At 39.5% G+C, this 59,965-nt stretch overlaps 1 protein-coding gene and 3 pseudogenes across 2 annotated transcripts in view; 1 reads left to right on the top strand and 3 right to left on the bottom strand.

The window, feature by feature from the left end:
- TPST1 (tyrosylprotein sulfotransferase 1) overlaps positions 1-9,095 on the bottom strand; it is a 107,318-nt gene extending 98,223 nt beyond the window's left edge. Inside the window, exon 1 of one of the 2 annotated variants that reach the window (XM_006918515.2) lies at positions 8,840-9,095. The gene's annotated coding sequence lies outside the window, so the exon portion shown is untranslated. The remainder of the gene's footprint in view (positions 1-8,839) is intronic. The other variant, XM_015594568.2, reaches the window with a different exon arrangement.
- An 18,776-nt stretch (positions 9,096-27,871) lies between these two features.
- LOC102882238 lies at positions 27,872-38,291 on the top strand (annotated as a pseudogene).
- A 12,370-nt stretch (positions 38,292-50,661) lies between these two features.
- LOC112485338 lies at positions 50,662-50,780 on the bottom strand (annotated as a pseudogene).
- Positions 50,781-51,691: 911 nt separating this feature from the next.
- On the bottom strand, positions 51,692-51,810 carry LOC112485281 (annotated as a pseudogene).
- Between the last annotated feature and the right edge of the window lie 8,155 nt (positions 51,811-59,965).

Below are 59,965 nucleotides of genomic sequence, written 5' to 3'. Positions count from 1 at the left end.
AGACAAGAAAAAGCTAAAGGAGTTCATCACCACCAGCCCAGTGTTACAAGAAATGTTAAAGAGACTTCTTCTTTAAGAAGGAAAAAGATAAAAGATAAAAAATACATATGATAAGATGGCAATAAGTACATATCTATCAACAATTACTTTAGATATAAATGGATTAAATGCTCCAATCAAAAGACAGGGTAGTGAATGGTTATGAAAACAAAACCCTTAAATATGCTGACTACAAGAGAGCCACTTTGTATCAAAAGACACACAGACTGAAAGCAAAGAGATGGAAAACAATATTTCATGAAAATGGAGACAAACAAAAAGTCAAAACAGACTTTAAAACATGAGACAAAGAGGGACCCAATAATCCCACCTCCCAGTATTTATCTGAACAAATCCAAAACACTACTTTGAAGGGATATGTGAGTCCATATGATCATTGCAGCATTATTTACAATAATCAAGATATGGAGGCAACCTGGATGTCCATCAATGGATGAATGGATAAAGAAGAGGTGGTACATATATACAATGAAATATTATTCAGCCATAAAAAAGAATAAAATCTTGCCACCTGTAACGACATAGATGGACCTAGAAAGTATTGTGCTAAGTGGAGTAAGTCAGGCAGAGAAAAACAAATACCATGTGATTTCAATTAAAATGTGGAATCTAAAGATCAAAATAAACAGAAACAAACTCATAGATACAGGGAATATTTTGAGAGCTGACAGATGGGAGGGACGTGGAGAAAGTGGGTTAAAAAGAGGAGGAGATTAATAAGTACAAATTGGTAGCTATAAAATAGTCATGGGTATGTAAAGTACACAAAGAATATAGTTGATAATATTGTAATAATTGTATGGTGTTGGATCGGTACTAGATTTATCAGGGTGATCATTTCATAAGTTATATAAATGTCTAATCACTATATAGTACACCTGAAACTAATATAATATTGTATGCCAACTGTAATTGAAAAATAAAAAATTATCAAAAAAAAAAAAAAAAGAAAAGAAATAAGTAAGACATTTGCCTAAAAAGAGAGAGGGAAATAGAAATGACATAAGTTTTCCTTCCCCAGAGAAGCTGAAGAAATATTTGCTGATATGAGGCTTGGATTTCAGAATAAGGGAATCAGGCCCACAAAGCTAAGACAGCATTTAACCATGTATGCCAAAGCAACAACAACAACAACAATAATGCATAATAAGAAAATCAAGTAGTACTTCTGAGAGATAATAATATTAATTATAATTTTTGTTTCTATTTTTCTTTTGTTTTTGTTTCTTTTGTTTTGAAGAAGTCCGAACGAAGAATTTTTTATATAATTAACTAAAGTTATCTTCATATTTTATAGACTCTCATAAGATTCGGTTCCTGACAGAATGATAGGAGTTAAGTTTTGCCAGTTTCATAAATTCAAGTCATGGAAATAACATTGCTTTTATAAATTAAGGTTGTTAATACAATTCTAAAGTAAGAACACCTGTTCTGAATTTCAGATTTCTATCAGAACCAGAGGAATAGAGGGCTTTTGAATGAGAAAGTAAAAAGATATGCCAATTTGACACTATTTCATTAAACTAAAAGCTGTGTAAATGCAGAAAAAGAATATACTACACAGGAAGGGCCTATGTTGATGCACTAAAATCCAAGAAACATATTAATACTATTACATGAGAGAAAAAAAGTGATACAAAACAAATTAATAAAAATGAGAAAGAAGTGACAACTCGCACCACAGAAATAGAAAGGATTATAAGGAAATACTACAACTAAATGCCAACAAATTGGACATCCTGGAAGAAACGAATACATTCCTAGAAATACATAATCTTCCGAGGTTGAATCTGGAAAAAACTGAATATCTGAAGAGACTGATAACTACTAACGAAATCAAATCAGTAATCAAAAAACTACCAGCAAACAAAAGGCCTGAACCAGATGGCTTCACAGATGAACTTTACCAAACATTGCAAAAAGAATGAACACCTATCCTTCTCAAACCATTCCAAAAATTGAAGAGAAAAGGCTCTGAAACTCATTTTACAAGGCTGGCATTACTCTGATACCAAAACCTGACAAAGACACTACAAAAAAAGAAAATTGTAAGCCAGTATCCATGATGAACACAGATGCAAAACTCCTCAGTAATATAACAGCAAACTGATTTCAGCAACACATTTAAAAGATCATGTACTATGATCAAATGGGATTTATTCTTGGAATGCATGGTTGGTTCTATATCCGCAAATCAATTAATGTGACACACCACAAAAACAAAATGAAGGATAAAAATCATATGGTCATAGGTGCAAAAAAAGCATCTGACAAAATCCAGCACCCATTTATGATAAAAACTCTCAGCTAAGTGGAAACAGAGAGAACATACCTCAACATAACAAAGGCTGTATAGGACAAACTCATAACTAACATCATACTCAACAGTAAAAAGCTAAAAGTCTTCTCTTTAACATCAGAAACAAAACAAGGATGTCCACTTTCACCTCTTTTATTCAACATTGTATCACAAGTCCCAGTCACAGCAGACAAGAAAAAGAAATAAAAGGCATCCAAATTGGAAAGGAAGACGTAAAACTGTCATTATTTGCAGATGGCGTAATACTATATACAGAGAACACTAAAGATTCCACCAAAAAACTGCTGGAACTAGTAAATGAATTCAATAAAGTCACAGGATATAAAATTAATATTCAGAAATCAGATGAATTTTTATATACCAATAATGAACTGTCAGAATGAGAAATTAAGAAAACAACATCATTTACAATTGTATCAAGGAATAAATTTAAACAAGAACGTAAAAGATCTGTACTCAGAAAATTATAAGGCACTGAACAAAAAAATGAAGACAATACAAATAAATGGAAGCATATACCCTGCCCATGGACAGGAAGAATTAACATTGTTAAAATGTCCATACACCCAAAGCATTCTATAGATTCAATGCCATTCCTATCAAAATACTAACGGCGTTTTTCACAGAACTAGAGCAAATGATCCTAAAATTTATATGTAACTCCGAAACACTCCCAAAGAGCCAAAGCAATATTGAGAAAGAACAAAGTTGGAGGTATTGCGTTACCTGATATCAAACTGTACTTCAAGGCTAGAGTAATCAAAACAGCATGGTATTGGCATAAAAACAGACACATAGATCAGTGGTATAGAACAGAGAGCCCAGAAATAAATCCACACTTATATAGTCAATTAACCTATGATAAAGGAGGCAAGAATATACAATGGGGTAAAGACAGTCTATTCAATAAGTGGTGTTGGGAAAACTGGACAGATACATACAAAAAAAAAAAAACTGGACCACCTTCTTACACCAGATATAAGAATAGACTCAAAATGGATTAAATACTTAAATACAGAACCCCAAACCATAAAACTCCTAGAAAACATGGGCAGGAAACTCTTTAGCATCGCTCTTAGTCACATTTTCCTTGATATATCTTCTCAGGCAAGGGAAACAAAAGAAAAAATAAACGAATAGGACTACATCAAACTAAAACGTTTTTGCACAGCAAAGGAAACCATCAACAAAACGAAAAGGTGACCTACTGAATGGGAGAAGAAATCTGCCAGATACATCTGATAAGGAGTTAATATCCAAAACTTATAAAGAACTCATACAACACCCCCCAAAAAAATCCAATTAAAAAATGGATAGACATTTCTCCAAAGAGGATGTACAGGTGGCCAATGGACATATTAAAAGATGCTCAATGTCACGAATTATCAGAGAAATACAAATTAAAACCACAATGAGAAATCACCTCACACCCATCAGAATGGCTGTCATCAATAAATCAACAAACACCACGTGTTGGCGAGGATGTGGAGAAAAAGGAACCCTGGTGCATTGTTGGTGAGACTACAAACTGGTGCAGCCACTATGGAAAACAGTATGTAGTTTACTTAAAAAATTAAAAATATGACTCAGCAATTCCACTTCTTGGAATTTATCTGAAGAAATCCAAAGCACTAATTTGAAGATATATGCATCCCTATGTTCGCTGCAGCAATACGAGTAGTAGCCAAGATGTGAAAGCAACCTAACTGTCCATCCATGGACAAATGGATAAGGAAGATGTGGTACATAAATACAATGGAATATTACTTGGCTCTACAAAAGAATGAAATCTTACCATTTGCAACATTATGGATGGACCTAGAGAGTATTACGCTAAGAGAAATAAGTCTGACAAAGAAAGACAAATACCATATGATTTCACTTATATGTGGAATCTAAAGAATAAAATAAATGAATAAACAAAACAAAAACAGCCTCATAGATACAGAGAAGAAACTGATGGCTGCCAGATGGGAGTGGGGAATTGGGAAGCTGGTTGAAAAAATTTAAGGGAATAAGAAGTACAATTGATAGTTACAAATAGTCACAGGGATGTAAAGTGCAACATAGGGAATACAGTCAATACTGTAATAACTACTATGGTGCCAGGTGGGTACTAGACTAATCGGGGATCACTTCTTAAATTATACAAATGTCCAACCACTGTACTGTATATTTGAAACTAATATAAAATAATACTGAATGACAACTGTGGTTGAAAAAATAAAATTAAAAAATAATATTTTAAATGAAAGACAAATTAAGACATCCCTAGTTAACAAAACTGAGAAAATTCATCACTGGAAGAGATGTTGTACAAGAACAAAGGGGGTCCTTAAGACATGAAAATGAAAAGACACTGGTCAGTATACAAAATCTACATAAAGAAATAAACAGCACCAATAAAGATAACTACATAGATAAAAACAAAAGATGGTATAAACATTTTTCTTTGTAACTCTTTTGTTTCTATCTGAATTAAAAGACAATTGCATTAAGCAATAATTTTAAAACTGTCAGTGGATTTTTAACATAAAATACATAATTTGATTTACAAAAAGAAGGGGAAATGAACAGAATTCTACTAAAATAAAGTTTCTGCATACTATTGAAATTAAGTTGGCATTAATCTGAAGTAAATTATTTTAAGATATTAATTGTAATCACCAGGAAAATAAAGAAAAGTCATGATAAAAGAAATAAGCTAATTAAAATATATACTAGGAAATGTCTATTACAAAAGAAGGCAATAATGGAGGAATAAACTAAGAAAACATAAAGACATATAGAAAACAAATAACAAAATGGCAAATGCAAATCCTAATGTACTGGTAATTATATTAAATGTAAATGGGTTAAACACTCAAGAGGCAAGACCAACCATGAAAATATGAGTGAACTATTAAGCAGCTACCCAAGAAACAGCTGGTCACCTTCCAAAAACATGAATTCAAGATGTTTTACATTATTTACCAAACTGATTAATTCAACCAATTTTTATTCAGTTTCTAAAATATACTAAGTACTGTGCATGGCTGTGACAAAAAGATAAAGCATTGTGATATAATAAAAATTATAGAATATATATTAGGTCTTCATTCCTGATGTACAGAGCTCCTATAACCCTTGGGATTTCTTGATAGGGATGGGAGAAGTGTCTTGTTATAAATAAGCCCCTTTAAACCGTATCTTGGAGGAAGGGGGCTGGTTGGCAAAGAAACCAACCCCTGACCTCAGAGAAGGACAAAGGGGCTGTAGATTAAGTCAATTACCAGTGGTCAATGATTTAATCAATTAGGCCTGTGTAATAAAGCTTTTATAAAAACCCTAAGGGTTTGGAGTGCTTCCAGGATGGTGAACAAATTTAGATGCTGGGAGGGTGGCATGCCCAGAGAAGGCCTGGAAGCTCCAGGCCCCTTCTACATACCTTGTCCTCTGCATCTCTTCCATTTGGCTGTTACTGAGTTATAGTGTTTATAATAAATGGGAAATGATAAGTAAAGAGCTTTTCTGAGTTCTGTGAGCCTGAGTTCCTTGATCTGTGAGGTCTGTACTCACTCTAGGTAGTTAATGTCATAATTGAGTTAAATTGTAGGAAACCCAGTTGGTGTCTGGAGAGTTGGAGAACTGCTTAATGTGAGGGGAAAATCCACACATTTGGTGTCAGAACTGTTGTGTGTAGTGTCGAAGAAACAATAGTTTACCTTTAGGCATGGTCCCTGACCTCTAACTCTTAATCTTAAGAAAAATGGACCCATGAGAAATAATATAAATAAAATGTGATAAATACTTTAATAGGTACCTGTACTTTAATAAGGTACACATACAAAGTACTAGGAAAGTAGGCAACTAACCATGCCAACAAAAGTGACATTTACTTTGATTTTTAAAGGATGAGTTAAATATTATAATTCTTTAGAGTTTTACCACTTCCTCTTTGCGCTTTCAACCAAGCTCTCAGCCCTAGCTGCATATTACCATCACATGGGAAGCATTTTTTAAATGACAGGGTCTGGCCTGACACTAGACCAACTGATTCAGAATCTCTGCTGATGACTTGAGCCCCTCATCCTTACTCTTTAAACTCTCCCAAGGTGGTTTTAAAGTAATGCCTAGGTTAAAAATGACTGACTCTGACTCTGTTCAGGCAAAACATGGCCAAGGCCTCAGCCAATCTTCTGACAGTGAGGAGAGAAAGAAAAGAATTTCAGGTATAAACAATAGGATCTATGATGGACTTAATGTCAGGAGAGAAGATTCTAAGGTTTCCAGAGTGAAGACCTTAAAATAGGAGTGTTAGTATATATGCTTGAGGGGGCTATGACTGAGGGAAGGGAAAGGAAAAAATAACCAAGCTTGAAGTACCAAGTATCCAACTATATTTATCCAATTAGCAGATGAAAATAAGGAACGCCTAAAACCTAAAGTTCAAGAAAAATGGGGACTGGATACACATCTTTGAAAACCATAAATATAAAGGTGCTATTTGAAGCCATGAAAGGAAGTGTAATTAGACAAGGAAATTAGAGTGAATAGAGAAAAGAACCAAAAGTAAAACCCTAAGGAACACCACATTAATCCAGGGGAAAAAAATGAAGTACCAGGGAAGGTTTTTTTGTTTGTTTTGGATGGTAGAAACCTGAGTGCGTATGCAAAGCTGAGAAAAAAGTTAGAATGTAGAGGGAGATCAGATGTTAACCTCAGAAATGAGGACCACTGTTCCTCTGAAAAAAGACCAGAAATCAGATAGGAACAGGAATAGAGAAAAATGACAGACCCTTAAGAGTTCAGGGCTGATGCCCGATTTCTTCTGTGAAGTAGGAAGCAAAATAAGCAATGGAGAAAAGTTGAGTAGGACAGAGTTAGAGAAGAATGGTAAATATCTATAAGCAACCATTTAGGTTTTAGTGCATAAGAGGAACCAGAGGGTAAGTCAAAGCATGTGAGAGTAAATTTGCCATCCAGAAGTTTAGAACAGCAACAGTTCAGTTACATGATTTTCTCCAGCCTGCTCTGGAGATCCCAGGAGCAGAAAAAAGCCAACTGATTCATCCCGGCTTGGAGACCATCATAATGAATGTGGCAAGAATAGCTTGAAGCCAATAACATTGCTTTTATTATTTTAAAAAGCCAAATTTATATTACTCTTTGGAAAAATGGACTGTAGCTATTTCCTCTGATAGCCAGAAAGTGTGGGTGTTGAAGTGGAGGGAGGGGGGATGGTGATTACTCTTAGAGGATGTCAGAACTGTCTCTCCTAAGCATTTTTGTTCCCTTCAGTTGATTCTAAGAAATCCAAACTTGATTCCACCAGACTCCTAAAGGATGAAAATTCACTGCAGGACAGGACTATCCAGCTGAGAGATAAACACATTAAACACTTCTTACATACAATGCTGATAGTAGGTTCCAGCTCTTCCCCTTAAAAAAAAAGGTTCAGTAAACGTGGATGGGGAGAGGGGAAAAAGGGGGTAATTAAATTGCAAAGCTAAGGCTCCTTTACAAAGCCAATTAATATAAAACAATACATATAAAATATGGTAAAACATAAAATACATAACACAAAGATTTATTCAGTCTTCTGTATAAATGCAGTGAATAAATAACTGACAATCTAATCTCTTTATGACATCCTCTAAGAGTTACTAATTCGTCCTGCCATTTTACACACCACTTTGGATACCAGACCTCATCTGGAAGGAGATCTAAAAGACTAACGTGTGAACATCCACCACGTGCCAGGCCTACTGTGTGCCACACTCATGGCAAGGCACTTTACATGTTAAAGATGAATTAAGATGTCAAAACTATAGGTCTGGCATACAGGAAAAAAAGTGTCTGAAGGGTTAGGTGTACAAGAAAGGAAGAAGTGTTAGGGACTGTGGTCGATTAAAGCGAAGGGAGAAGAGGTGAGTTGGAAAAGGAAGGCATCTGGGAGCAAATGGGCAAGACTCAGGGAACGTGGGGGTAGGAGGATGAAATGTAGAGTACATGGTATAAGGGGCAGCGATAGTAGTAAGCCTGCGCAAGCGAAGCCCAGGTAGAGGTGAGGACAAAAATCCGATCCCGGAGGGTTGGGGTTTACTCCCCGGAAGGCGCCCGAAAAGACTGCAGGGGCTGGGACGCGGTGTCAGCGCCGCGAAAAAGAAGAAAAGAGGCGGGTAAGGGGCGGGAGGCCGACCCTAGCGAAGCCAGAGACCCGGAAACGCTGACGCTCGGGGAAGTGGGGGTGCATGCAGCAGCCGACCATGCCACAACGTGGAGGTCCGCGCTTGGGGGGCGGGGCTGGACTACTGGCCCGGGGCGGACCGGGAGAAATGCCAGCAGGAGGCGACATGGGACCAAGGGATGCCAGGATGGAGCCTGCTGGGGCTCGAAGCCAGGTGGACGGCGGCGGACGGACAGCGGAGCCAGCTGGTGTTCCAAGCCGAGCCGCGGCAAGCGCGGCTCCCCTCTTACCTGGGATGAGTGAGGAGCTGCCGCGCCGCCTCCCCAGCATCCTGGGCTCAGCCACCTCTCCCACCGCCCTAGGTGGGGGCCATTCTGCTCGTCCCAGGAGCCCGCCCTCACCGCCAGGCGCCAGCAGCTGCCAGCCCAGCCTGGCCACGCGGAGCAGCGCCGACGCAACCCACGCCCGCAGCCGCCTCAGCAGCGACTCCCGCTGTCGCCGACTCAGCGACTGCCGCCAGCTTCCCAGGCGGGCGCGGAATCACACGCGTACGGCGATTGGCTGCCTGGCGCCCGGCCGGGCGATGTGTCGGTCTCTCTGATTCGTGGGTTCCACGGGCTACACCGAGGGAGGCGGGTTCGGAATTGCGCCCTGTCCCGCAGGCGCTGAGGGGCGGGGGTCCGTCATACGTCAGGGCCGAGCGTGTGCCCCCGCGTCCCTGTGTTTGCGCGCTCCTCCTTGAGACTCCCGGGGCGCCACCCGCCTGTGTTGGTTGTTACTCGAACAACCGTGTGCCTAGCCCGGCTGCCGAGGAGCCGTGCGCAAGTTGCAGTTCCCGCGCAGCCCCAACCCTTCACGTGGGTTGCCTTCATCCATGAAACCCTGGGAAAGGGCAAGAAAAAGAGCTTTTCCAGGAACATTCCTCCCTCCCCCCCACCCCGCCCTCGCGCGCTTGTCCACTACCTCAAGTACCAACCTCTGTGCACGCTACTGGCGGAGGAACTTTCGTCTTAATGGAGATAACTTACAAATGCAAAAATCAAAGTCAAACAATATTCCATTGCACACAAAAGTGTGAATACTGCCCCTACTACAGGGGAGGAGAACTGATACCTGAAAGAGAAGTGAAAACTAGGAAAGAATACGGTAAAGAGGGAAGGGAGCCGATGGGGAGAGGGCTGAAATATCACAACTGAAAATCAACTTCACATTTACAATTATTTCTGTGAAAACGAATAAAGGAAACCTCATTTATAATGAAGTTGGGAAGCCTCGAAGGAGACGAGCTCAGACACAAATCACTGCACCTTGCAGACTCCGAGAGGAAGCTAAGGGGTTCCCACGAGGAAGATGCTACTTTACTACCCCAACAAGAGGAAGATTTTCTTCTTACTCAGCAACAACGCAGCCAATGAGCAGCTATCACCACCCTGAACTCTTGCTGTCCTTCAGTGGACTTTCTATTATTCCTGAATACGCCTGTATTGCTGGTAAAATAACAATTTTATTTTTAAGGTTGGTACTCCCTATAGGCATATTCATACCAGTCTCTATCAAAGCAATTATTTCAACTCTGAACACAGATTGGAGAAAGCATCCATTTACGAATCCAACACCTATGTTCAAAATCGCTGTCAACCGTCCTGAAAAGATTTTTGTTATCTAAAGAACGGGGTCTATAGAATATGTACCTTAGGGAGTTACTGTAAAAATCAAATGAGGTCCACACAAAACCTTGTACACCAATGTTCATAGCAGCGTTATTCATAAGAGACAATAGAATGGAAACAAACCAGATGTTTATCAACTGATTAAACAAAATGAGGCATATCCATACAATGAAATACTATCCATTCACAAAAAGGAATAAAGTTTTGACACATGTTACAACATGAATGAATCTTGAAAATATTATGCTAAGTGAAAGAAGCTAGTCACAAAAGACCACATATTGTATGAGTTCATTTATGTGAAATGTCCAGAGTAGGCAAATCCATGTAGACAAAGAGTAGATTAGTGGATGCCTTAGGCTGAGGAGATTGAGGGAAAATGGGAAGTGACAGCTATTGGGTATGGGATTTCTTTTGGGGTGGTTGATGAAAATGTTCTAAAATCGATTGTGGTGCTGGTTGCACAATTGTATGACTATGCTAGAAATCATTGAATTGTGTATTTTAGGTGAATTTTGTGGTATATGAATTATATCTCAATAAAGCTGTTATTTTTAAAAAAGATCAAATGAGATAGCAAACCTCTGAAAGCCCTTAGCTATGGTGCCTCTCTAAGGGTTCAGTATATCTAAATTGATTTTTTTCTTTATTCAGTTTAGCAAACTCTTTTAAGCAATTTGATCTGAGGTAATTTAAAGAAACATCCACCATATTTTTCTTTGGAACATTAAGTCAAATGAAAATGATTTGACCCAACATGCTTTGGGGTGGTAGAAATGGGGCAGTAGGATTACAAAGCTGATCGAAAGAAACTGAGTGAGGTCAGCAAGTTGAGAACAAAGAGAAAGGGAAGGAAGGAGATAGCACTCTACAAGACGATTATAGACAGCTCCAAAGTCATTTAACCAGCTTTTAATGTTAAAGGCTACGTCCCATTCCACCTCTGCATTCCAGACCCCTTTAAGAAAAGAGCTCACCATGACCTGAGTAAGCTGAAGCCACTGTCAGCACCATTGGACATTAATCCCATAAAAACAGCTCCTGCCATCCTCTTCACAAACCGGAAAAAAAATAGCTCTCTGAGATGACCTCCACACACCCAAAAACTACTTTACTTACCTACACAAAAGACTTCACAAAAGAAATGAGTTGCTGGGTTGGGGGGATAGAGACAGCATTTGTATCTCACATATTAAATTCTGAGAAAGATTCTAGATGAGTGTAAGAACAGGAAACACACATGCCTTCAGTGAAATCTGGCAGGGAAATTGGCTCCCTACCTGTCACATGGCAGGATGTTTCCATTAGCATGATAGCTTCAGGTGGCCCTGGGGCCACACCGTAACAAGCAGCCAGAAGCTCGATCTGAAGCAAAGCTCAGGGTCTTTTGGGAACAAAACTTTTCTGCTTTCCAAATCTACCCTCAACTCATAGAGTGTGAGGGGGAGCAGAGTTTTGCTGCCTCAAATATGCCTTTTTTTGGATATTATTTTAAGTTGGTTATTTTTAACCAAAGACTCAAAAAGAATCTTCAACTTTTCTCCCAACTGCCTAAAAGAATTTAGATAGAAGATCTGCTCCAGGAAAAGAGCTATCATCATAGATAATTGTATTTTAATATGAACTAGTATGTAATAAACAGGGAAGGACCTTTGATCAAGGTCCTCTCTGTGTCCCATTGTTAAAGGTGGTCCAGCAAACATTTGTTTACCAAACATTTGAATCCTTCCTCCCCTTTGAGGCCCTACCCCTTAACTCAAGATGGCAAATAAGTCTCAACTGCTCAATTTGTCCTCAGGCCCCATGTTCTTATAGAATCCTGGCACATATATATGTAAAATTTGGTTATTTTCTCCTGTTAATCTGTCTCATGTCAATTTGATTATTACACCAGTCAAAAGAACTAAGAGGGGAGAGAAATTTTTTCCTTCCTCACAGAACTAATAAGAAAAAAGACTCAAAAATATACTCTTAAGTGAAGAAAACAAAGTTAAAAACAGCCTGCATAATATGTCCATTGTGTTTTTAAGTACGCACGCATGCACACACATGCTTGTGTTTTCAGAGACAATCTCCAGAAAGATGCACAGTAAACTGACAACAGTGGTTGTTTCTGGGAGAGAAACTGAGGGACTTGGGCACAGGAGTAGAAAAGAGATTTATTTTTCACTGTATACTCTTTGGAATTTTATGCCGTGTGCTTGGATTACCTATTCAAAATGAAAAAAAGTGAATAAATTCATAACTTTTTTTTAAAAAAGGAACTCTCTCCTGGAAAACTCACTGTTTAAGCCTATATGGACATCTAGTTCACATGACATTCCTATTTCTCTGTGTAATTTAATAAGCTTCATATTGAGTACATATATTCTGAACACTTCACATCTATTATTCCCTCTCAGCCTCACCTTTTCCAGGTGATAGCTCAGACTCAGATAACCTCACCTGAGAGCATAGACAGCTTTGCCCCCTGACCAATAGGAAATTCTAAAGGCTCAGAGCTTGTTTCTTCCAAACAGCCTAGACAACGCCAGCAGGCCCAAGAAAAGAAGGGAAGTGGACAAGTGCTGACACCCCATTGAGAGCCCAGAAGTCGCTGTCCTCCAAGCCAGTCTTTGTACAGCTTCTGCCTCAGGGATTCATCTCCCAGGAAGAAGGCTCACCCAAAGGTAAATGAGGACCCCTTACTACAGTAATCTCACCCCCTAGAAGGAAAATGTTTGTGCGACACACCTAGGAACGTTCAGACTTTGAGAAGAACTGAAGAGACAGCACAGCACTTTTATTTCTTGGGGGTGGGGGCAGGTGTGGGCTTTGATTTGGTTTTTGGAAGGACAAAAGTTGCAGATCTTCCTTCATGGCATTTCCATTCTTGAATCTGGCATATAGAGAGGATAGTGCAGAGGTGGGAGGTGGGATTGGGGCCCTCAGAAATGGAAAATTGGAGAAGACAGCAATGCAAGATCTCACTTTTTTAGTCTCTACCCCAGCCCAAAAGAGTTGGAAATGAGGGTCAGGAATAAGGGTTTTGGGCACAGAAAAAAGAAAGGACAGGATATCTTTGCAATGCAAGTGCAGAAGCAGAGACCTTTTAGAGAGCACAAACATGGCTGTGGGAAGAAGTGAGGACAAAGGGAGTTCTTAAGGGTAAAGGCAGAAATGGTGATGACAGAAGATGGTTTGTTTGCTGCCCCTCTGTCTTGTTCCAAGCACAGGTGCTAATTGAATGAATGGATGGGTGAATGAATGGATTAGTAAAAGCTGCAGCTATGGCCAATAGGGCAAAGCAGAGAGGGACACAGGGAAGAGAAGAGGGAATTCCAGAGCCAAAGTTCCTTCATGGGGAATTGAGGGTGAACTTTCACTTGACTTAAAGTGACCCAAAAGCCCTGGCTGACTTGGGATAATATAAAACACTTACCTGCAAAAAGCACCAAAGAGCCAATGAGCTGCAGGAGACAACTTCACTATTCTCTTGAAACTTGTGGGATAGAGGAATTTGAGACAAAAAGAAAATGGTGATACAACTTAAAGAAAAAGAAAAAAAAATGAGCATACTTCCTCACTTTCCTCACCCCTAGATCCAGGAAAACTGGCTAGGTCAGGCCCCTCAGCCACATCATCATTTTAAAATGAGAATCCAGCCCAGCCTATGAGCAGGCATTTTCCAAATGGTTACACAGAATTTCTGCACCTTCCAAAAATACCTCTTCATGCGACTCCTGCCAGGGAGGGAGGGCCACATGCCCAAACTGTAAACAACCAACTGGGCTTCCTGAGCCCAGGAGCTGCCACCCACATGCTCTGCAGACCCCCTGATACAGGAAATGCCCACTGCTCCATGGGTAAAGCCAGCCAGACAGCTACTGGTACTGAGCCAAAGACGAGGAGCAAAGCATCCCCTAGTTCCATGTGTGACAAGAGATCAAATGACTTCCAGGAGTGGTTTCCAAACCTAGCTATGCCTATAAACCACCTGTACAGCTTTGCAAAATAAATGCCAGGCTTCTTGTTAGTTTTATGAAGTAGAAGCTCTGGGAAACGGGGATGGGAGTAGTGACTAACTAGGAAGTAGCACAAAAGAGACTTAAGAGAGGCTATTTCATGATATTCTGTTTCCTGACCTGGGAATTACCTGACTTGTTCATTTTGTGAAAATTCATCGCACTATTCACACATGTGTACTTTTCTGTATGTTTGCTATACTTCATTTTTTTAAAAAAGATCCCAGATAAATTCTACTTCTCTGCTGGATTTGAGAACCACTGAGTCAGAGATCCAGGTTAAGAGCTTTGGGTTACACTAGTAATGCTGGGTGCTTTTTAAATATGGGCTGGAGTTGGTAGAGGTGTCTGCCTCTCTTCTGACCTACAGGTAAGTGGAAGGACAAAGGTGGGAGATATTCTTGGAAGCAGCCAGCTCTTCTCTGCCCACAGATGCTGACTAGTGATACCAGTGCAGACCAGGAACAGCTGCCAAGCCTAGTGACTTATTCTGCACCACACCTCTTGGACAGGGCTTCCTTAGGCCCCTGTGACCTGGTCAAAAGGGCCATTTTCTCCTGGGGCTTGGTTTCCCTCCCTGGGAAGGGAGAGAAAGACTGCAAAGAGACTGCAAAGACTATGAGCTTCTTGCCACCCTTACTGGTCCCTTTCCCAGGGCAGGCAGCTTCTATGAATGATATGCTACTCCTAGCAGGATCTAGAGGACTCCAGCACAATGTCCCGAGCCCAACACTGTTGTAGGCTCTGAAGACAAGCAGTGAACAAGTCAGTCTCTGGTGCACCGATGGGTTTATATTTTAATGTAGAGCCTGATATTTAATTACATATGAAAGGGATCAGAATATGCTGCCTCAAAATATGCCACTGTGGCATAAGGATTATTTTGAGTTGAAGGCAATTAAGAAACAGAAAACACAGGAATTCTTTGTCCTCCTTTCTGCCTGAAGCAAAGCATTAATTTCCTTTTTGTAAAATAAATTTCCATTTGTAAAGGGCTAGACTTAGAGGAAAGAGGAGTGAAAATTGATGGAAGAAATATCAATAATTTAAGAGATGCCGATAACAACATCTTACTGGCAGAAAGCAGCAATGATTTGAAATCATTTCTGATGAAAGTGAAAGAAAAAAGGGACAAAGCAAGACTGCCTTTGAACATCAAAAAGACAAAAATCATGACTACGGAAGAAATACCCAACTTTATAATAGACAATGAAGACATTAAAATTGTTAAAAGATTTTGTTTACCTTGGTTCAATCAATTCAAATGCAGACGGCAGCCTAGAAGAGAAGGCAGAGACTTGGAAGGGCAGCAAAGGAAGAATCAGAGAAGATCACCAAGAGCAAAGATGTGTGTCATTAGCGACCAGAGCTAAGATCATCCATATCCTCGTATTCCCAATTACTATGTACTGATGGGAAAGTTGGACAGTAAAGAAGGCTGTTAGGAAGAAAAACTGATTCATTTGAAATATGGTGTTGTAAGAGGATTCTGTGGATACCTTGGGCCACCAGAAAGATAAACAAGTGGATCCTAGAGCAAATTAAGCCCAAAACATCACTGGAGGCAAAAATGACAAAACTGAAGTTATCCTACTTTGAGCCCATCACAAAAAATCAGGGTTCTTTGGAAAAGACAATGATGTTGGGAAAAATAGAAGGCAGCAGAAAAAGAGGAAGACCAAATATGAGATGAACTGACTCCATAAAAAAAACCATAGGCAAGAATCTAGGGGAGGTGGGCAGGGTTTTTGAGGACAGGACATTGTGGGCATCACTCATTCTTAGGGTCGCCAGGGAACACAAAAGTGCCCCCTCTAATCAGTAAGAGGAGAACAACTTGAGGATAACTCTTATCACCTTATCACCACTAAATAACCCTTATCTTCCATTAGTTTCCCACATATACTTAACTTACCACACTTTACTGCTCATAGAAGCCTAAAACCTCTTCTTCCCTTTTCCCTATTAAGTTAAGAATATAAACCTTTAATTCTAGCCACTTAAGGAGCCAGCTACTTCCTTTGTAACCTTTTACCAAGTGTCCAACTATTGATTCACCAATTATTAACATTTGCTTAATCTCTCCCTCTCAATAGATATGTAGATAGATGATAGCTGGATAGATAGATAGATAGATAGATAGATAGATAGATAGATAGATAGATAGATATAGATATATAATTATCATTATTGTTATTGAACCATTTGAGAATATATTACAGACATCATGTCTTGTGTTCTTTTACCCCTAAATACCTCATTGGTATCACCTAAAAGCAAGGACACTCTCTTATACAAAGATCCAATGAAGAAAATTTAACCTTGATATACTATTATGTAATATAGTCTATATTCGAATTTCCCCAGTTGTACCAATTATGTCTTTTACAGCTATTTATTCCTTTGAATCTGTATGTTGCATTTAGTTGTTATATCATGTCACTTCAGTCTATTTTAATCTGGAATAGTTCCTCAATCTTTGTCTTTTATTCTTGAGGCACACTAGTTATTTGTAAAATAGCCTTCATCTTGAATTTGTCTTCTGTCTAAGGTAATACATTTGGGGGCTGTAATGTCCCAGAAGTGATATTGTGCCTTTCTCAGTATATCACAGCAGGAGGCACACAAAATCAGTTTGTCCCATTATTGATGATGTTAATTTTGATAATCTGCTTAAGGCAGTGTTCACCAGTTTTCTTCACTGTGAAGTGACCATTTTTCCCTTTGTAACTTATAAGTAATCTGTTGAAATTACTTATTATTTCAGAGACTGTGGAAATATCATATTCCCTTTCTGATAATGATTCCTGCGTGGCACTGCTGTGCTTGCTAGTCATTCAAGGAAAGTAGAGCTGTCCTGGGCCTAGAGGCTGAGGTGCTGGAGATCATAGAGCCAGGTAGGGCAGAAAATGAAAAGCAACTGGCACAGAAAACTGTGCAGAGAACAGAGAAGGCAATCTGAATGCTATTCAGGGAGTCGAGCTGTAGCTCACTGAGTTGTGGGTGGAAGGTACCCCATGTCCCTTCAGTGCCACCAGGCACCACAGGGCTTGCCCAGTAGTTCTGGCTCTTCTCCAGGATCATGCTTTGGAGAAGGACCAGTTGTCAGGAAACAAGGCTGTTTTTACCTCCTTATTTCCTGGTGGCCCTGGATGATCCAAGGGGGAGGGGAGTGCGCCAGAGGCATTATTTCCAGAATATTTCCAGAGGCCTAGCAAATCTGAAGGGTTCTAAAACAGTGGACTGGGCCGAGCTCTCCTAGCCAGGTTTGCCTGTTTGCTCTGCTCCTTGCAAATATTTGCTATGCTGTTGGAAACAACCCTGGGCTGGCAGTCAAGGTGGAATGGAGAAGGTGCATACCCACAGGACACATACAGCCCTGAACAAATTGGCCATGAGTTCTTGAACGTCTGATGACAAGTACATTAGTTTCCTGTGGCTGCCATAACAAATTACCACAAACCAGGTAGCATAATCCAACAGGAATTTATTCTCTTATTGTTCTGTAAGTCAGAAATTGGAAATCAAAGTATCAGCAGGGCTGTGCTCCTTCTGCAGTTTCGAGAAAGGGAGAATCCTTTCTTGCCTCTATCAGCTTCTTCTGGCATTTCTTGGTTTCCTTGACTGCATTCTCCAATTTCTGCCACTGGGGTCACATTGCCTCCTTCTCTCTCTTGTAAGGAAATCTGTCATTGAATTTCTAGCAGGATCCTGGGAACATCAAGATAATTCAGAATGATCTTACAGCGAGATCCTTAACTTAATCATATCTTCAAAGACCTTTTTTCCAAATAAGTTTACATTTATAGGTTCTGGAGGTTAGCATATATTTGGGGGAAACCGCCATTCAACCCACTACAGAAAATATCCATGTGCTCTCTTCCCTTCTGTACAAATGTTAATTTTCCACATGTTTTTCTGAATGAATCCTATATTGGTAGTTAGAAGTCATTAAAGTAGTCCCTAATAGCTGTTTTGACCCTAACCAAATATTTTTATCTTCTCCTGCCACACACGCACAAAATATAACTACACACAGAGATTTACACATTGTATATAGGCACTTGTACAGAAAATATGCATGTATGCTGTACTCATTCATTCAACACATTTATTGAATGCCTACCATGGGCCAGGCCCTGGGTAGTCACTGGAAACACAACAGTACTGCCTATTCTCTTGACTGTTTTGTAACTACTAATTTGTACTTAATACTTTCACCTTTTCACCCAGCCCCCGCAACCTCCTCCCATCTGGCAATCATCAGTTTGTTCTCTATTTATTAGACAGAAGTTTAATCATGAAACATTGGTCATGAAATAACATTATTTGATTTTTTAAAAGCAATTTTTAAATATAATGATGATCTGGAGTTGTAAGATAATTTTTGTGCAAATATTTCCAAATGTTGAAAAAAACTGACCTTTAATTAGTTTGGAGAATATGAGGAAATAACTTCAAATATTTTTCTGTAAATCTTTCATCATATTTAAACATAGCAGAGCACAGGGATGCTGGAACACCAGGATGCTGAAAATCATTGCTGCACTCACCAATGTGATATTGTGCTATAATAAGAAATATATATATTTAGACTTTGTTCTAGGCTCCTTGCACAGAACTCCTAAAACACTTGTCTTTTCGTGAGGATAAGGGTAAGAAGAGCATCTTTTGTTATGCATAATAAGCTGCTTTCAACCACACAAGTTTAAGTTACTGAGTACCTAGATAGCTTTGGATTGAAAGTTGGTTGCCAAAGGAACCAACCACCTCATCAGAGAGTTGGAACTTTTAGCCCCATTTCCCAAACTCTGGACTGACTGATCCTCAATTGGTAAGGGTTTAATCAATCATATCTATGTAATAGAATCTCCATAAAACCTTAAACAAATGAATTTGGAGAGCTTTCAGATTAGTGAACACATCTCCATGCCGGAAAGGTGACATACCCCAAACTACATGGGGACAAGAGCTTGGGATCCTTCCAGGCCTCACATTTCACCTGGCTGTTTATTTTGTATACTTTGTAATGTCCTTTATAGATAAAGTGCTTCCATGAGTTCTGTGGACCCCAAGAAGAAAGATTCATTTGATGTGAATTCCAAGAAGGAATTTATCTGCTGAGATGGACTTCCCATGATCAACCAAGGGCCCAAATTTTGTAAATAATAAGTGCCTAGCAGCCATTCACTGACAGAGGCTTCTCACATACTCTGTATACTGGTAAGAACCTCAGACTGACCAATGGACTAAGACCTGCCCAGTCTAATCAGAACTGGTCCAGAATGACCAGTTAGGACACATAATGCTGATCAATCAAGACTGTATGATTCAGACCAACCAGAACTAATTTGGATACCTCATTTACATAAAATAGTCCTAATTGGGAACCTAGGCAGGAACTTCCTCTATAAATTGTCTTGGCAGAGCACAATTTAGGTTTCTAGCTGCATCTGTATCTCCTGGGCTACAGCTCTTTTTGCTCAAATAAATGCTTTTTTACTCTTTATTACAGTCTAAAATTAATTTTGGTTTATATTTCCGTGATCATTTTAGCAAATTATCTAACCTGAGAAGGGGGTTGTGGGAACCTGTTATCTATAGCCAGTCAAGTATGGAACGCCCAGACTTGCAAATGGTATCTGAAATGGAAGTCAGTCTTGTGGGACTGAGCCCTTAATCTGTGGAGTCAGCATTAAGTCCAGGCAGTTAGTGTCAGAACTGAATTAAATTGCAGGACACGTAAGTGGTGTCTGCAAAGACTTGAAGAATTGCTTGGTGTGGAAATCCCACACATTTAGTGTCAGAAGCGTGGTGAGTAGAGAAATTGTTTTCATTTAGGTAGAGTAACACATAATATGTCCTTAACAAATGTTTCTTGAATAAATCCTTGATATTTTAGGCAATTATCCCATCCGCCTTAAAGCTAATGAGTGAGTTTCCTTGCTCTGGCAGTGAACTAAAAGCTGCTATATTGCCAAACAGGCATTTCTTGACTAAAAACTGTGTAGCATTCTGCTAGTTTTTCTTTCATTCTAACTTTTTAAAAATTACATCTTGAGTGACTAAGAAGTAGATCATCTCATAGACCAGAGCTTCCAATATAAGCCAGTATCTTGGCTATTACTAGCCCTTCACATTTTCATATAAATTTAGAATCAGCTTGTCAAAATTGTTAAGAAACGTTGAGATTTTGATAAGGATTATGTATAATCTATAGATCAATGTGGGGAGAATTAATCTTTATAATATTGAGTTTTCCAATCCATGAACATGATATATTTCTCCAGACTTATACATAGATTAATGAATGAAAAAGAAGGCATGATAATGGTAAGATTGTTGGCTCAGTGGACCCCCATAGAAATGACTGGCTGCCACTACTCGCCCTCTAGTTACTGCCCCTGTTTCTTGTTTCCTGCTTCCAAGCTGCAGGTTATCATGTAACTTTGTCCCCTGCCCACAGCTGATTGGTTCAAGCTAATCCAATGAGAGCCTTGCCATGGATTTTTGGACCAGAGGCTGAAAAAGAACTGAAACAGGCTCTTTGGGTGTTAGAAGTTGTTAGAATATAAAACTTAGGAGCTTTTCTGCAACCATGTCTCAGATCACATGAACTAAAGGGCTGGAAGCAAGCACATTGCTTAGAAAAAGGGGAAAAGCTCAGAGACACTGTTGGTGTTTGAGTCTCTGGCTCCATATAATTTTTGAGCCCCAAGTGCATTCTTACTCATGGATTTCAAAAGACCCATTATCTAAGAGATCCATGGGTTCCAAGAGTCTATTTTTCCTTATAATAATTCCATCTTTAGGCTTAAACTAGTTTGAGTTGGGTTTCTGTAGCAACCAAGAGTCCTAATTAATGTAGGAGGGTAAACTTAAACCAGCATTCTCAAATATATTTCAAGTAAGCCGGCCTGGGCACATGGCTTTAATAGGCTCACAGTTTGGATTGCACTCCCTTGGTGTCCCTAGACAGAGCCTTCTCTAACATGGACCAGCAATTGGCAAACAACTTTTGTTCTCTTTCTCTGCAGGAATTTTAGCACTTCTGCTTGGGATAGATAATCTGAAGTGGTCTCCCTTAACCTCTTTTTTTATGCAGGATTTATCTATGTAAATACTTGTCTTACTTTTATGTTTGGATTCCAAACTTTGAATTTAATTACCGTATTTGTCATTAAGATTAACCAGATGATCACTCTAAGGCTGTTGTAGACATAACTGGCAAAAGCCACATATGTCAAGAGCCCCCCAAAATAAGATGCAAACACAAGATGAAACTTTGAGAGAAATACTAAAAATCTTCACTACTTGTGTCTCTCTTCATAATGACCCTATAAACATGAGGCATAGGGTGTTACAGTGATAGAAGGGTAAAATTCTGAATTTGGGGGAGATTGGAGGGAATACTGTGATGCAGGTAAAGGGTTTTCCTATATATATGCAAACAGCCCTCAATTTTGCTAAATTCAAGTCTTGAACAATCTACACTTTCATACATTTCACACACTATACACTGACAGACCTAATGCACTTTTCATGTGTTTGCATGTGTTTCAGTTTTTTTCTTGTAATTGATGTCTAGTTTTATATTGTTGTGATCCAGGAAGATGCTTGATATGATTTCAATCCTCTTAAATTTATTGAGACTTGTTTTGTGGCCTAATATGTGGTCTATCCTGGAAAATGTTTCATGTGCACTTGAAAAGAATGTATATTCTGCTGCTTTGGGGTGAAATGTTCTAAAAATATCAATTAAATCTGTCTAGTCTAATGTCTTATTTAAGGCCTCTGTTTCTTTGTAGATTTTCTGTCTGGATGATCTATCCATTGATGTCAATGGGATGTTAAAGACCCCTACTATACCTATATTATTGTAATCTCTCTCTTTACATCTAGGTATGTACATATTTACGAGGATTATATCTTCTTGTTGGATTGATCCCTTTATCTTTATAGAAGATAAAAGTATCCCTTTTTGTCTCTTGTGTTAAAGTCTATTTTGTCTGATATAAGTATTGCTACCCCAGGTTTTTTGTTTGTTTCTATTTGCATAAAATATCTTTTTCTTTCTTTTACTTTCACAATGTACTTTTCAAAGGCCTAATTTGAACTTTTAACTCTCAGCCAGCTCAGGATGATTTCAGACTAACTCATGGAGATGCTATGTAGCTGCCAGCAGTCCCACTTCAGTAATCATCAATTGTCATCATTATCAGTATAGCAATTGATATCATTACTTAAACATTTAGTTGAACAGAAAATATACAAATGAAGGTCATTATCAGTGATGAGAAACAAAGGTCTCATAAACTTAACCTAGTTGAGACAAAAGTGGAAATGATTAGCTAGGCCCAAATTGGTGAATCTTTAGCTTTAAGTTAGATGTTCATCACACTGAAACTACTTAATTATGTAGGACAATAAAGGACCCTGTAGACTCTAAGAAAGTGTATTCTTTTGGACAGGGTCTGAAATGTTATATGTTTGTTTCCATGGCCCTGAGATCCTAATGAAGCCAGCCAAGTTTCCTGAGATTCTACAAGGCAGGCTGCTCTTGGCTTTTTCTATGTTACCCTGACAGCTCCAAGAATGTCCTAGTCACTATACTTTAACAGGTTTGTAAAAGTTTTATTGTGTTCCAAGCTTTCTAAATCAAGTTGATATTACTTTATAATATAGATATCTCTACAACTATCTCTATCTAGCTGATGATAGAGATGATGATGATAGGTGATAGAAGAGATGATAGCTAGATAATAGATGATAGCTAGCTAGCTAGCTAGCTAGATAGATAGATAGATAGATAGATAGATAGATAGATAGATAGATATTCAATAGGACTTATAAAACCCTTCAGTCAGTGGTGTCTGAGTCTGATTCTCCAAGGGAAAAAGGATCCAGACCTCAATATCTGAGAATGGGAATTCTAGAATTTCTGAACTAATGAGTTAAAATAGCTTAGGAATGTGCTGTCTGTTGGGGAATAGCCACATAAGGACACATTTTAATCATTAATGCTGATGCAGGCCAGATCGCTTTCCAAGAAACCCTGCCCTGTCACTTTTTCCAGCCATTCTTGTTTGAGGACACAGAAGAAATTAAGCAAGCTTGTGTATCCTAGAAAAGAAAGCTCTGAGTTTTGTGGCCAGAGTTTCAGCAAGGATGTGTGCAACACAGGGTGTGATAACAGAAAGAGCAGCTCCAGGCAAGAGAGGCGGATTTGGCCACTGGCCACTTCCAGTAAGCATACTCCTCCAGGTTTGGAAGCCACAGAATAGAAACCACCTCCAGAATCCAAATATGACCCCATTTCCCCTGCGCTTCTGAAATATGGCCAGGGCTCACTTCTTATCCAATTACTCGATCTCAAGAGATTTTGCAATGTGAATAATTGATCTGGTATGAGCAGCTAAGTACTCAGTACTATTAGATCCAGAGTTCTTAAATTAAGTTAATTTAAGGTCAATAAACAAATATAATATTTATTCCCAAACAAAATAAGGAACTGAGATTCTCAGCCATTGCACTAGGATGATAAAGTTTGCCACTTGCTTACTTGTAAGGAAAGGAAATGAGTTGGGAGCTCTCTGTCCTGCTTTCTCCTCTCAGTCTGGGTTAACATTCCAGGAATACAGCCCACCTCTGAGGTAACAAAACTATTCAGAGGCTTAACTTTCCTAGAGCTGAGATCTTTCCATTTTACTCAACAGCACAATATTCCATGGTGGAGATGGAGGTCTCTCATCCTCTATCATCAGATTTTGGTCAGGAAGACAGAATGACTGCAGGTATTTAAAGGAAGAGTTTAATACAGGAAATTAAGTGCTTACAAAACCACTGAACGTGCTGGAGGAACAGGGGTCGGGGATGCCTCCTCCAGCTCTGAAGGATGCTACTAACTTTCAGAGATTCAGAAATTTGCTAGAACCACAAGAATTCATCACCAATAATCCCAACTACCTGCAGCAAGATTAGTAATTCACAGGGGAACACATGGAAATCTCTGCAAAGCCTCACATCTACTGAAGGCCCTTCTGCTGAAGAAGTAGTTACATAGCCTTTGTCCCTCTTCTGCCTACAAAGTTCTCATGAGTGGTGGAATCTAAACTGGAACAGAGGTTTCTAGGAAAAGACTTCCAGGCTTATAGACCCTGAGATACAGAAAAGAGCGAAGAAGGGAGTCATGGTGCGAAGTTGTCAGCAGAAATTCTGCACACAGTCTTTGGTCTTTTATCGCCGCCCAGAATTTCTCTCTCATTCCTTCATTCTTTTTAATCCCTACTTCAATTCACTCAAAGGAATGCCTAATCCTGACAGAGTACCAGACCAAGATTACTTTACAATTTAAATTACTCCTCACATTCTCTCTCCCTCTCCCCACCTAGTTAGCTTCACTTTGTACTCCATAGGATTCTGTAAATAGTAATATAAATGGAGCCACTTTAAAATGAAGTACACTTGCCAAGCTAGAGGAACTGCCTTGCACATTTTATACCTCAAACCTTGGAATGTGAAAACAGAGAAAAATAAACTTTGAACTAGGCCTAAGCAACATTGTGTCCAAAAAGAAACTGTTTGCAAAGATAACAAAAAGCAGTTGTTATGACTACAAACTGAACATTTAAAACATTGTTTAGAATTAACATCACTGTACTATGTTATCTGTACCAATAGAAATGCCTTCCGGTCTATTGATGTAATTGTTCCTCTTCTCTTTCTCATAAATACTCATTGCTTTTATCTTTTAATAGGAACACTGTTTGGGCTTCTGCCTGAATCAGTGTGTCCTGAATAGGTATTCTTATTGATCTCAAATAAATGCTATTTGCCTCTCACTTTTTGAAAAGCCTTTTTATTTGGGGGTTGTAGGTTGTAAGCACCATTCCTTTACCCTTCACTGCTGTCTATATAGTTGTTAATAGTCTGGGCTTTGGAGTCAGACCTGGATTCAAATAAGGACTCTGCTACTACCTGCTGTGTACATTTACATAACCTCTCTAGGCTTCAGTTTCTTCATCCATAAAATAATATGATAATAGCAACACTTACTGGTAAGACTTAATAAATTATGCCTGTAAAGTGCTTAGCACAGGTTCACGAAAAGCACTTAATACGTGGTAGTTATTCTTCATATATAAATTTAACACATGTTATTATGACAAGAATTAGGGATCCAGTGTTAAACAAGATTCCTGTCATGGTGGAGTTTAAATTCTAACACAAGATATAGAAAAATGCACATCTAATTATTTAATTATTTAAATGTAATTTTCTTAAGTGAGACAAGGGAGAGGGCAGGGTGCTATAATATCATCTAAAGAGTGGGGGATGGAACCCGGTCTGGGGGCCCAGCATCACAGCTAGTCAGAATTACATAGCTTCATGTTCAACTATGAAAGGAGCTCAGGTCTTCAACTGCAACATCAAGAAATCTGGCTGCCTTTTCTCTCACCCCATCCTACTCCATACCAAAGGATTCTCCTATCAGCACAGTTCTCCAGCCTTGAAGCTTGGATTGGAATAGTACATCCAAAGCTCTGGGGGAAGCCAAAGCCCTAGCACATAGAAGCTTTGAGCAGAAGTTTCTTCAAGTGGATGGACACTGAAGATAAGAACTGGACTAGATGCTATCTGTGGCCCTGTGCAGATCTAACAACCCAGGAGGGGATGATGAGGAAGAGAGAAAAAGACCACCCAAATTTTATTGCACTTCCCAGTTTCACTTTTCTGGAAGACTCAGCCAGCAGCTAGAAAGCAACCAGACTTCCAGCTGTAAATCATTTTCAGGAGTTCTTGCTTTCTTCCCTCTCTCCCTCCCTCTCTCGCTTCCTCCCTCTTTTCCTCTCTTCTTCTAACTTTATTTTTACCACTGATAAAAAAAAAAAGAAAATACATACTTATCACAAACAGTTTAGCAAGATGTGCTCAGAGATGATTACTATTAACATTTTGATAGTTCCTTTTGGCCTTATTAATGTAGTTTTTAAAAATCATAAATAAGAATGTATTTGAGTAGATTCTTGCAGTAAAGTCCTCTAGTTTGTTCATGCCTCCCTCTATCCAAGCTATTGTCTTATGCCTTCTCATACTGACTCTGGGCTTGGTCATCCTGAATTGCATTGACCAATGGAACATTAGTGAATGTGAGGCAAGCAGAGGCTTAAAAAGTGCTCGCCCCTTGGTGCTTTCATTTGCTGCTCTTTGGAACCAAAAAACTACTATGAGAAGAAGCCTGGGCTAGCCTTTGGAAATGAGAGATCTCATGGAACAGAGATGAACTGTCTCAGATGAGGCCCCCCTACACCAATTAGCCTGGCAACCACCAGACGTGTGAGTGAGGATATCCCAGACTATCCAGACCAAACCACAAAATATCTAGACACACAAAATATCTAGACCACAAAATATCTAGACACACAAAAAAGGAAAGTAATAAGTGCTTATTTCCACCTGACTAAATTTGAAGTGGTTAGTTACGTGTTAAAAGCTGACTTATACACTAATTTATATAAACCCTGTGACCTATTTTTTGCAGTTGATATTTTAATATAAGCACTTTATCATATGATTACAAGTCCTCATGAACATCTGTTTTTAATAGCTACATAATAATCCCATGAGGAATATGAATATATTACAAAATCGTTGCCCTGTTGTTTGACAGTTAGGATGTTTTAAACAATTGTGGCACTCATAATATTGGTGGGATGGCTATCTTTATGCTTAAAGATTTTTCCTATATTTTAGATTATTTTCTAAGAATGCATCCTCTGGAGTAGAATCACAGAGTCAAAGTGAAAGGTCTTTTATTTTATTTAGCTTCCTACTATGAAAATTTAAACAAATAAAACATTAAAGAGAAAAATGAAATGCATCCTATGTACTAGTAATCATCTTCAACAAATATCATATTTTGCCATTTTTGTTTCATGTATCTGTTCCCCATCCCTATTTTTCCAGAAGTATTTTAATCTATCGTTTAACCTACACATTTTAAACATGTATTTCAAATAAAAACAAAATAAAACATAAGCAGAATTCCATTATTACACCTAACATGAGTGCAGAGAAATTTTTGGCTGATACATGTCTTAACTTATTGCTCCTATAAATTTCCCATAAATTGGATTGTGTTGATTGCATCCTTACGATTACATTTAACATTTCTCTAGCTTCCATGTTTCCTGACTTTCCAGACGATGCTTGATTAAATTAACGTTCTCTCTCTCTCTCTCTTTCTCTCTCTCTCTCTCTCTCTCTCTCTCTCTCTCTCTCTCTCTCTCTCTCTCTGTTATACGTTGAAATATTTTTATGTATTACCTTTTGATTTCCTTTCATAGTTGATGAAAGTGGAGGTTAGTAATATCTCATCCTTTCTCAGCCAAATATAATAGTACCCCGGAAGAGGGGCAAGAATATCTCATTGGAGGTGATATGCTTCTTATTATGTCACATCAAAAGGTTCAGACCATCCGTTAAAATAGCGCCCTTTTCGCCAGCGGTGCCCTTGGGGACATCCGGAGCCCTCCCGACAGCGCACAGGAGACAGGTTATGGCAGGGCCTTCTGAGCACGCCGGGCTCGGGGCAGGAAGCTTGAGCTGGGAGCTCCGCAGGGGACACCGTGAGCAGACCCGGGTGAGGATGGCAACCCCTGACCAGAAGCCGCTTAACGTCCTGCTGCAAAACCTGTGCCGCTGGATCCTTAGTAAGAGCAAAATTGATGCAGCCCAGCAGTTCCAGTGCTGTGCCTGTTATTGGCAGCAGCTTTGACTCAACTGTTGAGAGATGAATTTCTAGTAGCTGAAAAAATCGAGAAAGAACTTAATCAATAGAGGAGAAAAACAGATATTGCATTGTTTACAGAACTCCACAGAAAACTTCATTCACAGGGAATTTTGAAAATGAATGGTCAATTCTCTACCTCTTGCTAAGTCTTAGTGAAGATCCATGTAAGCAGCCAAACAAGGTCTCTAGCTAAGCCATGTCATTTGCTCAAGCATTACCAAGAGATGCTCACCCAGCTCTCTGCTATTACGCCAGACCTCAGACTCTCCCATTACCACCAGGATCACAGAACTCAGTCTGCGCAGAGCTTTGGCAGTACGGAAAACAGTGGCAACAACAGTTAAAGCATATATGCTCTCAATGGCCCAATGCCTACACTACAATCTCTTTCTCCAGAACAGTCTCAACAAATTCTAGGATTAGGAGGCTATCTTCAACAGCAGTTGGGGTCACAATTTACATGGACTTTAACTGAAAACCAACCTTCTTTATAGATCACTACCTCAAAAGGTATTCCTAACACTGTTTCTCACTACGAGACAAGGCCAAGAAGAGAAGGGGATGCACATAGTACTGTGAAAGTTAGTAGGGCAGCCCTTGTCAGAGACATTTTGTATGCATTCCAGGGCATAGTTGACAAAAACATCAAGAGGAGCAACACTGAGAACTGTTACAAAGTGAAGGAAAAGACAAATCTAAATAAATCTTTGAGGGATGCTGTGGCAGCCTGACCCTACCTGGCTATTTCTTGCTCGAACAAGTTCGTTCCTGACTGTTCCCTCTGCCCCCAACTCAAGGACTAGCTAACAACAGTTTTCTCATAGCTTGCCAACCGATCAACATTCTTCCTTATATCTCTAGCTATATAGGATTGACAAGGCTGTATAAAACTGCCTATTATGTTACAATCGGGGCTCAGCCTTTGGATAAGAATCCTCTGAGCCAGTGCCAGCATCAGTAAACGCTGCTTCCTGCTTATAGCCTCATTGTCCCAACTCTCCGTTTAAGAATCCTGCAACATTTCTGGGGGCTTGTCCAAGATGCAGAGATGGCAGTTTTTCACCTCCCTTATCTTCAGGGTCTGGCCCTCAGGATGCTGAGAGGAGTGAACTTCACCTGGTGCGCCAGCAGACCTATTGTCTGTGGTGGAGGACAACTCTTCCAGTGGACCAGGGCAGCAGCTCCAAGAGCACAACAGAACCCAGAGAGGCGCAGGAACCAGCCCAGGAGCACCGCCCAACTGAGTGGTAAGGATCTAGGTTCCAGGAACAGCCTGTCCTTTAGAGAACAGAGGGGAGTCTGATCAACTCCCAAGGTCACCCAATTACTCTACATTTGTTAGAGGAAACTGTGACCTCTCAAATACATAGGGCAGAGGGTGGAGTGTGTTTACTGTGTGATTGCATGTGACTGAGATGTGGCCTTGCTCCAAAGCGAGAGTTGAGTCCCTATCTACGGTTCCAATGTGAACCTCATACGGCTCAGGGTTGTGTCACTGGGTCTCTGTGAGGAGTCTATTCCAGTGATCCGAGTCGGGGGTTTATACCGACCCACCAATAGCTAAGAGGCGCCTGAAAGATCCCTGTGAGAGGAGTGGTCAGAGCTGGAGCTGGGCGAAGCGAATCTCTGAGTGCATGTGTGACACCAACCACGGGTGTAAGAATGGGTGGACAACAGAATAAACAAACACCTTTATATTGTATGCTTAATAATTTCAAAAAGGGTTATTCAGAAAATTACGGAATTAAACTCACCCCACAGAAACTCTGCACCCTTTGTGAGAGTGACTGGTCCTCTTTTGGCATTGGGTGGCCAGCAGAAGGAGCACTTGATAAGGAAGTCATTGCAAAGATCTCTCAACCCATTACTGGTCAACCTGACCACCCAGACCAATTCCCTTGTATCTATTTTTAGGAGGCAATACTTTGCACCCGAACCCCTTGGTTGAGAGTTTGCCTAGAGGAGAACTGTAGGGTCTTCCTAGCCCAAGCCTTGGCACCCTCCCAAGGTCATTTGAAGAAAAAGAAGCCTGTATTGCCAGCACTAGGCCAGACTGAGCTCCATTCTTCTAGGCCCCCAGGAGCCTGTGGTCCAAATGATAGTCGGGGGACCGACATATTGACTATGGTTGACACTGGAGCTGAACACTCAGTTGTAACTCAGCCTGTGGGCCCCCTTTCTCAAAAACAAGCTACCATTATGGGAGCAACCAGGGAACAAGTCGCCCCTTCCTGCAGCCCTGCCGGTGCAACCTAAGAGGAAAAGAATTCCTATATCCTCCTGACTGCCCCATGGCACTGATTGGATGAGAACTTTTAGGAAAACTATAGGCTCAAATTACCTTTGACACACGTGGCCAACCAGCCCTAACCTTGGGGAGGCCAGAAGCAAGGATCATGTCGTTCATGGTTCCCCAAGGAGAAGAGTGGAGCCACTATAGTCTCATAGAAGGGTCCCAACAGAGACCCAAGCTCCCCTTCAAGGTGCCCGGAGTGTGGGCTAAAGACAACCCTCCAGGAATGGCCCAGCACATTCCTCCAGTGGTGGTAGAGTTAAAACCAGGAGCTGAGCCAACTTGCCAAAAACAGTATTTCATTCCCCATAAGGCACAAATGAGGATCCAAAAACATTTAGAGAGACTTCTGAAGTATGGAATTCTTCACCCCTGCCATTCATCCTGGAATATGCCTCTCCTGCCAGTTCAGAAGCCAGAGACCAATGAATACTGGCTGGTCCAAAATTTACGAGCAGTCAGTCGGGCAACTGTCACCCTGCACTCTGTCGTCCCCAACCCATATACCCTCCTAGGCCTCATCTCCACTAAGGCAGCTTATTTCACCTGTCTGGACCTCAAGGATGCCTTCTTCTGCATTCACCTGGCTCCTCAGAGTCAACTAATCTTTGCTTTCCAATGGGAAAGCCCCAAAAGCAGAAACAAGGGCCAGTTAATATGGACACAGCTGCCTCAGGGGTTCAAGAACTCCCTGACCATCTTTGGGACAGTTCTAGCCTCAATTTTAAAGGCCTTCCCAGCAAAGCAACACAGCTGTACATTACTCCAGTATGTAGATGACCACCTCTTAGCAGGAAAGACCTATGAGGAATGCATGGAAGGAACACATCTACTCAATCTCCTCTGGGAAGCAGTTTACAGGTCTCTAAAAGGAAGGCTCAGATCTGCCAAGAAAGAGTCAAATACTTCACCTTCCACCTGTCGTAGGGACAATGCCAACTCAGCCCAGAAAGGAAACAAATGGTCTGCTCAATTCCCATCCCTACCATCCCATAACAAGTCCATGAATTCCTCATAGCAGCTGGCTTCTGCAGAATCTGGATACCTAATGTCTCCATCCTGGCCAAACCCCTCTATGAAGCCACAAAGGGGGGAGGACAGGAGTGCCTACTCTGGGAATCTACACAACAGAAGGCCTTTAAAGAAATCAAATGGGCACTCACTAATGCCTCAAACTAGGACTCTCAGACTTAACCAAATCTTTCTTTCTGTATGTACACAAGTGCATGGGTGTCACAGTAGGGGTCTTAACCCAACTGCTAGGACCCCGTGACTTATCTCTCTGAACGGCTTGACTCTGTCTCCCTAGGCCTGGCCACTCCACTTGCGAGCACTCGCAGCCATGGCTTTCCTTGTGTCAGAGGCTGACAAACTGACTATGGGGAAAGAACTGACAGCTCGAGTACCACATTCAGTAATAACATTACTGGAGTACAAGGGACAATATTTACTAACTAATGCTTGGATGGTCAGATACCAAGGAATGTTATGCGAGAATCCACGCATCCATCTAGAACCTTGTACCCTTCGTACTTAGTACAAACCTTGAACCCAGCCACCTTGCTACCTATTGGGCCTGGCCAGCCAGACCACGATCGTATTGAAATCATGGATGAAATGTTTTCCAGCTGACCCGACTTGACAGACCAGCCCCTCAAGGCCCCTGATGTGAAATACTACACAGATGGTAGCAGCTTTGTGAGGAGAGGAGAACGCCTTGTAGGATATGCTGTGGTGACCCTACATTCCACCACTGAGGCAAAACTTCTGCCTAGGGGAACCTCAGCACAGAAGGCAGAGCTCATCACTTTGACTTGTGCCCTTCAGCTGGCAGCAGGAGTGTGTGCTAACATATACACTGACTCTAAGTATGCCTTCGCCACCCTCCATGTACTTGGGGCCCTGTACAAAGAGAAGGGTCTAATCAATTCAGGGAGAAAAGACAAAATATGGAAAGGAAATTCTAGAACTCTTAGATGTCATGTGGGCCCCTGAGAAAGTAGCAGTCATGCACAACAGAGGACATCCAAAACGGGACACCATAACAGCCCGGGGTAACTGCAGGGCAGACCATGTTGCCAAACTGGCAGCAGCTGAGGAAATGGCCAGCCCTACAGCTCTCACTGCTTCCTTGTTTCCCAGTCCCTTAGCCAAATGAGACCCCAAGTACTTGCCTCAAGAAGAAGCCTCGTTCAAGACTGAAGAGGGGAGCCTCCTCCCTAGTAGATAGTGGAAGTTCAAGGACGGGCGAATTGCAGTCCCTGGGACCCTAGCCCCAGCTTTTGTCAAGCTTTTTCACCAAAGGACTCACCTTGGTCGCACTGACCTCAAAACCACTCCGAGCCAGTGCTTCTATGTCCCCTGGCTCTCTAGCATCTTCTGAGCGGTGTGTGAACAGTGCAAAGTCTGTGCCCACAACAACCCCAGCCAAGGATCGTGTGCCCCACTGGGGGTCCAAAGTGTTGGTGGAACCCCCTTTGAGGAACTCAAAATAGACTTCACTAAAATGCCTCGATCACGGGGCCTCAAGTATCTCTTGGTCCTTGTATGCACCTATTCTGGTTGGTTAGAGGCTTACCCCACCCAACTGAAAATGCCCAAGACTTAGCCAGACTACTCCTCCAATAAATTGTTCCTCGATTTGGCCTACCAATTACCATTGACTCAGATAACGGGCTAGCAGAAATAGTACAGTTACCAGCCAAGAATTTAAATATTAAATAGAAATTGCATGCCGCCTATCAACCACAGAGTTTGGGACAGGTGGAACGCATGAACAGGACCCTTAAGACTTAGTTGGAAAAACTATGTCAGGAGGCACATCTACATAGGGACAAAGCCTTCCCCATAGCATTATTAAGAATCATGTCAGCCCCAACCAAGAGGACTAGCTTCTCCCCCTCCTAGATTCTGTATGGGCGGCCATCACTACTCATCAAAGGACTATGAGTAGACCTCAAGGAAATAGGTGAACTGACTCAGAGACAATAGCTTCAGACACTAGGGACCACCTTCCAGACTCTCAACCAATAGGTTAGGGAAAGGCTCCCTGTCAGTTTAACCACTGAAGTTCATTCCTTTAAGCCAGGAGACTATGTCTGGGTAAAAGAGTAGAACATTCAGCCCCTATAACCCCTGTGGAGAAGCACTGTCATTTTTTCTATCTCCACTGCAGTTAAGTTTGCTGAAATAATGCCCTGGGTACATCACAGACTTAAACCTGCAGCTGCAGAGTGGGAATGTGTTCCAGACTCTTCTGTGCCCTTCAAGGCAACTCTCTGGAAGAAAACACTGACTGCGACAGACCAAGGGTAAGATGTCGGCCCCGTTTTGGTCACACTGGAAGCTGACTAATCTATGTGTGGCAAAAGCTTGAGGACAACATCTCATCAGGATGGCATCCTTCTCCTCCTACTCCACCACGTGTGTGGCGCCAGTCTCCTTACTTCTTCTTCCCCTTGTACTCATTTCATGGAAAGGTACAGGATAGGGTCCAACATTGCCACCGGCTTCACTTCCATAACCAGCCTACCCAAAGGGTGTGCCCTAAATGCCACACTCTGCGCTCATTGGGGATTCCAATATTGGATGGGTACATAAAGGTTAAATCTGAGAACGGCCAATCTGGCCAAACCTGAAAAATTAGGGGAAACTTGAGCGTGTTGGTGATGGACCTCAAGCAGAGGAAAGGTCCATAACCATGCAGAGAGCCCAACAATCAGAGAAATTGTCCAATGGCTGCATAATTCAACCGCACCTAAGCCTACACTGTCTCCTAGGCCCCAAAGCCCAAAAATGTATGATCAGCTAAAGACCACCTTGGGCCAAAACCCAGGGAAGAATCTCTTTGTTGACCTAGCTGAGAGGGTAGCTCATGAACTTGGTGTCACTAAATGCTGGGTTTGTAGAGGAGTACACAAGTGAACATTGGCCTTGGAAGGGAAAGGACACCTTTTACCTCCTCCAGTGGAACCACATGGTGGCTTGCCACAACGAGAGTCGACCCCAGAGCTGGGTCATCTCCTCAGAAGTGATAGGGGAAGAATGTCTTGACCAGATGGGTCCAAGATACACTCAGTGGGGTGAGGAAACCCCATGTAAAAGAATGCTATTTTTAAATCACACAGACCTAGACTAGTGGCCCAAGGCTCCTTCCTGGTATTGGGCCAATAATACTGCAGCTAACTCTTCCCTGTGCCACTCTCTCAACCAAAATTCGACTATCACAAATTGTACTATAGAGAATGGCACAGTCCCTAACCACTTCCTCACTATCCCAGCTACTGGCACATTCTAAGAAAACCTCAATTCCAACAGCCCCCAAAGCTTGAAAGTGCCCAATGGGCTCTTCTGGATTTGTGTAAATGGGCTTATACTCAACTCTCAACAAACTGGAAGGGAGGTTGCACAATTGGGAGCTTTCAGCCTGACTTCTTCCTTCTACCTGACCAAGAAGGAAATGAGCTAGGTGTTCTCCTATATCAAGATTTAAAGGCCAGAAATAAGAGATCACTTGAAATAGGGGGACAACAAATGTAGGGGGAAGATAAGTGGCTACCCCACCATATTATCCAATACTATGGCCCCGCAACTTGGGCCCAAGATGAAAGCTGGGGTTACTGGACCCCTATATACATGCTTAACTGGATCATTAGATTACAAGCAGTTTTTGAGATCATAACCAATGAGACTGCAACTGCCTTAGAGCCTATAGCCAGGCAATAATCCCAGATGTTGTCAGCAAAGTTAGGACTAGGTCTCCTAAGTCTTTGTCCAGTTTTCTTTGGAGAACAATATTACATAGTATGTTGATTTGCATGATTACTGTATAAACTAAACTTGCTCGATTAACTATGGTGCTAACAGTTTTAATGGAATAAGTTATTTGTATATGTACCTATTGAAATAGTTCAGCTATAGTGCAACATGTGTTCCAAAAAAAAAAAAAAATCACTATACTATGCAAAATCAGAGTATAAATCACAAGACTTCTGACAAAAAGAAAAATGAAAGGGGACCAGACTCAAAAACCTTGTAAGATTGACGTCAGAAACATGGCGGAGTGAGAGATGTCCCCAGATCTCTCCCCTTGAAACAAAAATAAGCTAAACATCTAAAACTCAACAAAAACACCCAAACTACACACCAGCATGTCTGTGTGTGGTATCTGCACATAAGAGATACCACGGGTCAGAACCCCGTGTGTCGGGCGGTGGACTGGGAGAAACAAAGACGCAACCTCTCACAGCTGAAGCTCCCTGTAGGAGAAGGGGGAGGGGAGAAGGTGCTGTGGGTTCCCTGAACAGCCCTGCCTGTGAGAGAGCTGTGAGCTTCATGCAGCCTGTGGCAGTGCCCAGGGTTCAGGGTAGAAAGCAGACAAGTGGGAACAACAGAGAAGTGGGGACGGCAGAGAAGCAACGGTTGATTTTTACCAGCCTTGGTTGCAAAACCGAGGCTGAGCCACAGTCCCCAACTCCCAACGCGGAAGGACCCTCCCTCCGTACCCTCCAAGATCGAACACCATGGAGCCCCGGGGGAATCTGAGCAAACACTACTGAAACTGTCACTAACACAGACAGGGACTGAGACTGAGGGTAGCGAGAGTGATTAAAAATCCATAAGAAAAATAAAGACATTAAGGCTTTATATAAAGCAGGGATCCAAGAGACTTAGACGCCATCTACTGGAAACCAAAAGAAAAATGCCTTCTTTGCAACAGGCTAGAGATACTTTTATATAATAAATCTTCTTTCTGGAAAAAAAAAAAAGCAAAAAACACTCCATTAATGCCCAGGCAAAGAAATAGTCCATTAAACACCATGAACAACCAAGGTGATAAGACATCTCAGAAAGAAAGAGAAAAATATACAGAAAATAACCTTACAGACATAGAAATATATGACTTAAATGACAGAGAATTCAAGATGATACTTCTGAAAAAAAATCAGTGAGATTCGAAACAAATTATATTAACAATTTCAGGAACTGAAAAACAACTAAATGAGCACAATGAATTCTTTCACAAGGAGAAGAACCAAATAGAACTGGAGATAAAAACGCACACTGCAAGAGTTGAAAAATGAAATAGCAAGCTTGGGAAATAGAGTCGACCAAATGGAAGAAAGGTTCAGTGATATCAGAGACAGAAATCTAAAAATAAATCAGAAAGAAGAAGAGAGAAACCAAATAATGAAAAATAAAGAAAGAGAAATACAGGAACTAGCTGATACCATCAGGAGAGGAAACATAAGAATAATGGGCATTATCGAAGGGGAGGAAAAAAAAAAGCAGGGATTAGAAAACATTTCAGACAAATAATTGATGAGAATTTCCCAAATCTAAGGAATGAGCTGGAGCTTGGAATTCAAGTCAACAGAACATCCAATTATCTCTACCCAAAAGGCCTTCACCAAGACACATTATATTAAAATTATCAAAAATCAATTACAAAGAAAGAATTCTCAGGGCAGTCAGAGAAAAGAAGATGGTAACATATAAAGGAAACCCCATTAGATTATCCTCGGACTTCTCAGGGCAAACCTTACAAGCCAGAAAGGAGTGGAATCAAATATTTAATATTGAGTGAAAGAAACTACCAGCCTAGAATAATGTGTCTAGCAAAGCTCTCTTTTAGGTATGAAAGAGAAATTAAGACTCTTCCAGACATACAAAAATTGAGGGAATTTTCCACTATGAGTCCTTCATTACAGGAAATCCTGAAAGGGGTCAGCTCACCTAAAACGAATTGACAAAAAAAAATACCTAATTACAAATAAGGTGACTAGAAGACTGATAGAAGCAGACGAGTGCAACCCTTACTAAGACCAGTGCATTATAACTTAAACAATAAGGAGAGAATTGCTATAGCAAGATAGTCATGAATGTTCAGCATACATAGGGACAAATTGAGACAACAATGACTGAAAAGGGGAGGATTCAAAGATCCAAATTCACAAATGGGAATGGACATAAGGCATGCACAGAAGAAAATGGATGACTGTATATATATAACTATCCTTTACATATTCATAATGGTAACCACACACAGAAGATTCAGAACTGAAGTATATAACATAAAACAAGAATAACCAGAGGCAAAACCCACAAAAGCCAACCAAAACAAAGAAAACAGAAACACATAGACAACGAAGCAATGGAAACACTGAGCTACCAGAAAACAAAAGATAAAATGGCTAAGAGCATACCTCATATTTCAACAATCAACCTAAATGTAAATGGACTGATCTCACCAATAAAAAGGCACAGAGTTGCAGAATGGATCAAAAAACAAAACTCAACTGTATGCTGCCTCCAGAAGACACATCTCAGTTCCAAAGACAAATATAGACTCAAAGTGAAAGGGTGGAAAATGATATTTCAAGCAAAAGCAGGCGCAGTGGTACTAATATCAGATGAAATAATCTTCAAAATAAAAAAGGTAAGGAAAGATACTGAGGAACACTTCATGATATAAAGGAAATCATTCACCAAGAAGATATAACAATTATTAATATCTATGCTCCCAATCAGGAAGCACAAAATATGTAAAGCAACTACTAACAGAACTAAAGGGAGAAACAGACCAAAACATTATCATAGCAGGGACTCTAAATACCCCACTGTCGGATATGGACAGATCATCCAAACAGAAAATCAATAAGGAAATAACATCCTTAAATGACATATTAGACTAACGGGACATAATTAACATTTACAGAGCCTTTCATCCCCAAACAGCTGCTTATACATTCTTTTCTAGTGCACATGGAACATTTTCAAGGATTGAGACACAGAGACACTGGGACACAGAGATAGCCTCAACAAAAGTAAGAGGGTTAAAATCATACCAGCCATATTCTCTGATCATAATCTTTTGAAACTAGAGAAGAAAAGCGAGAAGAACCACAAATACATAGAGATTAAACAATATGCTATTGAAGAATAACTGGGTCAGAGAACAGATAAAAAGAGATAAAGAGATACACAGACATGAATGATAATGATGGTACAACATATCAAAACTTTGGTACACAGCAAAAGAGGTCAGAGGAGGAAAGTTCATATCATTACAGGCCTACCTCCAAAAACAAGAATGAGCCCAAATAAACAACGTAACGCTTCATCTTAAAAAACTAGAAAAAGAAGAACAAATGAAGCCTAACATCAGCAGAAGGAAAGAAATCATCAAAATTCGAGCAGAAATAAATAAAACATAAAACAACAACAATAACAACAACAAAATGATAGAAAAAATAAATGCAATAAAGACCTGGTTCTTTGAGAAGATTAATAAAATTGACAAACATCTGGCTAGACTCAATAAAGAAAAAAGAGAAAGGACACAAATAAACAAAATCAAGGATAAAATAGAGGAAATTACGACAGACATTGCAAAAATACGAAGGATCATACAAGAATACTATGAAAAAGTAGATAACACCAAATTGAATAACCTAGAAGAAATGACCGGTACTTAGAAAAATACAATCTTCCTAGACTGAATCAAGAAGAACTAGAAAATCTAAATAGACCGATCAGAAATATGGAAATTGAAACAATCATCAAAAACCTACCAAAAAGTAAAACCCCAGGATCAAATGGCTTCACCAGTGAATACTACCAAACATTAAAGAAAGATTTAATACCTATTCTCCTTAAACTCTTCTAAAAAAATCGAAGAGGAGGCAATACTTCCCAATTCATTTCATGAAGTCAATATGTACAAAAGATTATACACCACGATCAAGCAGGCTTCAATCCAGAGCCACAGGGATGGTTCATTATACGCAAATTGATTAATATAATACACCACATAAACAAATTAAAAAATAAGAATCGTATGATCATATCAATAGATGCAGGAAAAGCCTTCGACAAGATACTGAATCTATGTATGATCAAAACACTTATATTTTTGGTATAGAAGGAAAGACCGGGACGTACAAGGGGTCACTGAGTTGTATGAGCGAGGGTCGGAGGCAAGGCTTTCTTCTGTGCGAGAGTGCTGATGGTATCCATTTTTCATACCTTCTCCCAACCCCCAGTGTGTGGACACAGTGCCACCATTGCTGAGAAGTAATCAAACTGGATAACAGAGGTCACTCTGCCCAGAGAATTTCCTGAAACTTCGCCTCCCCCAACTCGCAGCCCCACCCAAGCCACATCCAGTTGTGTCCTCAGGGAGTACTGTGCCACTTGCTGAGCAGCACCAAGTCTCACACTGGTGACAGCTAACCTTGGTTTCTGGCGTGCCTTTTGAGGCAAATATGAGCACAACATCTGTGGATTGCTTGCTGAATCTTAACAGGTGGCCCTGGAGGGACACAGGCTGGGGCTAAACCTGGCCGGCAGCTGAACCCATCACAGGACTGTGCTACTGGACACCTACTACATGTACAAAGCCACGTTAATGAGACCAAGAGACTCAGAAGCTTTGCTTAGTACATAAAAACAGACACAGAAAGACAGCCAAAATGGTAAGACAAAGAAGCAGAAACCATATGAAAGAACAGAACAGAGATCCAGGAATAATGGAATCAAGCAATCTAATAGATGCAGGGTTCAAAATATTAAAGATGCAGGGTTCAAAACACAAAGATGCTCAATGAACTTAGGGAAAGTGTAAATGAACTCAGTGAGAACTTTAACAAGGAGATAATCAAACATAAAAATGGAAGTGGAAATTATAAAAAGGAACCAGTCAGAAATTACGAACACATTATCTGAAATGAAGAGTATTTCAGAGAGAGTTGACAGAGTGGAAAAAGAAGAGAATCAAACCACTCAATATAGAGGATAGGAAAGCCAAGGACACCCAATCAGAGTGACAAGAAAAAAGAAGGCAAGACTATAATAATAATTTAAGGAGTCTATGAGACAAAATTAAATATAAAAACATCCGGGTCCTAGGGGTACCTGAAGGGGAATAATATTTGAATGGGACTACATCAAACTAAAAAGCTTCTGCTCAGCAAAAGAAATCGTCAACAAGGTAAAGAGACAACCATCTGAATGGGAAAATATATTTGCAAGCAATGGCTCTAATAAGAGCCTAATATCTAGATTATACAAAGAACTCATACAACTCAATAACAATAAAAAAACAAATGATCTAATCGAAAAATGGGCAGGGAACCCAAACAGACACTTCTCCCTGGAGGACATACAAATGGCCAATAAATATTTGAAAAGATGCTCAACATCGCTAGCTATTAGGGAAATGCAAATCAAAACCACTATGAGATACCATCTCATACCTGTTAGAATAACTATAATCAACAGGATAAGCAATAATAAATGTTGGGGAGAATGCAGAGAAGAAGGGCCCCTCATACACTGCTGGTGAGACTGCAAATTGGTACAGCCACTTTGGAAAACAGTATGGAGGTTCCTCAAAAAACTAAGAATTGATCTACCATATGATCCAGTAATCCCTCTACTGAGTATTTACCCCAAAGACTTGAAAACTCATATCTATAAAGATATTTGCACACTCGTGTTCATAGCAGCAATATTCAAGGTGGCCAGGACATGGAAGCAACTGAAGTGTCCTACGATAGATGATCGGCTAAAGAAGCTGTGGTACATATATACAATATGGAATATTACTCAGCTTTAAGAAGAGACGAAATACTGCCATTTGCAACAACATGGATGGATCTCGAGATAATCATGCTAAGCGAAATAAGCCAGACAGAAAAAGTTGAAAATCACATGATATCACTTATAAGTGGGATATAAATCTTTAAGCAACAAATGAACAGGACAAACAAACAGAGACTTATGGATATGGACAATAGACTAGTGGTTACCTGAGGGTAGGGGGATGGGGAAGGAGGGGAGTGATAGACAGGCTAAAGGGGGTCAATTATGTGGTGACAGAAAGAAATCTAAATATGGGAGGTGAACACACAGTGCAATTATATATATATGCCTTACTGTTAAAATGTACTGCTGAAACTTATTGGATTTTGTTAACCAATGTCACCATAAAAAATTAATCAATCAATCAATTAATTAATTATTTAAGAAAACCTTGTCAGTGACATTAAATTAAAAATGTGTAGGAACTTAATAGAAGTTGTAGCACAGTTTAAACATATCAAATTGTTAAGAAATATGTAATTTTTATAATAAATATGGCATTTACCTTGAAAAGGCCCTTATGTTGGCTTGTGGACATGGATCAAAGGAGACTTACCTAAAATGGAACAGAAGGTTGTGGCTGGTGACACACACAATGGATTAAGGTAGCTGGTGGGTTTGAGGTGTGTCTGTGTATGCAAGTTGTGGAATCTCGTATGGCTTGGTTGCTGTTTTCACCTCGTTTTTCATAGTTGAAATTGTACTTATGCAATCATGAAATTTGTGTTATGCTCAAATTGTTTTCCTAATTATGAGATGTGCCATAACAAGTTGTTTTAAAAACAAGCATGACTACACCTGAAACTTATACAATATTGTATGTTAGCTATATTTTAATAAAAATCTTTAAAAAAAAAAGCATGACAGCAGAACCAACTATATATGGTATTGTTTTGTGGGGGCTTTTGAAACACATAAATGGCATTCTATGTGTGCATATGTATTGTGCAAGTCAATGTCTTATAGCTCCTTCCATAATAGTATTATAGTTGTACTTTATTAATGCATATTATTCCACTGTGTGAATATTTTATTTAGCAACTCTGTTATTGATGTAGATCATGTTCTTTGTAGTTTTAAACCTTATGAACATTATTAAAATAAACATTCTTTACAAATGTAGGGCTCAGACCATGTTTGTCCCTAGCATGATGTTAAGATTGATCAGTGGGTTTGGAAGCTGTTGGCCTGCTTTATTCATTATAAAGTTCCCATCACCACTTCACCTAATGCTTTCAACAGCCATGAATGATCATTGACTAAATTTATTATTTTATTAGGGATTGCAAATAGTAATTTTTCAATTCTATAATTCTTTTTGCTGTCATTCTTTTAAAAGGAGAACTTTCATCGACCATTTAGGTATTCTAAAATATAGTTGATAAAGAAAGCAGGGATAAGCACTTAATTCTTTCCTTCCTTTACCAATCTTCAGAACGATTTAGTATACTGGAAAAACTTCAAAAGATGACCTTTTATTTTTGTATTATAGTATTACGAATGCTTAGATTACTATATTCTTGATATGTTTCAATCCATTGCAGTCCTTATAATTAGAACGCCCAAATTGTGTCCTCTTTTACCCCTGATAAGGTTACTTCATATAAGCAATATGTGAAACTATCCATTTATTTCCTCCTTCATCAACACTGGATATTCTTGTTAAAATTTTATATCAATCTACCAATAGATTTCTTTGTTTTGAATTTTTTTATCTTAGCTGACATACACTATTATATTAGTTTCAGATGTACATCTTAGTGATTCAAAATTTATATACCTTACAGAGCGATCACCACAATAAATCTAATAAGCATATGTCACTATACATAGTTATTATGATATTATTGACTCTACTCCCTATGCTGTACATTACATTCCTGTGACTTATTTTATAACTGGAAGTCTGTATTTCCTAATCCCCTTTTCTTTTTCCACTCAACCTCCATCCCCCTCTCTCCTGGCCACAAGTTTGTTCCCTGTATCTATGGATTTGTTTTTGTTTCTATCAATAGATTTTTAAAACACGATATCTGTGTGCTGATTTGTTTTTTTTTTTTCTCTCATTCCTAATGTGATTGAAATTTTCGATATGTCGTTAGTGATTTGTATTTGCCTGCTGGTTAATTGTCTAGTAATATCCTTTACTCATTTACCTATTGGTTCTCATCAGTTTTTCAAATCAATTTATGTAAATTTTGTATAATAAAGTATTACTCCTGTGCCTGTTGCATTTATTGTACATTTTCCCCTGTTGATTGTTTGATTTTATTTAAGTATATAAGTTCTATGTTTTATAAAGGTGAAGCTATTTATTTTTTTATTTGTGAGTTATTCCAATATTATTAAATTTAGCATGTTTCTTTCCACCATAAAATTTGATAACTATTTTTTTCTCTATTGTATTCTAGCATTTTAATGGGTTTAAAAAATCAATTTAACTCTTTAATCTATTTGTTCTTAATTTTTATGTAAAGTGCGAGGCTTGGGTTCTTTTTTTCCCAAAATTATATATATATTTTCCATATAAGAGGGATAGTCTCTATTATTACTCTTATTCTTCATAGATTTCTCAGCAGTTATTATATTTATTCTTTCAAAGAACTGCGTACTAGACATTTGTCGTGCTTTGGAGTTGCTTTTTATGGAGCATTTTCTGCCTTATAAATCCTGCCCCTTCCACATCCTCAAAGAGACAAGCCAGAAAATGTGATTTCCCAAACTCCCTTGCAGCTAAGGAATAGGCATGTGACTGAGGCTCCAGCAATCCAACATACTTGTGAAAACTTTTAGTTTAGAAATAAAGTGAGACAGTGGGCTCTATGTGGAGTCCATTTGCTGGTGAGGGTGACAACAGACATCCAGGTTTGGAGGCTGGCAATAGCTGTGCGTTTGAGTTGCAGGCACACATGTGGCATTATTGCTGATGGCAGCAGTGGTCACAGTTGGTTTGCATCCCTGGCATCAGTGCAGATGGACTCAGTGCCTGGCAGTGTGAAGACTGGTTCCCTCATTAGATCAGTTCTGCAATGTGGTCTGGGCACTGTCTTGGAAGCTCAGCTGCAAGAGGTTCTGAGCATTTCCCAATGCCCATTTGATAAATGCCTTTTCTGCGCAGGCTAGCTAGAGTGTGTCCTGATGTTTGTAACTAAGAATCTTGATTAATACACTAGGTAAAACTAAATTAGGGAAGAAAGGTATTGTATGTAGAATGAACCATAGGTGTTGTCTGGAGTCTAGGCTGATCCTTGATACTTAAAGTGTGGCCTATGCAGACCAGTAGCACCAGCAGTACCTGGGAACTCTTTAGAAATGCTCAATCTCAGCTTCACCCCAATCCTGCAGAATCTCAACTTGCATTTTAACGAGATTTCCAGGGGATTTGTAAACACAGATTGAGAAGCACTAGTCTACTGATTCCTAACCCTGGCTGTACTTTGATATCACTTAGGAACCATTTAAAAAATATTAATGTCCACTTACATCCTCCATAACAACAACTGATCCAGGAAAGAATCATCAGTGGAGCCTAAAATCACAGGGTTGTTGGAGAATATGTTATTCATACAACTCAAAGAATTTCCCCACAGATCATGTATTAATTACAAAGGGGAAAATGACCTTTACAGCAAAGAATTTGGCAGACATCACATAAACAAATGACAAAATATCACAAATAATTGGGCAAAGTGATATCATGAGCCTCCTGATACAGAACACAACACCACCTATGTAGAATTTTTGCCAAAAATGATTAACTCAAATTTAATTCTGAGGGGCAAAACAGATAAATCCAAATTGAGAGGCTGTCTGCAGAAGAGCTACTTTGGATATTTTAAAAATATGTTTTATGAGAGTCCAAAAAGACACGGAACCTTTCTAGATTAAAGGCAACTAAAGAGACATGATAACTAAATGCATTATAAAATCTTCAATTACTTGCTGAATTGAGATGGAAAAGGCTATGAAGGACATTTTCAGGACAATTTTGGGGTCATCTGATTATTAGCTAATAGAATTGTATTATTGTTAAATGCTCTGGGTGTGATACTTATAATGTGGTTTATGGAGAATAGTACACTTATTCTTTGGAGATACATGTTGAAATATATAAAGTATCATGACATTTTTATTTTAAGAAGTTTATAAAAAATCCATATGTAAAAGAGAGGGAAATACAACAAAAGTGGCAAAATACCAAATGATAACATTTAGTAGACCTAGATCAAGACTTAGCAAACATTTTCTGTGAAGAGCCAGATAGTAAATATATTAGGCATTATAGTCTCTGTAACAAAACTCAACTTTGCTGTTAATATGACAGCAGCCATAAGCAATATGTAAACAATAGACTTGACTGTGTTTTAAAAAACTTTATTTATGAAAAAATATGTACTAATTTTATAGCATTAAAATTAGAAACCAGCCATTTCAAAATTTCCTTCTTTGAAAGGATATGCACCAAAATGTTATAAATGATAACTCCTAGAGGAGCAGGGAGTTGGTGAAGTGGAACATTGTGTTTTGCCTTATATATTTCTGTACTCTTTAAATGTTCAAAGGAGTGCTTTGGTTTTTTGTTTGTTTGCTTTTCAAGCGCTGCTTCTACATTAGTCAGCTTTGCTGCAGTAACAAACAACCCTAAATCTCAGTGGCTTGTAATAACAAATATTTATTTCTCATGTTATGTAAGAGCTGAGGATAGGCTGCACGTTGGCTCTGTGTATTTTCTCACTCTGGGACCCAGGCCAAAGAACGGACCTATCTGAACATATTGTTGCCATAGCGGAGGGCAGAATTACTAGAGATCAAGCCAAACCATGCAATTTCATTTAAAGTTTCTGCTCAGAATTGATATGAGCCATGCCTGCTTACATGCCAGAGGCCAAAGAAGTCACATGGCCAAGCCTCACAATGGAAGGTTTAGCAATGGTGATATGTATAACCACTTTATAGGAAAGAAAACATATAATTGTAAAACAATGATATTCTTTACTATACTTTTGTTGAATTAAGTAAATTTACTTTGAGGAAACACTTTATTTTTTTGTTCTTATATAATTTTTTTCTTATTGACTCACTTTTTCCCTTCAGTTTTTAATTCCCTATTTAAATGTAGAGACACAAGTCTCCAGCAGTGCTTTTCAAACTATGGGTAGTAACTCATTTGGTGAGTTATGAAATTAACTTAGTGAACACACAATGAGCATTTTTGTTTAAAGAAATAGAATACAATACAATACAATACAATAGAAGAGAAAATTATAAAAGAATATAACATATGGTAAAGATAGGGATTGTTCCACAAGATCTTTTGTTTCAATTACATATATATGTCCATATGCTGATATATGTTGTATTTTTTATTGTGAGTTTCAGTCAAAAAAAATTTTTAAAGTCTTGACCTAGAGATCAGGCTATATTGAGGGACTGGCTGCTCTCAATTCCCATTTGGATTCAAGCGTGCTGGCACCAAGGACAAAGGAAAGCTGGTTATAGAATCTCATCATAAAACTTGACAATGCTGAGAGCCTGTTGTGGATACAGCAGATTGATTGGCTCACTCTCCTTCCAGCACCCCATTGCTGTGGAAATCCTAAAACTATATTTCCCAGACCTCACTGCAGCAGGGTTCCAGGTGGAATTTAGCTTCCACTCATCAGATGCTATGGTTGATTAAAGATTGCACACATTCTTTGCTACTCCTGCCATTGAAAAGTAGAATCTAATTCTCCTCCCTTAGACTCAGATCTGGCTTTGTAGACTCGTTTGTCTAAAAGAATGAAGCAGAAATAATATTCTCAAACTTTGAGTGTAGTTCATAAGAGGCCTTTCAGCTTCCACCTGGCCCTTTTGGAATGCTTACTTTGGGGCAAGCCGGTTGTCATGTGAGAAGTCTGACAGCCATGCTGTGAGAAGCCCAAGCATCCTGAAAGCCCTGGAAGATGAGAGCATATGAAGGTACTCCATACGAGAATGAAGATGCTATCTTGCAGGTTGATCCTCCAGCCCCAGCTGCCCCAGTATGGATTTGAGATGGGCCACCCAACCAAGCTCTCTCCTGACTGATCAAAATAAAATGGTTATTTTAAGCCACCAAGTTTTGAAGTACCTTGTTACATAATAACAGATAAATAGAAGAGATCCCTTTTCTTGAGACCTGCATTTGGAACTGAGATAAGCATAAAGACAGTGCCATGCAAGGCTCCTAAAGGGTAAAAGATTGCTTCTTGTTTGGGTATCTTGAAGCAGATGTCTGATATTCAAGGTACTTTCTTTTTAGGCTTCCACCCTTAGCAGATGTGAGAGTAGGGCAAGCCCCAGCACAGGATACTTGGGAACCAAGAACCATTATGCTGAGAGAATTCAGAGACGAACACTAAGGACCATAGGAAAGGCAATAACTTGAAGTACAGAGTCAGAAATGAGCAAGACATAGTGATAAACTCAGACAGCTCACATTTGTTGAGCTCTTACTATGTGCCAGGAATTCATTAGCACTCTATAAACAGGATTTTATTTGATACCCGCAGCTATCCGAGGAGGTAACTACTATTATTATTCACATTTTGTTGATAAAGAAATAAATCAAGGCACAAAGAAGTTAAGTAATTTCAAGGTCCTACAGCTACAAGATGGCAGAGGCTGGATTCATCTGACCTGGGGTTTGTGTTCCTACCAGCCACTCACACTGGCATGTCTTTCAAAAGCAAGGGCCAAGTCACTCAAAGGAGGTTGAAACCAGAGCAAGTATTAAAGGGCATGTAAGGTGGGTGTATGTTTCTTGCACACAAGTACAGACAGAATTCAGATTATAGCACTTAATTCTCAGCCACACAAACTAGCCCTGCTGCAGTTGTCCTTTACTCAAGATAACTCATGGAGATACTCCTAACCCTCATTCTCTAAGACATTGTGTGTAGCCTCCATTACTGTTCTCATGCTGCAAGTGCCAAGAAAGTTCCAATTTGGACACTAAACCTCTTCCCACTCATGGTAACTAGAGGATGAGTTACCTTTGCTGAGATCCTCAAACAGTTCAGACCTCTTATCCTGTACTAGCCAGGACAGTTGCTAGGAGGGCTAGGAATTTTAACTTATAACCTTAGCCCCCTGGTGTTACCTCCGTGATTATGTTACGTTATATGGCAAAAGGGGCATTATCAATGTGGGCCTAACTTAATCACATAAGTCATTTAAAAGCAGAATTTCTTTGATCAATAAAAGATGTGACAAAAATTCTCTCCTTGGCCAAACACTAGCCACACTACCCTGAGCCTTTTCTCAACTAGAAATTAATCTTGGCCTATAAAGACTTGAACAAATACTAACATAATTTCTCAGAGCTCAGGGCCATATCCCTAGAATGAATTTAGTCCTCTTTTTTTATTTATCTTTTTTTCCCCCGGCTATATTGAAATATAATAGACAATTAGTTGCTCGTATTTATTGTCTCAATTTGTCCCTTTGTATGATGAATGTTCATTACTATCTTGCAACAGCAATTCTCTTCTTATTGTTTAAGCTTAGAGTACCCTGTTCTGTTCTTTTCCGGATTTATTGAAATATAATAGACAAGTAGTTTCTCGTATTTGCACTGTACAATTCAATGAGTTTTTTTTTTCAATTATAGTTGGCATACAATAATATACCAGTTTCAGTTGTATAGCATAGTGATCAGAGATCCATGTAACTCCAAAAATGATCACCCCACTAAATCTAGTACCCTTCTTGCCTCTTACATATTTATTACAACATTATTAACCATCTTTCCCATGCTACATCCTTTATCTCCATGTCTATTCTGCAGCTATCCATTTGTGCCTCTTAATCCTTTTGGCTTTTTTTTTTTGTTCTTCCAAGCCCCTTCCCATTCCTCTAAATATTCTCTGTATCTATGAATTTATTTCCGCTTTTGTTGTTGTTGTTGTTGTTGATTTTGTTCTTTAGATTCCTCTTGTACGTGAAAACATGCAACGTTTGTCTTTCTCTATCCGACCCATTTCATTCAACGCAATACCCTCTAGGTCCATCAAGGCAATATCTTTTTCCAACCCCTTCCTTTTAGTCTGTGTGTTTCTTTTAATCTGAAGTGAGTTTCTCGTAGGAAGCATATGTAGGGGTCTTTTTTTCTTATCCATTCTGCCACTTTATCTTTTGATTGGAGCACTTTATTCTTTTCCATTTGCAGTACTTGTTGATAGATATATAGTTATTACCATTCTTTATTCCTGTTTTTGATACATGTTTTTTTCTTTTTAAAGAAATCCTTTCAACATTTCCTATAATACTGGCTTGGTGTTGATAAATTTAGCTTATTTTTGTCTGGGAAGTTCTTTATCTGTCCTTCAACTTTAAATGATAGCTTTGCTGGATAAAGTATTCTTGGTTGTAGATCTTGCATTTTCATCGTGTTGAATATTTTATGCCAAGCCTGTCTGTCCTGCATAGTTTCTTTTGAGAAATCAGGTGCCAGTCTTATGGGTGCTCCCTTGTAGGTAACTAACTGCTTTTTTCTTGCTGCTTTTAAGATTCTCTCTTTGCATTTAACCTTTAGCATTTTAATTATGATGTGTCTTGGTGTGAGTCACTTTAGGTTCCTCTCTCTTGGGACTCTCTGAGCTTCCTGGGGTTGTATTTCTATTTCTTTCACAAGAGTAAGGAAGTTTTCCATCATTATTTCTTCAAATAACTCTTCAACTTCTTGTTTTCCTTCAGGTATCCCTTTAAGAGGTGTCTGCAGCTGCCAGTGCCACAGCCTCTGTCCCACTCAGCTGCTGTGGATCCGGCAGCCTTGCACCTTCACCCCCTCCTATCTTCTACCATTGCAGTTTGATTAATTATTTCTCTCCCTAGTTGTAGTGCTTCTGTTCATCTGGATCCCAGGTGACTTTGCTTCCTCACTTTTGCTCCATGTTTTTGTCACAAACTTAATGTGATCCCAAGAGGGATGAAAGTCTCTGTCACACATCATTTTTCCCATCTGACCTTAGCTCTATTTAAAGTACCTGCCTGAGAAAGCTCATGGCCTCCAAAAGAAATTACTATTTGTTCCAGTCAATACCTGAGAGTAGGGCCTCTGTCTCCCAGTCTCTCTGGGAGACAGAGGCCCTACCTGAGAGTAGGGCCTCTGTCTCCCAGTCTCTCCTAATAACTTCATTAATTGCCAGCTAGCAGACACAGCTGGCCTAATGGCATTTACACAAACTGACCTTTTGCAATTTTTCACTACCCTGACTCTACTTGAACCCTTGTTTATCTCCCTCTCTTCCTATCACTCCACCTCATTCTCCCTTTAAAACATCCAGTCATCTCTGTTCAAATCTAAGTTGATTTCAGTTCACATTGGACTCTTTTTCCTACTGCAATAGCTGTTACTGATTAAAATCTGTCCTTACCACTTTAATTAGCGTCCATCTTTGTTTAATCTTTTACAGAAGTCAGAGAGATTCCAAGAGAGAATGATTCGACACATTGTGGCTAGTTTGAAGATGAAGGGGGCCATGTGGCAAGGAATGGGAACAGCCAGTGGAAGCTGAGAGCCTTCAACAAAATGGAGACCTCAGTCCTTGGAATTGAATTCTAACATTGCATTTCATTATTTTTTTTATTTTATTATTATTATTTCTTTAGACGAGGCAACCGTTGGTCAACCTCACAGGTTGCAAAGACCTTGTCAGCTTACAATCCCTTATTTTTAATTTTTTTACGCCTACGGCACCTGGTCTTCCTAGATGATCTCCCATCCACGTACTAACCAGGCCCAATCCTGCTTAGTTTCCGAGATCAGACTGGATCGGGGTTGTTCAGGGTAGCATGGCCGTAGTCCAAATCCTTTTTAAAGCTTACAGGCTAACTCTGTCCATTTAATTATTTCTCTCCCTAGTTGTAGTGCTTCTGTTCATCTGGATCCCAGGTGACTTTGCTTCCTCACTTTTGCTCCATGTTTTTGTCACAAACTTAATGTGATCCCAAGAGGGATGAAAGTCTCTGTCACACATCATTTTTCCCATCTGACCTTAGCTCTATTTAAAGTACCTGCCTGAGAAAGCTCATGGCCTCCAAAAGAAATTACTATTTGTTCCAGTCAATACCTGAGAGTAGGGCCTCTGTCTCCCAGTCTCTCTGGGAGACAGAGGCCCTACCTGAGAGTAGGGCCTCTGTCTCCCAGTCTCTCCTAATAACTTCATTAATTGCCAGCTAGCAGACACAGCTGGCCTAATGGCATTTACACAAACTGACCTTTTGCAATTTTTCACTACCCTGACTCTACTTGAACCCTTGTTTATCTCCCTCTCTTCCTATCACTCCACCTCATTCTCCCTTTAAAACATCCAGTCATCTCTGTTCAAATCTAAGTTGATTTCAGTTCACATTGGACTCTTTTTCCTACTGCAATAGCTGTTACTGATTAAAATCTGTCCTTACCACTTTAATTAGCGTCCATCTTTGTTTAATCTTTTACAGAAGTCAGAGAGATTCCAAGAGAGAATGATTCGACACATTGTGGCTAGTTTGAAGATGAAGGGGGCCATGTGGCAAGGAATGGGAACAGCCAGTGGAAGCTGAGAGCCTTCAACAAAATGGAGACCTCAGTCCTTGGAATTGAATTCTAACATTGCATTTCATTATTTTTTTTATTTTATTATTATTATTTCTTTAGACGAGGCAACCGTTGGTCAACCTCACAGGTTGCAAAGACCTTGTCAGCTTACAATCCCTTATTTTTAATTTTTTTACGCCTACGGCACCTGGTCTTCCTAGATGATCTCCCATCCACGTACTAACCAGGCCCAACCCTGCTTAGCTTCCGAGATCAGAAGGGATTGGTCTTGTTTAGGGTAGCATGGCCGTTGAAAATCAGTTATTTCTAGAGCCTCCAGGTGAGAGCTCAGCCAACATCTTGATTTTGAACTTGTGAAATTTTGAGCGAAGAATCCCAGTCAAGCCCACCCAGACTTCTTACCTATGAGACTGTGAGCTGCTGAATGTGTGTTGTTTTAAGCAACTAAGTTTGTGGTAACTTGTTACACAGCAATAAAAAAGAAATACACTCTTTGTATCAGCAGACCCACTTCTAAGAATTTGTTCTGAAGATATACCATCAATAATACAAAAATACATATGCATAATTATGATAAAATTAATTTGTACATCGGGATGCACAAAATGGAGGCCACTTCAGAGGCCGGGCTTATATCACAAATCTAAAACTAACTTGCCTGCTCTTACAGGAAATATTTGTCAAGGAAACTTAACATATACCAATTACAACCCTCCAATTCAGTGTTAGCTAGTTTGCCTTGCTCCAGAAAGTAGGACCTGCAGGCCTTATAGATATGGAGATCCCTGACCTCCTAACTAGTCATGCCGTTTCTGTGTTGCCTCTTCAAACACTCTATAAAACTTACTCTTGACCCAAATCCCTCTGGGAACAATGCTCTACCCCTTGTGAGGTTCGGTACACCCCCAGTACATGGATTATTTTCCTTTGAATAAAGGACATCAAACTCATTACTAAACTGTTTTAGTTTTGTCATTTGACAACAGGTTATTCATTGCAATTTTTTTTATATTTTTATTTTTTTCAATTACTGTTGACATACAATATTGTATTAGTTTAAGATGTACAACATAGTGATTAGACATTTATATAACTTACAAAGAGATCACTCCGATAAATCTAGTACTCATCTGCCACCATAAATAGTTACTACAATACTACTGACTGTATTCCCCATGCTATACTCTACATCCCCAAGACTATTTTGTAACTACCAATTTGTACCTCTTAATGCCCTCCCCACTTCAACCATCCCTCCCCCAATCTGACAACCATTAAAATGCTCTCTGTATCTATGAGCTGGTTTCTGTTATTTGTTTATCCTGTTCTCTAGATTCCACATATGACATTTGTCTTTCACTCTCTGACTTACTCCACTCAGCACAATACCCAATAAGTCCATCTATGTAGTTGCAGATGGCAAGATTTCATTCTTTTTTATGACTGAGTAATATTCCACTGTATATATCTACTACCTCTTCTTTGTCCATTCATGCACTGATGGACACCTCAATGCATATCTTGCCTCCATATCTTGGCTCTTGTAAATAATGATGCAAGAAAGATATGGATTCACATGTCCCTTCAAAGTAGTGTTTTAGGTTTCTTCGAATAAATACCCAGAAGTCACATTACTGAGTCCTTCTTTGTCTATTGTTATAGCCTTTGTTTTAAAGTCGATTTTGTCTGATATAAGTATTGCTATTCCAGCTTTTTTGTTTCTGTTTTTATGAAATATCTTTTCCATCCCTTTACTTTTAGTCTCTGTGTGTCTTTCAGTCTGAACTGAGTTTCTTGTAGGCGGCATATGTAAGAGTTTTGTTTTCTTATTCATTCAGCTACCCTATGTCTTTTGATTGGAGCCATTAATCCATTTACATTTAAACTAATTGTTGCTAGATATGTAGTTATTACTATTTTATTATTCATATTTTTTATTTTCTTCTTCTTCTTCTTAAAGAAGTCCCTTTAACTTTTCTTGTAATACTGGTTTGGTGGTGATGAACTCTTTTAGCTTTTCCTTAACTGGGAAGTTTTTATCTGTCCTTCAAATCTAAATGATAGCTTTGCTGTGTAATCTTGGTTGTAGGTCCTTGCTTTTCATCAACTTTGTAGGTCCTTGCTTTTCATCAACTTTTCATCAACTTCCTGCCAATCTCTCCTGGCCTGCAAAGTTTCTTTTGAGAAATCAGCTTATAGTCTTATGAGAGTGCCTTCGTAGGTAACTAACTGCTTTTCGCTTGCTGCTTTTAATATTCTCTCTTTGTATTTAACTTTGACATTTTTAATGATGATATGTCTTGGTGTGGACCTCTTTGGGTTCATCTTGTTTGGGACTTTCTGCACTTCCTGGGCTTGTATGTCTATTTTCTTCACCAGATTAGGAAAGTTTTCTGTCATTATAGTGTTTTCTGTCTTCTCCTTTTGGTACTCTCTGATGCAAATGTTGTTATGTTTGATGTTGTCCCAGAGGTTTCTGTCTTCTCTTTTTAAAATTTTACTTACTTATTTACTTACTTATTTACTTACTTACTTATTTTGCTGTCTGATTGGGTGTTTTCTACTACCTTGTCTTTCAAATCACTGATTTGATCCTCTGCTTATTCTAATCTATTGTTGATTCCTTCTAGTGTATTTTTCATTCACTTGTTGTATTTTCTATTTCTGACATTTTTGTGGTTTCTATATACCTTTTTATGTTTACTCTCTCTTTGTTGAAGTTCTCACTGACTTGAACTATTCTTCATCCTATTCGTTTTATCTATTCTAAGTTCATTAAACATCCTTATAACTAGTATTTTGAATTCTATACCTGGTAGATTGCTTACCTCCATTTTGTTTAGTTTTTTTTTTCCTGGAGTTTTCTCCTGTTCTTTCTTTTGGGACATGTTTCTTTGTCTCCTAATTTTGGCTGCCTCCCTGTGTTTGTTTCTATGTATTCCATACATCTGCTACATCTCCCAGTCTTAGGAGGGTGACATTATGTAGTAGGTGTCCTGTTGGTCTCAGTGGTGCAGTCTCCCTGATCACCTGAGCTGGGTGTTACAAGAGTGTCTCTTTTGTGGACTGTGTATCCCCTTCTGTTGTAGCTGAGCCTTGGTTGCTCTTTGCACATCAATGAGAGGGATTGATCCTCAGGCTGATTATGAGGACTGGTTGGTGACTACAGTGGAGGATCTGTTGTGCAAGGGGCTGACTCTATGAATCAGGATTTGCTTTAGCAGGGCTCTGGTGCCTGCCCTGTCTACCCTTTGGGTGTGTCTTTTGTGGAGGTGGTTGGTTGGTACTCTTGTGTGATCTGAAACTAGCCATCAGATGTGTTGATTCCAGGACCTCTTAGGAATGGCTCTGTTACAGGCCACTTCCTGTGCCCTGCCTGGGGCCACTTGATATGAGCTACAAAGTGATATGCAGATGGTTGCCTCTTGTGCTGAACTTGGAGGTTTCTGGGAGAGGCCAAGCTTTGAACTGAGGCCAGCTGCCACTTGTGTCAGGTTTGGGGCTTCTCAGCAAGAGGTATGGGGCACATTGAAGCCAGATGCTGCCTGTTTGGGTATTGTGAACCTTGAATGATTACAAAAAATCTGCAGCATGAGCCAAGACAGGCTGTTTGTATGGAAAAAACACTGGAAGCAGCTTGGGTGTGCTTCATTGCAATATTTTTATTGTATTTTTAACTGCAAAACACTGGAAACTACCTAAAGGTCCAAGCAGAGGAGATTGGGTGTCTAAACTATGGCATATACAGTGGAGCTAATAGAGTAAAAAGAATGAAGATGATTTCTATGGAACTGATATGGATTTCCAAAAGATTAGTGAAAAAATTAAATTGCAGAAGTGTTTTGTAAAGAAAAACTCTATTGTTTTTCTTTATACTACACATAATACTCTAAATACTTCTGTAGTCCAAATACGTGGTAGTTTTTTCCACATCAAACGATTCTGTGACACTAGCTTGGTGTCCTAACTCAATTCTGACACTAGCTACCTAGAGATAGCATCAAATCCCACAGGTTTTAAGGGTTTAGTCCCACATACTGCCCCCTGCTTCAGACACCAATCACAAAATCAGATTGTTATCAGCATTTCTGACCCAATGGTTATAAATTGGAGGTTCCCATGATCCAGTCCTCAGGTTTGATTAATTTGCTAGAGTAGTTCACAGAACTCAGAGAAACATTTATGTTTACTAGTTTATTATAAAGAATACCATAAAGGATACAGATGAAAAGCCAGATGAAAGAGAGATCCAGAAGGGTTCTAAGCACAGGAACTTCTGTTCCCATGGACTGGGGTGCACCACTCTCCTGGCATTTGGATACATTCATTAACTGGCATGCTGATCAAATCTCTTTGTTCAAGAGATCAGTGATTGGGGCTGAAAGTTCCAACCCTCTAATCACTTGCTCAAAAAGGGGCTCCTTATGAGTAACTAAAGACACTTCTATCACTTAGGAAATTCCGAGAGTTTCTAGGGGCTCTGTGCCAGGAACCAGAGACAAAGACCAAATATATTTCTTATTATACCATACATAGATAGTATGCTATCTTTTGCATTAGAAAGAAGGGAAACAAGGAAATGTACATATTATAACTGCTAAACATCACAATAAAACAAATTTTCTGATACATCAGAAAATAAAGTTAGTTACCTAAAAGGAGTGGAGGGAAACACATCAAAGTGTTATTTCTCTGAGCACACCTTTTTGTATAGTTTTGATTTTTAAATGCATGGCAATTTTCACATATTCAAAAATAAAATTAAATCAATAAGAATTAAAAATGAAAGCAAACTGAAACAATGAAACTAAATGTATTTCAAATAATTACCATAACCACAGTGAAAGAAAAAAAAAAAGAACTAATTCGAATAACTTTAACACAGTATTTGACTACATACCCTCTGTTGTGGGCAGAGAGTGTGGTGAGAAGGGGAAGAATCACAGACAAAATCTGAACTCTTTTTAGTAGGTCTGTTGTTTGTAATGGTGTGAGCAAAGCAATTCAGAAACCATTTTAGATATAATAAACTGTTTTAGATGTAATATAGGACTGAGCAAATGTGTTAATATAATTAGAATCCAGGATTCTCACTGAGGAAGAAGGGGCATACAAATATGGAACGGGAAGGCAAAAAGTGACCCTGTGAGGAGGTATCAGTGCAAATTCATGATTTCTAAAATATGTATATGCATATGTATACACATGTTTATGTCACATATATGTAATTATGAATATGAAAAAATATGCACACATGTACATGTGTATATTCATGCATATATTTCCTAGCTCTGTCCATTGAAAGAGCCAAGAAGTAAAGACACTTCGGTAGCAATTATCCAAACCTGATCTCTAATACCTTCACCACTGAAAGGAATCAGACTCCTTAGAATAACTGAGTCGAGGGCTGGTACAAGATAATCCATGGAATCCCTTGTTATACCAGAAAGTAAGAAAATGTTAAAAAAACAAAACAAAAACTATGTCACAAGGACAAAAGACAGGTCAAAGGAGTTCCCACTAGCAAATCTGAGATAATCTGAACACCAAAATAATTAAGTTTTAAATTAGAAATCACAAAAAAATAGGAATTCATGAGTCCATACCATGAGTCCATAAATACATAAATGGGAAAAAGGAAGGTCTCTTATTCACAGGAGAATGCTGAGAGCAGAATGGAAAATGTGGAAGGAGAGTTGGAGTTAGTAAATCACTATTTTACAACCATCATGGTAAAGATTGGCTTAGGCAAGAATCATCAGTGGATGCTAAATTTCGGGGGCAGTTTTGAAAAAGAACACAATATTTGCATGGTCTTCCATACTGCTTATCAGTTGTAAAGGAGAAAAAAGCGTCAATAATTATACAGTGAAGTATTTAGGGGTAAAGGGCCATGATGTGCTTAACTCACTTTAAGATGGTTCAGAGGACAAAATGAGTATTTTTATATTGTACTGCTTTTATTTTTGCAAATTTTTGTAAATTTGAAATTATTTTCAGATAGTTTAAAGAAAAAAAGCCACTATATGGAAAGTCTCTGAGAATAAAGTCTTAAAGAATGCAGTTTTCATCCAAAGAGAGGGTTGAGGCCTAAGTAATCACAGCAAATGAGGAGCTGGGCTAGGTGACTCCAGCTGGTAGGATGCAGAGTCCGAACTTTGATGTAGCTGAGGTGGGTATAGGCCTGAGGGGCCTCTTAGAGATGTCCAATTGTAACTGAAAAGCTGAATGTCCACCATGAAGCCTGATCCAGGAGGACACCCACAACTAATGGACACTCCTAGCCTTGTGCATCCTCAGTCTGGGCACATCTACCAAGCCTCCAGCTCTGTAGATCTTCAGACACAGGTTCAGAATCTCCTATAACAGCCTCATGTAATCTTGACCCGCTGAAGCTTGTTCTTGGCTCCAGTCCTGACTGTGATTCCTTCATGTGACCTTGTCTGCATCTGGTGACTTCTCTCTCCTCCCAGCATTCAGACCACAACTTTCCTCCAGGTTTTCTGGCTCAGCGTGCCTTGTCCTGGCCCTGACTCCTTGGTTTCCCTATGACTCAGGGCTTTGGCTCCCTTCCCCTGGACCCCACCCTGCCTATGTTCTGATTCTCTCAGCTAAGGACCCACAAGAGAGAATAATGGGAATGTTTAACCCAGTTCTTGCCAGGTTACCAAGACATTCCACCCCTGCCCTGTGAAAAGACAGCTCAGGGATTCTGGTTCTGTGAACTCAGCTACTGACCCAGCCATAGCTTCAGGGCATTGCAGATACATATCGATGCATGATGCTGCAAATAGGCGATCAGCTGGTACTCTATGTGGGAAATTGCCTTCTGACTGCAGAACACACCCAGTAGGTCACAGCCCACAGCCCTGAAGTCTGCCTGCTATACTCCCTCTCCAGGTCAGGGAGTGTTTGGAAAGCACAAGAAAAGAACATCGGAAACAGCCATACTCAAAAGACCTGATACTTAGAGTCCCAAATGTCCAGCTAACACTTGCTTCCCAAGCTCTAGCATGTGAATTTGGAGCAGATGGTCCTGGAGTCTACTCCCATTTCCATTGCTTGCTATCCGTGAGTCCTTGTGCTATTGTATTACCTTTTCAGCTTCAGTTTCCTAATCTGTGACATAGGGATAATATATGTGAAGCATCTAGCATAGTAGCTAGAACATGGTTGGCACTCAAAAATAGTAGCCATTGATTTGAGAAAGAATCACCAATAAAAGCTTAAACTAGTAAGTGAACATTTGATGAGAAAAAAGATATTTATATAATCTTAAAGCATGTCCCCATAAATTACTAATTAATTAGAAAAAGAAAATTAAGGGAAAAAATGGCGTAGATGATAGAGGCTCTGTTCATTCCTCTGGCAACTAAATCAAAGTTGTGACAGAAACAAGGAGCAGCAAGGAAAAATCGCCTGGGATGAACAAGCCGTACAACTAGGAAGAAATACAAGAAAGCACCCTGCAACGGCAGAAGGTAGGATGGGGCGACGACTTGAGGCTGCCTGGTCTCAAGCGGCTTAGTGAGATAGAAGCTGCGGCAGTGGCAGATGCTTCTTAAAGGGGCTGTGTCCGTGAGCGGTGACAGACCTGCTCATTCTGAGCACCAGTGCCCATTTGGTTCCATGCAGGGTGCACCAGGGACTTACAGGGATACCTTGTCGGAGGGCCAAGGCAAGTCTCTCTTTGTACAGAAAGCCAGTAGAGGGATTGCTGGATCATATGGTAGATCAATCCTTAGTTTTTTGAGGAACCTCTATACTGTTTTCCATAGTGGCTGAACCAATTTACAGTCCCGCCAGCAGTGTATGAGAGTTCCGATTCTCCACATCCTCTCCAACATTTGTTATTGCTTGTCCTGTTGATTATAGCCATTCTAACAGGTGTGAGATGGTATCTCATTGGGTTTTGATTTGCATTTCCCTAATAGCTAGCGATGTTGAGCATCTTTTCAAATATTTATTGGCCATTTGTATGTCCTCCAGGGAGAAGTGTCTGTTTGGGTTCCCTGCCCATTTTTCGATTAGATCATTTGTTTTTTTATTGTTATTGAGTTGTATGAGTTCTTTGTATAATCTAGATATTAGGCTCTTATTAGAGCCATTGCTTGCAAATATATTTTCCCATTCAGATGGTTGTCTCTTTACCTTGTTGACGATTTCTTTTGCTGAGCAGAAGCTTTTTAGTTTGATGTAGTCCCATTCGTTTATTTTTGTTTTTACTTCCCTTGCCTTCGAGGTCAAACTCATAAAATCCTCTTTAAGTCCAAGGTCCTTGAGTTTAGTTCCTATGTTTTCTTCTATGCATTTTATTGTTTTGGGTCTTATATTCAGGTCATTAATCTATTTTGAGTTAATTTTGGTGTGTGGTGATAGACAACAGTCTAGTTTCATTTTTTTTTTTTTTTTTTTTTTTTTTCTAGGAAGGTTTTGCTTTTTTCCACAC

This window comes from Pteropus alecto, unplaced genomic scaffold (assembly GCF_000325575.1).
Source record: "Pteropus alecto unplaced genomic scaffold, ASM32557v1 scaffold68, whole genome shotgun sequence".
Lineage (NCBI taxonomy): Eukaryota > Metazoa > Chordata > Mammalia > Chiroptera > Pteropodidae > Pteropus > Pteropus alecto.
Note: the sequence above shows the minus strand (reverse complement) of the source record. Positions and strands in the feature narration are given on the sequence as shown.